Raw genomic sequence first — 70,670 nt, 5'->3', positions numbered from 1 at the left:
CAATTTTTTTTTGTTACTCTGTAAATGAAACAGACAATTTATATTTTGAAATCATCACTCATTAAGTGTGAAAGTTATTACTTTTCCCTTCAGAAGATTTGTAAATATCATTAATGAATTTTCTAAAGTCCATGAGTTGCTGCAAGGCATAATAAGCAATTGATCTCATGTCATTTAGTGTTTACCTCATGTTTCAGAAAGTAAGTTTTTGTCAGTCTCAGTGCACATGCTCAAACTTCCCAGACCATAATCCTTTGCACAAAATGGAAACCTTGTGAGGATTTTTGAATGGACCTATCTGAACAAATCTTTCCCTCTGCAGTTTAGAGGGAATGTGATTGTGATTATGTGAAGTAGTGAGAATTATCATTTAGAGTTCATGCCTTTTATAAATGTGAGGTCATGTGAGACAAATGTTCATACTATCATGAGATTTTTTTTTCTTTTTATATAAATATATCTATTTTAAATGAAACAAAATAAGTTCAGTTGTATGTATACAAGAGTAGAACTGAACTTGCCTTAACATGTCCAGTTGTTGTGAAGTCTGTATGAATTATCTCCCATTATTGTTATGATGTAGTACTATCATAATTTCATTATTTGTATATTTTATTTGAGAAGTAAGAAGTATACACAAAGATAGATGAAATTGTGTGTCACTCATTCAGGTAAAATATTTACTCTCTATACTTTTAGTATTTTTTTTTTTGAAGCTGAGAAATAATTTGGTGACAATGACGATAGATTTTCATTAGAATATAACACAAAATCAGATTTTGCAATTCCTTTCCTTAAATGTACTGGTTGATACTTCAAATTTTAGCAGCTTTCTTTAGCATTCGAAATTAACTGATGTTTAATTTCTGTTTATAATTGTCCAGAATGCAATTTGTGATATTTTCATACTATATCAGTTACATAGAGCTATAGACACAAATTTATATATTTGTACAGACAGGTAATAGATGAATTTATACTCTATCCATTCTGAGCGAGTTGTCAGTATGGTAATTTTTTGTATTAATAGTGGTTTAGGATGTTAAAATCTTTTTAGTCTTTATATAGTAACATCTCAATATTTTTTTTTTCTTGGAACAGAGAATTTTCACTTATACATATTAATAGAGTATAGTGATCAATTATAGACTAATGATCATGTGAGAATTCATTTGGTGCATCCCAAGGACGTTCACAAGTAGTATCACTTATTTATTTAAACGAATCTACAAATGCACATATTTTATATTCTAGAATGAATGCATATACTCTGAGTAACTTGGGGAGGTGTTATTATTTTGAGAAAACTGGGAGCAGCAATATTTAATTCACATTTGCAAAGCTAAAATGTGAACCATTCCACAATCACTTGTACACAATCTACATCTTTAAAATGTTTATACACATTGCACAACTGTGTAAATTCTGAAAGAATTTATGAAGAAAATCATTTTTAAATTTTAACAAAAAATCTTAAGAAAGCCTAAGATGACTAAACTTTACGTAGGTTGTAGAGGTCTTTGTATTTTTGTGAATCTTTTTTAATGTTTGAAGCATTTTTGAAACCTTTTTTAAAATTTAAACAGGTGAAACACAGCTTTTATTCTTAATGTTATTTTAACTTTTTTCATATATTGATTTAAACTAATGTCATATGTTTAAAAGTGCAATACTTGGTTTCCAGATCTAGTATACATGGTACACATAGTTACGTTTTAATTTAACTGTAAGTTTATTTCACTTCATTGTCATTTGTCAAATGTTTTAATCATTTCAGACAGAAATCGTATATGTATTTAAGTGAAAGATGGTTATACATGTGAAATACTTTTAATATGAACTGATTAAAGTTAGGAGATTTTCAATACAAGTGGATCCCTGAAACAAAGAGAGGTTGGGCTTGGCTAGAGAGTGGCACTTACAGAAAAATCTCAGAGCTTAGTCTGCTTTTTGATATATTTCAGTTCCTTGTGTTTTATTTCCTTTTTGTCACAAAGTGACATCAAAATCCATATTGGAATAGTGCTATTTTAAATATTTGCGTATTTGTGTATTTGTTTAATTTGCACAAGGCAGTTATGCTTTTATTTTGCAATTTGCTTATTTCCTAACGTTTGCATTTTAGACTTCAAAATTATTTTTGCCTTTTATATACATATACTGGTAAAAGTTTTTTTTTTAACTTGGAATTTTTTTTTATTCCTTCATAGCTTGCAAAGTAGATTAGATAATTAATAAAAACTGCTCATTAAGATTAATTTTTTTTTTATGATAATACATATTCCCTAATACACTTTACAATTTTTTTTTATTTGTATATTAAGGAAATAAACAGTATAAATATGTACAAATGATTGTTTTCCCAATTTGTGATTGCAATTAAGAAATATAATTTAAAAAAAAACCACACTACCACATATTTTAAACATTCTAGATGAAATATTTGCATGTGAAAAAAAAAAAGATTTCATTTTACAAATTTGTTCCCTAAGACTTACACTGAATTTCAGTTTTCCCCTGATATAATACACTTTTATTGCTACAAAACCAAAACAAAATGACGATTAACAGGAATCGCTATATGCAGTCGATGCCCACATGAGTTGCCACTTGGTATGAAGGTATCTAGTGAACAAGTTTGCTTGCAAAGCCAAAATCATTTCTTTTTTTTACTGCCAAATTTTAATTATTTTAGCAGCTTTGTTTTTTTTTTTTTATTTCTAGAATGTGTGTGAAAAGTAATTATGTATATCAGTTTATGTTGCACATAAAACCAGAGTTGTATAACTAGTTGATAATGTTCAGCTAGAATTGGTGCTTATTATTTCATTTGCTTATTCACTTCAGAGGTAGCCTTGACCTCTTAGAGGTGTCCTTGACATTTCTTAGGTGTCACTCTCAATGATTTGTAAGACATCTTTTTTTATACATTTGATTTGTGTATTTATATGTTAAAGCATTTCTTGTTTCTGTAATAAACCTCAATTGAATCTGAATTTAATATTAAAATTGTGTTATGTTATATGTTTAACACTTTGGGGATTTAAAAAACTACAATACATGTCTACTAGTATAATAGTGAATATTGTTTTAGAGAAGATACAAGCAAATTCAAAGAATTGTGGTCCCTCCTTTTGGTGCCTGAGTGGTTGGGATGCAATTATTTATGGCATATTGTAACTGTCTTGTCTTGTCTGTCCAGCATACCAAAAAAAGGTTAAGTTTTTGAATTGATAAAAGTTATTATGAAGGTTATAGTTTCTCGAAACTGTATCAAACTTCACAATCAGGGTATTTAGGTCAAATATAGTAAAATCGAAAAGGTCATGTTACAAGTAATGCACGTGTGAAAACAAAAGCCCCTTTCTTGTCTACAGCAAAAGTTAAAAGGAGATGGGTGAACAAGACGTACAGAATGCCTATAGCTTCAAAAAATATAAAAATCATATTCAAGTTGTGAATTTAGTATTTAGAGTAAAGTTTTCATATTTAAATTCATCAAATTATGATAAACACAACTTTTCTGAGGAAAAATTTCTCTGCAAAAGTTATTCTGTTTAAAAAAAGTGATATTCGCGGGGTTCGAACCCTAGCAATAAAAGTCCGGAGTGTCATTTTCATTTGAAACTAACGCGCTAAGCACTACGATACACAGCTTCCGATGACTAGTGGCATTTTAATATTTTTAATATGACCCTTGATTAAATGGACTAAGTATTTCTCGGAAATATGCGAATGTTATGTCATAAAAGTGTATTTTTAAGGTATAGTGGGTCTGTGCTCCATGTTTTGGGTAACCAAAAAATGTATATTTTTTCGCAAACTTTTTAAAAAAAATGGAGCGAAGACCCATTCATATCGAAAAATTGTATTATAGTAAGAGAAAATGGTCCTTCTTGCCCTCTTTAGTGTGTGTATGCTATTCCATAGGCAAATAATTCCAGTCTTTGTGAAATTTTTGCAGATTTTGGAGATTTTACATAATTTATACTTTAATGTTATATGAAATATCAAAGAAAAATTAGTTATAATTGAGATTTCATTTTGTAGCACTATAGGCATTTCGCTCGCCTTGTTCGCCCGTCTTGTTTTTGATAAGTATGTCAAATATTAAGTTCAAGGTAATAAAGTAAATTCTAAAAGGTGTTGTCTCAGGTAATGTGAAAGCCCTATCTCATTCATAAGTTATCACCAATGTTAAAATTTTTTGAAAGTACTGTAGGTAAAACTTTAACTTAAGGTTAAAAGGTCATGATGTCTTAAACCTTAATACATTCGGAAAGATTTTGTAACAAGTTAATGCACATGTCAAATATAAATGTCATAACGCCTTTCATTCAAAAGTTAATACTAGTGTTAAATTTTTTTGAAAAGTAAGTCAAAGGCCAAGGGTCAAGAGTCAAAGTACATGTACATTTAGAAAGGTCTTGTCACAGGTAATGAACATATTAAGTATAAATAACTTATATTCTCTCGTTCAAAACATATCACAAAATGTTAAACTTTTTTGAAAAGTAGGTTTAACTTCAAGGTCACGGGGTCAAAAATCTTGGTACATTTGGAAAGGTATTGTCATTGGCAATGCACTTGTAAAATATGAAAACCCTATCTTTTCTCATTCAAAAGTTATCACCACTGTTACAATTTGTGAAAAGAAGAACAAACTTTAAGGTCACGGAGTCAAAGATCATAGTACATTTGGAAAGGTATTCTCATAGATGACGTGCATATTGAATATGAAAGCCCTATCTTTTCTCATCTCATCCAAAAGTTATGAACAGGGTTCAAGATTTTACGACTGACAGAAAAATGAGATTGAATTGAACAATCAAATTAATTTTGGTCGATTCCCGCTTTCGGTGTCTTAGTGGATGGGATGCCATTATTTATGGCATATTGCAACTGTCTTGTTTGTGTGTCCCGTCTTGTCTGTGCATTATACAACCCCCCCCCCCCTAAATTATTGAAGTAATAATAGTAATGGCAAAGATTATAGCATCCCAAAACTACATCGAACTTCAAGATCAAGGTCAAGAAGCTAAATACCATATTACAATCTGAAAGGTCTTGAAACAGGTAATGCACATGTCAAATGTAAATGCCATATTTTCTCTCAATCAAATGTTATCAACAATGTTAAAATTTTTGAAAATTAGGCCAAACTTCAAGGTCATGGGGTTAAAAGCATAGTACATTTGGAAATGCTTGTCATGGGTAATGCACGTGTCAAATATGTATGCCCTATCTTTGCTCCTTCAAAAGTTAGCAGCGCTGATGAAATGTTTGAAAATTAGGTCAAACTTGAAGGTCGAGGTCACGAGGTCGAATATCATAGCACATTTGGAAAACACTTTGACACAGGTAATGCACTTGTCAAATATGAACGCCCTATCAAGAGTCATTCAAAAGTAATCATCAAAGTTAAACTTTTTGAAAATTAGGTCAAACATGAAGGTCGAGGGGTCAAAAATCATAGCATGCTCGGAAACATCTTGTCGAAAGTAATGCACATGTCAAATATGAAAGACCTATCTATTCTCAATCAAAAGTTAAAAGCAAATATAAAAATTTTGAAAAGTAGGTCAAACTTCAAAGTCAAGGTCACGGGGTCAAAAAATATAGTATATTTTAAAAGGTCTTGTCACAGGTAATGTACATTAATAATATGAAGGTCCTATCTTTTCTCATTCAAATTTTATAACCAATTAAAAGTAAAGTTAAAATTTTTGAAAGGTAGGTCAAACTTCAAGGTCAAGGGGTCAAAAATCATAGTGTATTTAAAAAGGTCTTGTCACAGGTAATGCACATGTCAAATAAGAAAGCTTATCTCTTCTCAATCTAAAGTTATAAGCAAAGAAAATATTTTTGAAAAGTAGATCGAACTTCAAGGTCACGGGGTCGAAAATCATAGTATATTTGGAAAGGTCTTGTTTCGCAAAAGCGGGGGACAATTAAATACATTAAATATTGAATTAATGATTATGGATCGTATGTTTCATTGATGATTGATGGAAGAGCCCCCCCCCCCCCCCCCGTTCAACATGCCTGTAAATATTGTCCCCTCACTTTTGCGAAATCAGGGACAATAAACAAGCAAACACAGAGAAATTTAGTCCTTTAGTAGTCTTATTGGTTGGGGTGCAATGATCTATGGTATATATTTTAACTAACTTGTCTTTCCGTCATACTACTTTTTGAATAAGTTCTAGTGCTTACGTTATAACCAAGGTTGATTTTTAAAAAAAACATTTGAGGTCTAGGTCCTGTAATCATGTATTCAGAAAGTCTTTGTCACATGTAATACTCATGTGAAAAAATATGAAAGTCCTGTCTCTCCTGGTGAAAAAGCTACGGCGAATGTTTAAAATTTTGAAAAATTGATAAAACTTCAAGGTCATGAGTTCGAAAATCATGAAGCATTCGGAAAGGTTTTAGCGCAAGTTATGCAAATTTTAGATATGAAAACCCCAATGCTATCTTTTGGTATTCAAAAGTTATGACAAGGTTTAAGTTTTTGTGACAGACCAATGAGAAAGTCCCCGTGCTTTTGCGAAATCAGGGGGACAAAAATGAATCGGTATTCTCTCATAAATGTAGCAGCAGTCCACGTGTTTATCACAGAGGTACATTGAATCTGGATTGAACCAGCCATCATTTACACATACTTGACTCCAATAAAGAAGTAATCGTTGATTGCAAAGGTAGAAACTGGGAGCCAAATTCCTAAAAGATATTTAAGGAGGGATCTATTTGTTGAGTGAAATACGAAAATAAACGAACAGCATTTTCGATAGAAACGAGATCTTTTTGCATGTATCAAGATACCTTAGCGTAGCAAATTATAGAGATAAATACACAACATAGGCAACAACAACAACAACACATTCTTCGTGGTTTGAATTGAAGGCAAAATGAGAAAAGTAGAGGTCAAGGTCAGGGAGAGGTTAAAAGTGCTGGGCTCAAACAATGACAGTCACCAAAAAAGAGTGTTCGTATGGTTAAAGGGAAAAACTGTTAGAATATAGATAGGAAATAGGCACATAAAACAGAGAGAAATTAAGGTCAAGGCCAGGGAGAGGTTAAAAGTGCTGGGCTCAAATAATGACAGTCACCAAAAAAATCTGTTCGTGTGGTTAAAGGGAAAAAACTATCAGAATATAGATAGGAAATACGGCATATAAAACAGAGAAAAAATTAAGGTCAAGGTCCTAAGAAAGGGCAAAATCCTCAGAAGTCAAATGGCCCTTTATTTTTGTTGTGACAATTGGGCGCTGCTTTAATTTAGCGTTTGCTAAGCAACGCATGAGAAAAGAACATCTTTCTGTAATTAAGGAGAAAGGGGGGGGGTGTTTTGTGGGCTGTGGTGGTTTGGCCCTACACTTGAGTCACCAGAATATAATTCATGTTTGTAATTTGAAAATGTTGAAAAGAATAGAAAATAGCTATCATTAGAATTCTGAAGTTGTTTCCCTTAGACAAGACATCGGCAGTATAAATAACACATTTTCGGCAGTCATCAAATTGATCATGAAATGAAGTGACAAGAATTTATATTTCCGTAGTAAGCATCTACTGCTTTTGAAGAAAAATGCAAGCGTTTGTAACCTGCTATTAAAACTGTCATTTTAGATCTCCGAAATTGTAATATTTAAAAAACAAGATGAAATATATTTGAGAAATACATATAAATTTGGTTGTTCCATGATGATAGATCACTCTGGTTTCTTTCGCCTTTTACTAAAGATTTCGATGGAGAGGAACATATATGAGGCGCCGTTTTGGTATTTATTGCTATTTAGTAATATCACCTATTCGAATAGGTGATATCACCTATACAAATAGGTGATATCACCTATTCGAATAAGTGATATAACTCATTCAAATTGAATAGGTGATATCATCTATTCGAATAGGTGATATCACTTAATCATTCGAAAGGTGATATCACCTATTGGAAATGAATAGGTGATATCATCTATTCGAATAGGTGATATCACCTATTCGAATAGGTGATATCACCTATTTGCATTTCTTACAACAATGAATAATGAATGCTGCCTTCCTCAAGACTATCTAGATTTCCATTGGAACCAAGCAAATTCGGGCTGCAACGTTTTCCCCTGTAATTGAGTCCGAGACATTTTAAATACCTTATGTTATCGACCCCTGTAAAGTTATATAAATTTTATTAATTATACCAAGCTGGGGTACAACAGAGTGGCATACCTTTCTCTCTTTATTATGTAAAGTGGGACATTTTCCGTATGGAACAGTTATTATGCATTTTTCACGAGATTTCCTATAGTATACATTATAGATAAGTGTAATGGATATAATTTGTGAGCAAAACAAACTACAAATTTTACTGGGGTGCTCAAAACTAAATGCGAAGCTCTAATCCATTGTCTCCAAGAACGGTAAGTTATAAAAACAAAAATGAAAGTAAATGATAATTAAGCCTATAGTCTTGAGAGCAGTTGTTACTTCATAAATAAGTTGAATAGGTGATATCACCTATTTGAATAAGTGATATCACCTTTTCAAAATGATTAAGTGATATCACCTATTCGAAAAGGTGATATCACCTATTTGAATTGGTGATATCACCTATTTAATTTGAATATTTAATTCGAATAAGTGATATCACCTTTTCAAAAGGAATAAGTGATATCACCTATTCGAATTGATATCACCTATTCAAATCAAATAGGTGATATCACTTATTCGAATAGGTGATATCACCTATTCAAATCAAATAGGTGATATCACTTATTCGAATAGGTGATATCACTAATTGAATAGGTGATATCACTAGTTGAATAGGTCACTTTTTGGCAGTAAATACAAAAACGGCGCCTCATAAACATAAATGAGTCTATAGAGTTACATTTTTAAAACCCTGTGTCAGTAGGGTTATATAATCAGAGAACATAATTAAACTGACCAAAAAACTTCATCAAATGATCGATCACTTTTAGTTATTTTAGTTAGTTTGTTTTCCGTATCATATATCACAGGTCACAATCTAATTTTTTTTATCTTGTGCTGTCACGTGTAATTGTGATTTTTCAGGAAGTTATAAGTAACTGATTTTGAATATCAAGGATATGTCGAAGTGATTGGGAAATCCTAACCACGTATTTCTTAAGTATTTTACCTTCGATAATTCGAACCCTAGGATATCTCGAAGTTTTTTCTCGGTCCCATCGAGTTCGAGATAACGAAGTTTGACTGTATATAGGGGTAACGAATGTCATTAGAATTTGCGTCTGCGTCGTAATTTCAATGTGATTCTTGATCAGGCATATGTAGATGAAGTAGTAAAAGATTAAAAAAATCACATTTAAAAAATAATTATAAAAACAAGAGGCCCATGGGCCACAATTGATGCCTTCTTCATTAGTAAAAAGTTTACAGACGGACAGAGAGGCGGACGCCAGACAAAATGTTATCAGAAAAGCTCAGCTGAACTTTCAGTTCAGGTGAGCTAAAACATTAAGGGGGTGCATCGTAGAAACAGAGTCATGTCCACAAGCACCTGTGATAGAGGGGTAACAAGTGTTATAATTTGCAGATTTTTCGCCTGTTTTCAAATTATCTGTAATCCAACCCCACTAGAAACATGAATGTTCGGACTTCTCTCGGTTTTGACTCATTATAATAAATGTACAATGATTACTGAGTATGTGGGAAGCATTTATTCACTATTCAATACAGATATAATAATGTTCTTGAAATAAATATGGATAGGAAAGTACTATTTCAGTACTTTCTCAGACTTGTATACATCACTTGAATTAAAAAAATCAATGTATAAAGAGGAATGAATATTTTAAAAACATAATTTTCTCATATCATATCACATTGTACGTAAATATAATGAGATTTAAGTATTGTTCAATACAAAGTATCAAGCAAAAACGTATATGTAGCCCATTGCAAGCTAATATTAAGATTTCAGAATGAGAATATATGAGCAATCACAGACAGCGATGTCTTATATGTGAAAAAAATTATCATTATATCATCAGAAACATTTCCTGTGGACAATGGATGGACCAGATTCGTCGTATTCCTGTTTGCTGATCCACATCTGTTGGAAGGTGGATAGAGAAGCAAGGATGGAACCACCGATCCAAACGGAGTATTTCCTCTCTGGTGGAGCAATTATTCGTACTTTCACTGAGCTCGGAGCTAACGCTGTAATTTCTTTCTGCATACGGTCAGCGATACCGGGATACATGGTTGAACCACCGGACAACACTGTGTTTGCGTACAAGTCTTTACGGATATCGACATCACATTTCATGATGCTGTTATATGTGGTTTCGTGAATACCAGAAGGTTCCAATCCCAGAAAAGCCGGCTGAAACAAAGCCTCTGGGCATCTGAATCGCTCGTTGCCAATGGTGATGACCTGACCATCAGGAAGTTCATAACTCTTTTCTATGGATGATGAAGACGCAGACGTTGTCATTTCCTGTTCGAAGTCCAGAGCAACATAGCACAGTTTCTCTTTAATGTCTCTAACAATTTCTCTTTCGGCCGTGTTTGTGAAAGAGTAACCACGCTCTGTGAGGATTTTCATGAGGTAATCTGTCAAATCACGACCAGCGAGATCTAATCGTGCGATGGCGTGGGGAAGTGCATAACCTTCATAGATGGGTACCGTGTGAGACACACCATCCCCAGAATCGAGAACGATTCCAGTTGTGCGACCAGCGCCATACAGTGAAAGCACGGCCTGGATTGAAACATACATGGCTGGAGAGTTGAAAGTTTCGAATAAGATCTGTGTCATTTTTTCTCTGTTAGCCTTAGGGTTGAGTGGGGCCTCGGTCAGGAGAACAGGGTGTTCTTCCGGGGCCACACGGAGTTCATTGTAAAATGTATGGTGCCAGATCTTCTCCATGTCGTCCCAGTTGGTGACGATGCCGTGTTCGATTGGATACTTGAGGGTGAGCATACCTCTTTTGCTCTGGGCCTCGTCTCCTACATACGTATCCTTCTGCCCCATACCCACCATGACACCCTGAACAGAAAATTCAAATTGATATATAGCCAAAGAAATATGATTGGGTACAATTTAAAACACGTTAGTTGAGGGCACCTGATCCCACCTCTATATTATGCCAGCCTAGAATTACTCATTCTAAATTAACACCGATTTACCTTGAATTTGCTATACATAAGCTGTTTTTGAATTCAGGAGAGAGTATTTGATATACACTTTAACAAATGGAAATAGTTTATTATATGATTGAATAATTTCTGTCTTTCTGATTGGCTGAGATCCAACAATATAGAAAAATACTATATTATATTCACCTGTACGTGACCTTCCAGGTGAATATAAGGATTTGTTTTCTCTACATTGGTGTAAAAATAGATCAGGAAATTCCAAATTGATACAAATAGTTTTGGAAAGCTATTTCACTTGCTACCGACTTCCACTCGGAGCTCCTCGGGTGGCTCGTACCTCGCACACTGTTTGTATGGAGCGTACCGGAGTCAGCCGAGGATAGCCGATTGACCGACTTCCACTCAGGTAAACATAACATTAGGGAATATAATTTGGGGTGATGCTTGTGGGGGTAGGGGTTGGAGACCTCCGTCCCCTCAAACTTAGCCAATGGTGCGAAGCTACCATCTGAGGGATTATGACTGAACGCCTCTAAGTCAGAATCTCGCCCACTTTTTTTTCTGAACGTAATTTTTTATTTTTAATTTAGACTAAAAATATTCATTGAAAGATGGTCCCCCACTAATGGACCTTAATTCCCAACCTCTAATCCCACCCCAACCCTAAAACAAAATTTGAAATTAAAAGAATTCACTTTTCATGGTGGCCAATCAAAGATTTTTTCAGCTGTCATTTTCTCGTGATAATGCCCCCTCCCCTTTCAAAATCTATTCTATAAATAAGCCTGACATAAATTTTTTTTCATGACAACTAAAGTAGATTTAAAAAATTACAAATTAATACGACTGGTAATGTTTATTTAACTCCGCTTCCCTCATTGCATTTAGATAGGACTTCAGCAAATGTAAACAAGTAAGGTGGCTTATTGAATAATGAGTTCGTATCATTTAATTATTGAATCATATAATAAAACAATTATTGCTATTTTTTTCAGTCAATACAATGATTTAGCCACCTTCGAAGTACAATATTCACCTCGCCCTTCAGGTTCGGTGAATATTGTACTCTTCAGGTGGCTAAATAACCTTATTGACCTAAAAAAACAGCAATAATTGTATATAAGTCATCATAGCTTCTTAATAAAACATTTAAAATCAGTGTGTACGTGTCTTTAAATCTTTAGCAATAGTGCAATAAAAAAGTTTGACCATTTAACACTTATAGTTACCGATATGTACAATACGATGTCTTAAAAATGAATAAAAGTCAACATAAGGAGTCATTATCTTACTTGATATCTTGGGCGTCCAATAATTGAGGGAAACACAGCCCTGGGAGCATCGTCTCCGGCGAATCCAGCTTTGCACATTCCAGACCCATTGTCAATTACTAAAGCTGCAATGTCGTCGTCAACCATTTTTACACCGTTTTAAGAATGTAGTTGCTTCAAATTTACTAGAAAGACTGTTCTATCCAATATCGGGTATAGTCCATTACTTATATATGTGCCACAACACCTGTTTCGTCAACAAGGTCCATATATGGGAGAGGACAATACCTAGGTTCTCGGAACTTCTGACCAATCCGTTTGACATATTGTTCATAAAATAAGTTAAAAAACCATATATGGAAATCAAAACAGGTATACCAGGCTTGCTGATACATTTACTTATCATAGCTATATACAGGATTTGTTGTCACTTCTAAAAGTAGACTATCAAAAGAGAAATATATTACTGACAAAATTCAATAATTCAAAGGGCGATTTTTTTTCTTCATTCTGTAATAATTCTAATATAGTATCAATTTTTGAACAGTTTATTCACAAGATATTTATATATTTACATATATATTTATTCTTTATTTTTCAAATAACCGTTCATACAAAGACTGTGTAAGTTCATTATCTCCAAATAAGGTAAGATTTAAAATGTGTCGATCGGCAGGTATTTTTAGAAATGACATTCACAGCAGTTGAGAAGTATGTACTACACCGCTGTCAAAGATCTAAAAATTAACATAAAGGTTATACAAATCTGATTTTTGGAAAGTATCAAAAATCTTTCGATTATAAATAGATATTCTATTTAATGATACGATTATCTGTTCCATAAGTTACAATTTACCTGATTACTGAAGCAGAGTAGCCTGCCCATTCCAAACTCGATTGTAATCAATATTTGTATACTTTGAACAATTTTTTTCTCTATGGATAGTCACTAGGTACCCCTAAATTATCATTTAAATTTTTCCCTATATAACTATATAAAAAAGGTCATATTTAAACTTAAGCACCAAAATTAAAATTCATTTCTTTTATAAATATTTATTTTTTAATCGTGTCAGTCGTCAATTGTGCTCATTTCTTGTAAGATAATTCTGCAGAAATTGTGAGTTTTAGTACAAAGATCATGTTCATCATTCTCCAACATATGATGATACTCTGCTGTAGAGAATATTTGATACTTACATTCACAGAATTTATATAATGTGCCCATTTTAATTAAAGTTTATAGATTAGTGCCAAGCCTCGGAATAATTTTTACGTAGAAAAGAAAATGCAACACAATAACAGATGGAAAAACAAGATGTGTTTGTGAAACACTGATGCCCCCGTATGGCAGCTTATGGCGAAGGTTAAAGTTTCTCAAATGCAAGTCAAAATCTAGGCCAAAAGATAAAAAATGTTAAATTTGAAAGCCCTAGCTGCAACTGTTCAAAAGTTACGGCCAAGGTTAAAGTTTTTCGAAAGTAGGTCAAACTCCTATGTCAAGGTCAAAGTGGTTGGTATCCAAAGGAAGGTCTTGTCACAAGGATTACATATGTGAAGTATGAAAGCCCTAGCACCAACCATTCAAAAATTATGGCCAAGGTTAAAGTTTTTCAAAAGTAGGTCAAACTCCAATGTCAAGGTCAAAGTGGTTGGTATTCAAAGGAAGGTGATGTCACAAGGATTACAAATGTGAAGTATGAAAGCCCTAGCACCAACCATTCAAAAGTTATGGCCAAGGTTAAAGTTTTTTAAAAGTAGGTCAAACTCCTAGGTCAAGGTCAAAGGATCAAAGAGGTTGATATCCAGGGAAAGGTCTTATCACAAGGAATACACATGTGAAGTTTGAAACCCCAAGCACCAACTGTTCAAAAGTTATGGCCAAGGTTAAAGTTTTTCAAAACTAGGTCAAACTCCAAGGTCAAGGTCAAAAGGTCAAAGTTGTTGGTATCCAACGGAAGGCCTTATCACAAAGAATACACATGTGAAGTTTGAAACCCCAAGCACCAACTGTTCAGAAGTTATGGCCAAGGTTAAAGTCTCATAAAATTTTGCAAAAGTGGGTCAAACTCCAAGGTCAAGGTCAAAAGGTAAAATATGATGGTACCCAAAGAAAGGTCTTGTCACAAGGAATACACATGTGAAATATGAAAGTCATAGCTCCAACCAATCAAAAGTTATGGGCAAGGTTAAAATTGACAACAGACAAACAGATAAACAGACAAACAGACAGACAGGACAAAAACAATATACCCCCAGGATCTTTCGATCCGGGGGCATAATAAGCTACTGGAATATCATGGGACAGATTAAACCTATCGATACATTTGCTCTTTACAACTTTATGAACTCAACATTTGAATGAAATGCTATACCTTTTTAACACCATTTGTTTAGGGGACGACCATTTGATTCTTAACGGAGGAAAAAAAAGAGACTGATATATTTTGGAAATAAATAATCTGTACATGTCTTCAAATGGTCAGAAAATAAATAATTTGTCCTTGTCTTGCCCCCCCCCCCCCCCCCGGCGTTTCGCATTTTCTGTTTTTTTTTCATTTTCCCTTCTTGTTAGACTTTTTCCATTGAAGCAGAAAAATAATCTGTGCCCGATCACCTTGGGAAAAATTAATCTGTACTTTACTGGGATGGAAAAATATATGCCCCCTCCGATTCAAATGGTCATCCCCAAATAGTTTTTAGTACTTAATATCCCAAATCATATACTCAAGAAGACCTAAATAGACAATTTTGCTAAACTGTAGATTAAATCTTTTGCCCATGTAAGAAAATCCTTTTGAAAGTGAAATCTAGTCTAGAGCTTATCAGTAAAATTATGCATTCAGTAAATTAAATGAAAGAACATACATAGGACAAAACATATTTCCTTTCAGGTTCACCAACTTATAAATTGTCCAGGAAATTTACTTAAAATACTGAGAGAGAGAGAGAGAGAGAGAGAGAGAGAGAGAGAGAGAGAGAATGAGAGAGAAGCTTAGGATCCCCAGATCTTCAAATGACCTCTCAATAATATTTCAAGTTTTTCAGAGAACACAAAATATTCAGAACTTAGAGATGTCTTAGAGATGAACTTGTCTCACAGGAGACTATCAGAGATCGATCTCTGCTTGAGAGAGTTCTAGGAGATTGATTTGAAAAGACTGGCCCAGTTATATCCTCCATTTTTCATAGTTCAAGGGCATTGTGCTCCGATTACTCTCCACAAATGGTTACCCAAATACGGACTTCTTGTGGATTTCTAAGATCATGAAGAGATCTACAAGTTTTATATGCACCACAGATTTTCTCAATGAAATAAAAGTGGTTAAAGGGCCTTTAAAGGTATTCATACATTTTAAGTATCTCTCCTCTGACCTTAGTAAAACTGAAATCCAAGTTTCTACTGCATAAAATTGATGTAAAAGTTTTTAAAAAATTTTATTGCTGGTAGAAATGACAAGCTTTTGACAGGTCTTATTAAGCATTCAATGTTACATCATACCTAGCTTTTGATGTTTTTAAAGTATATTAATAGAAAGGTACAATTCTGCATTTATCATATATGCATTCTATGTGTACTTGAGATATTCACATAAAAATATCAACTTGTTCCAGATACCAAACAAATATTCAGGATTGCTCTAACCAAAAAATTACAAAATTAATACGGGTATACATTAAAAAAATGATTGTATGTATCTTAACTTCTATCAAAATGTCATGTAAATCTCACATACACTGTGTAGTATTCCAAAATGTACACGTAGCAATGTATTTTCCATAATTATTTACATGTACAGTGGAATATCCAGTTCCTGAAAGCACTGCAAAAAGCTATTTTCTGAGGAAATAAATATGACTTTCATGTTTGCTTCTTTGGACAAAAAATGCTACATAATAATTTTATAATACCGGGTTTCTATAGCTGATCATAATTCAATATATCAGTAGTGCTTAATCAAGATTTATCAAAAATCTAAAAATCTTAGTCTGAGCTAATTACATACTGCAACCCAGCTATTATTTATATTTATTTACTCATTAGAGATAAGCCATATTTGCCAACACCTATCTAATGAAATATAGTTTCACAAATATTACAAACACAGCATTAATCAAAGACATTATTCTTAGCATACATAATTAAACATTGCTGATATACATGTACTAGCTGGTTTATAGTACACATATTTTAATTAAATACTTTTGCTATGAAAACAGGACTTTAAGGTAATACAAATTCAACAGTCATGAATTCCCTCATCAGACTATAAAATAAAACAGTGTAAACAGATTGTACAAGGGAGTTAACAATTGAGCACTACTGTATGATATGTCTAAGTACTAAATACAGCCTTTCTGGTCGATTCCATTGTTTCGTCTATGAAGTGTCGTTGTTATAGCTTGACATAGTGCCATTTGTTGACTGAAACAAAACATGAAAATAATTAAAGATTTTGAAATATACGAGAATTCACTTTCATAGTAATAAATGTAACTATATATTCTTACAATTATCTAAATATGGACAAAAAACGTACAAATTTCATGTCATAGCACTTTCTAAGGTTATTTCTGTAATTATCATGGAGTCAATTGTGTTTTCATTCTAACCTACCACTTTATTACTTTATACAATTTAACAGAGCTTTAAATTTACTTATTTATCTAATAAATCAAAAAGTCTTACTCTCGTCAGCTAATGGTTTTGCAGTTCCTAGTTGTGGTTGCTGGATAGATACAGAAAACATAATGTACAGTAACTATATAAACCATTATAAAGCTAAATCAGTTGATAAAGAAACATTCTAAAGTACTTTTTGCACTAAGTCAGTAAGGCTTTATCTAGAATCTTGTTTTCTAAATACAATAATTCACTAATACTTATACTTACATTGTCAATGATTTTCTTAGCATCTTCTGGTGAAATTTTGTATGGGCTACTGGCCACAGATGTGTTCTCACTGAAACGTTACAACAAAATAATGAGTTGCATTAAGAAACCCCCGAGAATCAATGAAAATTACCGCTATTAAAACAAAATCTTTCTAGTTCTCAATCTTCTGAAACATACAATATTTTTTAAAGACCCTTATCATGTTTGTAAACAAAAATTTCAAGAATACAATGTTAATTGATAAAACTTCTAAAAACATTGATTAATTTAAAAGAAAAAAAAAAAACACTGGTTATTTTGCAATTAAAATCCGGAATTTTCATCATATTTTAACAGCTCTTTATTTGGTTTAGTTTAAGGTAGAAGGCAAAGCTTGCCTTCATTATAAGATGAAGGTTGAAAAAAAAAATCAAGAAGAAGCAAGAACTTCATCACCAACATTTGTACTGTATTTTATAAACACTGTATAATAATTATTTGTAAATTCTGTCTTTTGTATTCCATTACTGTGTTACATAGTACCAGAACTTTTAATACATTGACTGTCCATTCTATATGATCCAGTCACTCAAGTGTAATGTACAACTAAGTACTCTTGGTATATTCACTACCACGCATCTGTCAAATACCACTTACCATGACAGACCGTTATTTTCACATTCTTTGCCAATTAATTTTTGCCACTGTTGATTACACTCTTTAACAACCTTCATGGCATACTCCTGTAAAAAAAAAAGTCCTTCAATCAAATTATTAACCTATATACACTTCACTGCAAGTTTTTTTTTTTTTTTTTTAGAAATCAGCAATATTTCTCACAGATTTATATTCAAGTACGTAACCTAGGCCTTTCAACTGCCGCTAGGGTTCGATGAAAAGAACGATAACCCATTACCGGAACTTGTTTAGAGCGGGTCCGAGGAAGCTAATTGTTTTCAAGGATGTCATGTTTTAGCATTTCCCAAGTGTTCCTTCACTGTCAGGGAAATCCAGTGGTTTTAAAATTTAGCTCAAATGTTCAACTTAATTATCATGTAGTTACCGACACTGTACAAAAAATATATAAGTGAAATTTTTAATAAAAATATAAGTGAAATCCATCCCCCTTCTTAATTTTGACCTGATTAAATTTTTATACTTGATCGTTCTTCTTCGTGCTTAGTGAAAAGAATAAAATAATTTATGGTTGCATTTAATTGTAGAAATACTTATCTTTATAGATGAAGCACAACAATGCACAAACAAAAAACATGGCATTATATTTTCTTCTTCATAACAACTGTTAGGGAGAGTTAAAAATCTTGAATATAGTCCGTTCCCCATTCATTGATCCCGTTATTCCAGGTATAGATTGAAGACATTCTCCTTGTTTTGGTCAACCCTTTTGTGTACCAAAGAATATAAGGAACCCTTTTGTGTACATAACAATACCAATTGAAGCAGCCTATATGTCATTCCTATAAATGATAACTCAAAAATCGGCACTTTGTTGGTCATGTTTTACACTTGAGTTACCTGTCCTTAAAACACCACATCGTACAAATCAAATATTAATAATCATTTTTTTATGACTTAATTAAAGGTATCTATAGATTATAATCTTTTTTTGAGAATTCCACATACCTACAAATATATCTATCAATTGTTTTTTACCATACGTATAACTTGAAAAATTAGTTGAAAGGCCTACGTAACCTGAATAATGTTTACCAGTAAAAGTGGGAGAACTCTGTAAGATTTTCTCACAATGTTAAAAATATATATATATATATGCAAAATTTGTACAGAATTACATAGAAAACAAAACAAAGTCACATAATTAAGCACCAAAGAAAACTTACGATTTCTTGATATTTTAGGGATTTATTATATATGTCATTTCTCATCAGAATCAGTCAAAAAATCTATATCAATCCAGGCATCAAAATTTTGTTTGTGTTACATGTGTATGTATCCTTAAATCATGTATTATTATGTATATTAGAGAGGCAGTAAAATATGTTTAACCGTTAAATATGTACAGTATTTAGAGGGGGAACTATGACAATATTCCAAAAATTCAAAAAACAGAAGAAAGAGTAAAAATTGACCATAACATGATATCATTACAAATGCCAAAGCTTGTATTGTTATATTAGCTTGTCATCCTACATATAAATTTGGTAGCACAAAAGTTCAACAATGACATTAACACATGCTGGATTTTGTGTCACTGAAAAAACATATGTAGATTATAAATGTATGTTAATTATGTGTAACAGCATCTTCGCTAGCCAAGGGTTTCCAGTCCGAAATTTATTTTGGATCAGAAACCCTTGGATAGCGAAGATGGTGTAACAAAACACCTACAGTCAACTGTGTAAAAAATACGTATAAAAGGAACAGCGAATATCATTAATAAACAATATCTGATGATTGCCCCAAAATTGTAGACAATGTTTATAAGTTTGTAAACATTCAACTAATCGTTACCAATTTTTGTGTGAATATCATTTATTAAATGTCACTTAAAATAGTGAATTCTTAAAATAAATATCTTTCATAGTAATAATATTATGACGGTTTATAAGGCTGATTTAATGACAGTTCAACTCATCATTGATGAAAGAAAAGTGAGCAAGCTCACATACCCCACGCTTCCCCAAAACTTGATAATGCAACACATAATGAAATCCACGGTGCACTTAAAATACAAAGTATAATTCAAAAAGGGGAATACTTGCAAAAATCTTCTCATCAAAACTCCTTTCATTTAAGGACATTCAAATCTTATGAAATTATTTAAGGCAAAGCACTAATTTGATGTGTGTATGTGCATTTGTGTGTGTGTGTGTGTGGGGGGGGGGGGGGGATTTTTGTGTACTTCTATCCAAGATTTTTTGTAGGTGTGTGTTGAATCATTAATATTTTGATCTCAACATGAATAGGGGTCTTTTAAGGTCCAAAAATATTTCACATACAATTTCACTGTTAAAGCTGATTCCAGTGTATTTCCTTATTACGTGGCTGGAAAGTTTCTTCAATAATATCCAAAACTCTAAGGCCAACAAGAGGCCCAAGGGCCTTAATGGTCACCTGAGTATAATACAACAATTTAGAGGATCCATAGAGTATAAAATGAACTGAAAGGTGAAGCTTTGTTGCCCAAAAGCAAGAAAAATAGGGTGATCAGGATCAACAAAATAATTAGTCTAGTTTTCATTAACAGTTCATAAATTAGGTTCTAATCTGTTCCCCATTTATCACTATCACCATACAGTACATTAACAAATTATCAGTGATTCTGTACCATTTTAATTCCTTGATGAAATCTCTTACATTGGACTCTTTTGGTCTTTGATGAACATTGAATTAGACAAGTTATTTTTGTCTCATTTTTTATTTATCTATTACTTACAAGTCTACCTAATCATTTAAACTATAAAAGTACTTTATGTATTATACAATAAATAATCTTGCATACTTCTCCTATTCTATTAACCTTTCAAGTACATTATTTACAGTGATTAATTATCAAAAGTAAATGGCAAAGGGGAGGAAAACTCCCCTCAGTTGAAAACAAATTAATAGAGCCCTGGCCAGGACCAGAACACTTGACCAAATGGTCCAGATGTTCAAAAATCTTTATTAAAACTTTTACTCTTTTTGCCTCTGATATGACCAGGTGCAGAGAAGATTTTCCAAAAAAAAATAATGCATTTTTACTACAGATTCACTATATTATCAATAGACCCCCCCCCCCCCCCCCTCTCCCTAGCACCAGAACCCCTGACCTTGGGGCCATGAATTTCACGATTTTGGTAGAGTAACCCTTGCTTATCATAACTATGTATTCAATTTGTTTCAATAATACCCAGGAGTAGAGAAGAAGATTTTCAAAGAAATAATGCATTTTCACTATATGATCTATATAGCCCTACCCTAGCACCAGAACCCCTGACCCTGGGGCCATGAATTTCACAATTTTGGTAGAGTCACCCTTGCTTATCATAACTATGTATTCAATTTGTTTCAATAATACCCAGGAGTAGAGAAGAAGATTTTTCAAAGAAATAATGCACTTTCACTATATGATCTATATAGCCCCGGCCTAACACCAGAACGCCGGACCCTGGGGCCATGAATATCACAATTTTGGTAGAGTCTCCCTTGCTTATCATAACTATATATTCAATTTGTTTCAATTATACCCAGGAGTAGAGAAGAAGATTTTTCAAAGAAATAATGCACTTTCACTATATCTTCTATATAGCCCCGCCCTAGCACCAGAATCCCTGACCCTGGGACCATGAATTTCACAATTTTTGAAAAAGTATCCTTGTGCACCATTACTATGCACTTAGGTTGTTTAAATAATACCCAGGAGCAGAGAAGAAGATTTTCAAAGAATTAATGCATTTTCACTATATAATCAATAGAGCCCCGCCCTACCACCAGAACCCCTGACCCAGGGGCCATGAAATTCTCAATTTTGGAAAAGGCATCAATGCTTATCATAAACATGCACTTAGTTTGTTTATATAATATCCAGGAGTAGAGAAGAAGATTTTCAAAGAATTAATGCATTTTCACTATATAATCAATAGAGCCCTGCCCTACCACCAGAACCCCTGACCCAGGGGCCATGAAATTCACAATTTTGAAAAAGGCATCAATGCTTATCATAACCATGCACTTAGTTTGTTTATATAATATCCAGGAGCAGAGAAGAAGATTTTCAAAGAATTAATGCATTTTCACTATATAATCAATAGAGCCCTGCTCTACCACCAGAACCCCTAACCCTGGGGCCATGAATTTCACAATTTTGGAAAAATCATCCTTGTGCACTATTATCATGCACTTAGTTTGTTTAAATAATACCCAGGAGCAGAGAAGAAGACTTTCAAAGAATTAATGCATTTTCACTATGTAATCAATAGAGCCCCGCCCTTACACCAGAACCCCCAACCCTGGGGCCATGAATTTCACAATTTTGGAAAAGGCATCATTGCTTGTCATAATCATGCACTTAGTTTGTTTAAATAATACCCAGGAGAAGAGAAGAAGATTTTCAAAGAAATAATGCACTTTCACTATATGATCTATATAGCCCCACCCTAGCACCAGAACCCCTGACCCTGGGGCCATGAATTTCACGATTTAGGTAGAGGGCCCAATGCTTATTACAATCATGCAAACAGTTTGACTGCTTGATGTCCAGGAGTAAAGAAGAAGATTTTTAAAGATTGCATCAATTTTGGTGGTTTTAGCCCCACCCCTGGGGCCCCAGGGGGGCAGGGACCATGAAATTCACAATTTTTGTTCCCCTTCACCCAAAGATGCTATATGCCCAAATTGGTTGAAATTGGTTGAGCGGTTCTAGAGAAGAAGTTGAAAATGTTCAAAAGTTAACGCACGACGACAGACAAAAACGGATAGCAATAGGTCACCTGAGTGACTCGGGTGACCTAAAAATAATGGAATCGTAATTTCCTGGCAATATGCACAACTACACACTGTGTCCTAAATATCTGCAAAGTTTGACGAAATTCTGTGCAACGGTTTACGAGGAGTTGCGCTGACAAACTGTTCATCTCTATATTTAAGATATGGCCAAAAATCTAAGTTGAAAAGTGCCTAGATTCCCAGAAAAATAAAGGAATCAGAATTTCCTGGCAATTTGCACATCTACACACTGTGCTCTAAATAACTACATTTAGTTTGACGAAATTCTGTGCAGCAGTTTAAGAGGAGTTGTGCTGACAAACTGCTCATCTCTATATTCAGTATATGGCCAAAAATCTAAGTTGAAAAATGTGGAAATTCCTAGAAAAATAAGGGAATCGTAATTTCCTGGCGATATACACAACTACACACTGTGTCCTATATATCTACAAAGTTTGACGAAATTCTGTGCAGCGGTTTAAGTAAGAGGAGTTGCGCCGACAAAAAACAGGGCTGACAGACTGACTGACTGCCGTACGGAAGGGTAAAAAACATTATACACCCCGCAACTTGTTGCGTGGGGTATAAAAATAGAAAGGCCTTAGAAGTAATGATTGTCAATTTCAGAGGAGGAATGTTAGGAGGAAAGTTATGTGTCTTGTTACACTACAAGTATTTTCTGTCTTTTACATGTACAATGTTAGAAGAAATTTCAAGAACTGAGATTTAAATATGATCATGAAAGAAGGACAGTGGTGTATTTTAACATGTCCATGATTCAAGAGTGGTTTATCAGTGTATTTGGAAATCAATGAAAAATCCCATGAGACGTGTTGTGCACAAATGCCAGTATTTTTAAAAAGAATGATCATGTTTTAAGAAATGTCAAACGTTTGCTTTTGTGTGCCAGCTTACATTCATATGCTTTCTTTATTTTTATATTATTTTCTTATCAAATATGTTTTAACTATGAAACTTGAAATTCATGATCATTAAATGTTGCTTTTTATTATGATAAGAAAAAAAAAAAGACATGTTGGCAAAGAGAAACTAAATGATTGCCCTGTCTTCAACTTTTTGGGACAACCCTTCTAATTTTATGTAATACCAATTCATCTTCCATTTCTGAAGAAAATATCTAGCTACCTTATTTTTCGCTTCACCATTGAAAGCAAATTGATTTTCTGGTTTGCCATCTGGAATCTTGTAAATTCTAAACCATTCATAAGTTGCCTGAAAAAAAATTATGAAACTTCATAAAAGATTTCTACAACAATACTGATCAACATGGGGTTGTTCAAATTAAATATGGTTTTTGAGCCTATGTCAAACATTTACTATGAATCAAATACATTTCAAGACAGGCCTTATTTCATACATTTTCACCTATCAAAACTGTTAACAACAGGGGTTTGTATATAATGCAACCTTGTACACAAGAAGTATCTCTGATGAGACTGAAGCTCTACTGGGTTGTACTTATAATAGACTGGAGGGTGGGGGTTGAGGGGGATGCACAAAATTAAGTATCTTGATGTTTTTCTACATTTGACCAAAATTTAATTGAATCAAATCAAAACTATAGTAAAAAAAACCTTGAAAGATTTTCACACACATTTAGTAACTGTGGCAACACCTTTCATGGAAATAAAAAACAAGAGGCCCAAGGGCCTTAACGGTCACCTGAGTATAATACAACAATTTAGAGGATCCATAGAGTATAAAATGAACTGAAAGGTGAAGCTTTGTTGCCCAAAAGCAAGAAAAATAGGGTGATCAGGATTAACAAAATAATTAGTCTAGTATTCATTAACAGTTCATAAATTAGGTTCTAATCTGTTCCCTATTTATCACTCTCACCAGACAGTATATTAAGAAACTATCAGTGCTTCTGTACTCTTTTAATTCCTTGTGGAAATCTCTTACATTGGCCTGAGTAAGACTCTTGGTCTTTGATGAACATTTAAGGTACTGGTATTCCATCCCTAATAGCCTCAGATTCAATGAATTTGAATACATAACAGATGTGTACGGGTGGAATACTCAGTATATTTAGACATAATCTCCATTTATTACTATTAGCATGTAAGAATGGAAGTGTCCTAATTTATGACTTGACCTTTGTTGAAGAGTTATCTCCCTCTTTTTTTAAGTAATAAAAATCAATTTTAAAAAAATATACGGTAAAAAAATTGTTTTCAATTGTCATTCTATTTCTAATGATTTAATGGACCTTTCCACCACAGTAGTTATTGATATTCTTATTATCTGAATTTTTATTTTAAAAAAATCACTTGTCTCCATAGACTTCAATGCAATTTCTATTAATTAAATACTGCTCAGTTAATTACGTTTTTGAAACTTTCACTTGGTAAATCCTTTTTTATTGTAAAGTTCTTTGAATTAATATCAGAGTATTATATACGTGATTGATATTTAAGGATAGAGAATTAGTTCCTATTAGGGATGGAAAACCTTAATAAGACAAGTCTACCTGATCATTAAAACTATGAAAGTACTTTTTGTATTATACAATAAAAATTCTTGCATAATTCTCTTATTCTATTAACCTTTCGAGTACATTATTTACAGTGATTAATTATCACAAGTAAATGGCAAAGGGGAATAACTCCTCTCAGTAGAATACAAATTAATAGAGCCCTGGTCTGGACTAGAACACTTGACCAAATGGTCTTGATGTTCAAAAATCTGGTAAAAATATGCTTCCTTATTAAAACTTTTACTCTTTTTGCCTCTGATATGCCCAGGTGCAGAGAAGATTTTTAAAGCATTAATGCATTTTCACTATATAATAAATAGAGTCCCGCCCTAACATCAGAATCTCTGATCCAGGGGTCATGAAATTCACAAATTTGGAAAAGGCATCCTTGCTTATCATAACCATGTATTTGTTTAAATAATACCCAGGAGAAGAGAAGAAGCTTTTCAAAGAAATAATGCACTTTCACTATATGATCTATATAGCCCCGCCCTAGCACCAGAACCCCTGACCCTGGGGCCATGAATTTCACAATTTTGGTAGAGTCACTCTTGCTCATCATAACTATGTATTCGATTTGTTTCAATAATACCCAGGAGTAGAGAAGAAGATTTTCAAAGAAATAATGCACTTTCACTATATGATCTATATAGCCCCGCCCTAGCACCAGAACCCCTGACCCTGGGGCTATGAATTTCACAATTTTGGTAGAGTTACTCTTGCTTATCATAACTATGTTTTCAATTTGTTTCAATAATACCCAGGAGTAGAGAAGAAGATTTTCAAAGAAATAATGCACTTTCATTATATAATCAAAAGAGCCCCACCCTAGCACAAGAACCCCTGACCCAGGGGCCATGAATTTCACAATTTTGGTAGAGTCACTCTTGCTTATCATAACTATGTATTCAATTTGTTTCAATAATACCCAGGAGTAGAGAAGAAGATTTTCAAAGAAATAATGCACTTTCACTATATGATCTATATAGCCCCGCCCTAGCACCAGAACCCCTCAACCCCGGGGCTATGAATTTCATAATTTTGGTAGAGTTACTCTTGCTTATCATAACTATGTATTCAATTTGTTTCAATAATACCCAGGAGTAGAGAAGAAGATTTTCAAAGAAATAATGCACTTTCACTATATCTTCTATATAGCCCCGCCCTAACACCAGAACCCCTCACCCTGGGGCCATGAATTTCACAATTTTGGTAGAGTCACCCTTGCTCATCATAACTATGTATTCAATTTGTTTCAATAATACCCAGGAGTAGAGAAGAAGATTTTCAAAGAAATAATGCACTTTCACTATATGATCTATATAGCCCCGCCCTAGCACCAGAACCCCTGACCCTGGGGCTATGAATTTCACAATTTTGGTAGAGTTACTCTTGCTTATCATAACTATGTATTCAATTTGTTTCAATAATACCCAGGAGTAGAGAAGAAGATTTTCAAAGAAATAATGCATTTTCATTATATAATCAAAAGAGCCCCGCCCTAGCACCAGAACCCCTGACCCAGGGGCCATGAATTTCACAATTTTGGTAGAGTCACCCTTGCTTATCATAACTATGTATTCAATTTGTTTCAATAATACCCAGGAGTAGAGAAGAAGATTTTCAAAGAAATAATGCACTTTCACTATATCTTCTATATAGCCCGCCCTAACACCAGAACCCCTGACCCAGGGGCCATGAATTTCACAATTTTGGTAGAGTCACTCTTGCTTATCATAACTATGTATTCAATTTGTTTCAATAATACCCAGGAGTAGAGAAGAAGATTTTCAAAGAAATAATGCACTTTCACTATATGATCTATATAGCCCCGCCCTAGCACCAGAACCCCTCAACCCCGGGGCTATGAATTTCATAATTTTGGTAGAGTTACTCTTGCTTATCATAACTATGTATTCAATTTGTTTCAATAATACCCAGGAGTAGAGAAGAAGATTTTCAAAGAAATAATGCACTTTCACTATATCTTCTATATAGCCCCGCCCTAACACCAGAACCCCTCACCCTGGGGCCATGAATTTCACAATTTTGGTAGAGTCACCCTTGCTCATCATAACTATGTATTCAATTTGTTTCAATAATACCCAGGAGTAGAGAAGAAGATTTTCAAAGAAATAATGCACTTTCACTATATCTTCTATATAGCCCCGCCCTAACACCAGAACCCCTGACCCTGGGGTCATGAATTTCACAATTTTGGTAGAGTCACCCTTGCTTATCATAACTATGTATTCAATTTGTTTCAATAATACCCAGGAGTAGAGAAGAAGATTTTCAAAGAAATAATGCACTTTCACTATGAGATCTATATAGCCCCACCCTAGCACCAGAACCCCTGACCCTGGGGCCATGAATTTCACAATTTTGGTAGAGGGCTCAATGCTTATTACAATCATGCCAACAGTTTGACTGCTTGATGTCCAGGAGTAAAGAAGAAGATTTTTAAAGATTGCATTAATTTTGATGGTTTTGGCCCCACCCCTCAGGCCCCAGGGGGGCAGGGACCATGAAATTCACAATTTTTGTTCCCCTTCACCCATAGATGCTATATGCCAAAATTGGTTGAAATTGGTTCACTGGTTCCAGAGAAGAAGCTGAAAATGTTCAAAAGTTTACGACCGACAGACGACGACGGACGAAAAGAGATAGCAATAGGTCACCTGAGTGACTCAGGTGACCTAAAAACTGATAGGGAATTATGCATCTTGAATGCAGTGTATTTGCATATGAAGTTTTATTGAAATCTAACAGAAACTAAGGATTAACACTTTAATTTTTTTGCAGAGGGATGATAGACACTTTATAATCCACATGAACTTTCAGTGTCTTCAAGTACCTACATGTATAATATACAAAAAATTATAGGCCTCTTACTTTGAGAAACCCAGGCATGTGTTTATCTACATCTTCTATGTCTGCAAATATTAAAATAAAAAAGAATGGCTTAACTGCCTGTTATATACATGAACAATATATTTAGAAACTGACAATGTTTACAGTCCTGCATACTCTAAGCATGAGGCTAAGTACTGTATACAAAGCATAAATCTTTTACAATATTACTTTTTCTTACCATTTAATTCAGAGGCTAATGGGTCAGTCACATCAACGACAATTATCTTCCAATCTGTCTCACCTAAAAAATTTATAGGTACAATGATGAAATCAAATCCATATCTTAAATAAAACTAAAAAAAGATACAATGGTGAAGTCATATCCATATCTTAAGTAAAAAATCAAAACCAAATAGCTTTTTGTAGCAAACCCTGAAAACATTGATACTAACAATGTAATAAAGTGAGGAGTACAATAGATCAAATATATTGGATATTGGAAATTTATATACATGTATTGTATCTTGTTGTATCTACCATGGACGTACTACATGTACCTTCACTTGTTCTTTTCCATATCTTCATTTCAGAAATAAAGTAAATACCCCATTACTAAATACCAACTAGAAAACTGACCAGTCAGCAAGGCCCCCCAAGGGGTAGAAATATAAGGGTGCAGCTTATGGAATGAAAATTTTACTTGATTACAAAAATTTAAAATATATGAAGAAGAATATGCAACAGCAACTGTATTTATCAAATTTCAAGATAACTCCTAAATATCCAACAACCTGTAAATAGTACCCTTGTATTTACATAAGGCAGTAAAAAAAATCATATCTACAATAACTCAATTAAATGTATATTTAAACAAGAATAAAGCATGTGTTTTATAAAATGCCACTGTTCAGTGAATGCAAATATCACCCAGGCTTGACCTTGACTTTAAAACAAACATCAGTTGCAGACAAAGGTGTTACTTTAACTGAAAGTGTCAGATAAAGATAAGCTTCAAAAATTTTCTGCAGCAGGCAAGATAATTAATCCCAGGGGATTGTACTGCTCTCTCATCCTTTTCTTCTAAGTTTACAATAAGAACTTTTTCAGGAATGATAGAATGAGGTTATTATCAGACTACCTATTAAAATTAATAGTATTCTTGAATTTACATAAGGCAGCAAAAAAAAAAAACAAAAACAAAAACAAACAAACAAACAAAAAAAAGAAAAAAAAAGAAATTTTTTTTTATCTATATCTTTTTTATAGAATTCAATAAAATCATAACTCATTGTGTATTTTACCAAAATAAAGTATGAACATTATTTAAATCCACATTTTAAAGAATTGTAAACATCATTCAGAATTGACCTTAACTCCAAAACAAACTTCATTTGCTGACAGAGGTGTTAATTAATCTCAATGCGACAGATAAAGATAATGCTTTGCATTTTCTTCAAGAGGAAAGTTAATCAATCCCACAGGACTCATTGCAGCTTTCATAGTTTACAAAAGTAACATTCTAAGTAGTTATCTCTCTTAATCTCAATGTGACAGATAAAGATGATGCTTTGGATTTTCTTCAACAGGAAAGTTAATTAATCCCACTGGACTCAATGCAGCTTTCACAGTTTACAATAGTAACATTCTAAGTAGTTATCTCTCTTTGCCCATTCATTCTTATATAAAATTAAGGAATCTACCCCATCACCCCACCTCCACTGGATGACACAGAGAATCAAACTTAGCATCAAAATATGTCTTACTGCCTATTCAACCAACATACCAAATTTCACTTAATTGGTCAACTATAAAAACAAGATGTGTTTGTGAAACACTGATGCCCCAGTATGGAAGCTTATGGCAAAGGTTAAAGTTTCTCAAATGCAAGTCAAAATCCAGGCCAAAAGATAAAAAATGTTAAATTTGAAAGCTCTAGCTGCAACTGTTCAAAAGTTATGGCGAAGGTTAAAGTTTTTTAAAAGTAAGTGAAGCATCAAAGTCAAGGTCAAGGTTGTTGATATCCAAAGGAAGGTCTTGTCACAAGGATTACATATGTAAAGTATGAAAGCCCTAGCACCAACCATTCAAAAGTTATGGCCAAGGTTAAAGTTTTTCGAAAGTAGGTCAAACTCCTATGTCAAGGTCAAAGGGTCAAAGTGGTTGGTATCCAAACAAAGGTCTTGACACAAGGATTACATATGTGAAGTATGAAAGCCCTAGCACCAACCATTCAAAAATTATGGCCAAGGTTAAAGTTTTTCAAAAGTAGGTCAAACTCCTATGTCAAGGTCAAAAGGTCAAAGTGGGTGGTATCCAAAGGAAGGTAATGTCACAAGGATTACATATGTGAAGTATGAAAGCCCTAGCATCAACCATTCAAAAGTTATGGCCAAGGTTAAAGTTTTCAAACGTGGGTCAAACTCCTATGTCAAGGTCAAAAGGTCAAAGTGGTTGGCATCCAAACAAAGGTCTTGTCACAAGGATTACATATGTGAAGTATGAAGGCCCTAGCTCTAACCATTCAGAAGTTATGGTCAAGGTTAAAGTTTTTCAAAAGTAGTCAAACTCCTAGGTCAAAGTCAAAGGGTCAAAGAGGTTGATATCAAGAAGAAGGTCGTGTCACAAGGAATACACATGTGAAGTTTGAAACCCCAAGCACCAACTGTTCAAAAGTCTTGGCCAAGGTTAAAGTTTCTCAAAAGTAGGTCAAACTCCAAGGTCAAGGTCAAAAGGTCAAAGTTGTTGGTATCCAAAGAAAGGCCTTGTCACAAAGAATACACATGTGAAGTTTGAAACCCCAAGCACCAACTGTTCAGAAGTAATGGCCAAGGTTAAAGTCTCATAAAATTTTGCAAAAGTGGGTCAAACTCCAAGGTCAAGGTCAAAAGGTAAAATATGATGGTACCCAAAGAAAGGTCTTGTCACAAGGAATACACATGTGAAATATGAAAGTCATAGCTCCAACCAATCAAAAGTTATGGGCAAGGTTAAAGTTGACAACAGACAGACAGACAAACAGATAAACAGACAGACAGGACAAAAACAATATACCCCCGGGATCTTTCGATCCAGGGGCATAAAAAAGTTATTGGAAACAAGAGGCCCATGGGCCACATCGCTCACCTGAGCACATTGGCTAGGCAAAAGCACAAATCAGTTCAGTATTGAAAAGATTCCGGGGGGGGGGGGGGGGGGGGGGGCTTGAATTTTAAACCACCTGATGATGCTTCCATGTCAATATAACAAATGGCTTTATTGTACTTGAGAAGATTTAAAAAAAAATTTTCCCATATATTCCTTTGTAAAAATTTGATCCTCCATTGTGGGGGGGGGGGGGGGGGGGGCTTGAATTTTAAACTACCTGATGTGCTTCCATGTCAATATAACAAATGGCTTTATTGTACTTGAGAAGATTTTAAAAAAATATTCCCATATATTCCTTTGTAAAAATTTGATCCTCCATTGTGGCTCCTCCCTATCCCAGGGGTCATCATTTGAACTTGAATCTACACTACCTGAGGATGCTTCCATATCAATATGACTAAACATAGCTTTCCTGTTCTTGAGAAGAAATATTTTGTCTTTATGTTCTTATGCAAAACTTTCGATCCCCCAATGGGCCCCATCCAACCCCTGGGGATCATCATTTGAACAAAATTGAATCTACACTACCTGAGGATGCTTCCATATCAAAATGACTAATCATGGTTTGCAGTTCTTCATCAGAAGATATTTTCCTATATATTTCTATTTAAGACTTTGATCCTCCATTGTGGCTCCATCCTACCCACGGGGGTCATGATTTGAACAAAATAGAATCTAACTACCTGAGGATGCTTCCCCATAAATATGATCAATCAGGGCTTTGCCGTTCCTGAGAAGAAGATTTTTAAAATTTTTCCTATACATTTCTATGTAAAACTTTGATAGTCCATTGTGGCCCCGCCCTACCCCCGGGGTCATGATTTGAATAAATTTGAATCTACACTACCTGTGGATGCTTCCATATAAATATGAACAATCTGGGCTTTGCTGTTCCTGAGAAGAAGATTTTTCCTATAAATTTCTATGTACAACTTTGATAGTCCATTGCAGCCCTGCCCTACCTCCGGTGGTCATGATTTGAACAAACTTGAATCTACACTACCTGAGGATGCTTCCATATAAATATGACTCATCATGGCTTTGCTGTTCTTGAGAAGAAGATTTTCAAAGATTTTTCCTATATATATATTTCTATATAAAACTTTGATCCTCCATTGTGGCCCCGCCCTACCCCCTGGGGTCATGATTTTAACAAACTTGAATCTACACTACCTGAAGATGCTTCCATATAAATATGACTCATCATGGCTTTGCTGTTCTTGAGAAGAAGATTATTAAAGATTTTTCCTATATATTTCTATGTAAAACTTTGATCCTCCATTGTGGCCCTGCCCTACCCCCTGGGGTCATGGTTTGAACAAACTTGAATCTACACTACCTGAAGATGCTTCCATATAAATATGACTCATCATGGCTTTGCTGTTCTTGAGAAGAAGATTATTAAACATTTTTCCTATATATTTCTATGTCAAACTTTAATCCTCCATTGTGGCCCCGCCCTACCCCCGGGGGTCATGGTTTGAACAAACTTGAATCTACACTACCTGAGGATGCTTCCATATAAATATGACTCATCATGGCTTTGCTATTCTTGAGAAGAAGATTTTTATAGATATTTTCCTATATATTTCTATGTCAAACTTTGATCCTCCATTGTGGCCCCGCCCTACCCCCGGGGGTCATGATTTGAACAAACTTGAATGTACACTACCTGAGGATGCTTCCACTTGAGTTTCATCTTTCCTGGCCCTATGGTTCTTGAGAAGAAGATTTTTAAATGTTGCCATTATTTTTTCACTAATTCCTAATTATCTCCCCTTGAAAGAGGGCATGGCCCTTCATTTGAACAAACTTGAATCCCCTTTACCCAAGGATACTTTGTGGCAAGTTTGGTTGAAATTGGCCCAGTGGTTCTTGAGAAGAAGTCGAAAATGTGAAAAGTTTACAGACAGACAGACGGACAGACAGACGGACGCCGGACAAAATGTGATCAGAAAAGCTCACTTGAGCTTTCAGCTCAAGTGAGCTAAAAACTGAAAATTTGTGAACGGAAGAATGACAGACAGACAGAGTAATTACTATAGGGCATCCACAAATCCTTGCTGGGCCCTAATTAAGATTTTATAAAATGTTTCTCCAATTTAAATTTTTTTATCCTTACAGTATTTGATTTGTAAATATAGTACTGTCCTTTTTAAACATAGGTAATCAAAGATTACGAAGCTCACCTCAACGAAGGTTATCTATAAGTAAGGCAAATCTCACATCATATTTTTTCTAGTTAGTGTTCATCCCAAGATCAATATCCATACAAGTTTGGTTTAAGAAGGACTTACAGTCACTTGGAAATAAACCTGCTCAAAAAAGCTTTAAACCTGTTTACTAATCAAGAAAATTTTGGTCAGTTCCAACATCCAAAGCAAGTCTTGAAGTTTTCATCCTTAGATGCATCATCCATGCAAGTTTAATCACAACATGCCATAATATTATATAGCTACTCCAAAAACATTACCCTGGTCACTCATCTGGAAAATGTAGGTCAGATTCAGAATCCGAAACAAGTCTGAAAGTGTCCATCCTAAGATACATCATCCATGCTAATTTGATTAAAATATGGCTAAAATTCACTCATCTGGAAAATCTTGGTCAGATTCAGCATCCGAAGCAAGTGTGGAAGTGTCCATTCCTAGATGCATCATCCATGCAAGTTTGGTTCAGGTAGGGCTTATAGTTACTTGGGAATGTATCTGCTCCAAAAACTTTAACCTGGTCACTCATCTGGAAAATCTAGGTCAGATCCAGCATCCAAGGCAAATGTGGAAGTATCCATCCCTAGATGCATCATCCATGCAAGTTTGGTCCAGGCCAAAATAAAAAATACCTTTGTTTCCCCTAATGCGTCCGACCCACTTTAATCCCGCCGACTGAAAAGTTTTTTTTAATAAGATTATTCAAATATTTTTTTTTATTGTTTATCAACTTTATTAAATACAATTTCATCAAAATCCATTTTTATCAGAACGGCGGCTCTTGTTCTACTCTGATTTGGCACCCACAATATATGGTCACAGAGAGTTAGTTTGTGTAATTAAACAATGGCGACGTCGACATATCTATCTATCTATATATATATATATCTTTAACTTATTAGAATCCTACACTTTTGAAACATTTTGTGAATTAAATATACCATGACTAAGCAGTGTTTAGATGGTATTTACAAATGTGTCTTCTAAAATTAACATACGTAGTAAGCATGGCAACTACCTCATGAGCAGATGAGGGGTCCACCTTGTGTATACATATCAACAATTTTCACTGCATTTCATTCGTTTTGATCTAATAATCAGTTCATGTATGATCCTATTTTTACTATACAGGATCACAGGAGTATAACATTAGATAATGACATTTTAATCCTTTTTAGATATGGTTTGGTTGAATTAGACATAGTATATACATGTTCATTCTTTCCAAATAGTGTTGAAATCTTTAAAATTGGCTTATGGTACGGCTTCCTCAGACGTCCAGTGTATTTTTCTTTAGCTAGGCCCTTGAAAATAGGTTGTATCTTTGCTTTAAAATCCCTTTAAAAATTGTTGAGCAGACAACATTTGAACATGTGCCTGGTGGAGGGCTCCAAATTTAGACTTTTACTCGGCACTTATGACCATTGATCATTAAGCATCAGTAAGGTATCCTTTTCGTGCCAACATCTATACTGCGACATGAACCTATGTTTTTACGGTGTCGTTCGACTGACCAGTGTCCACGTCCCACATTGGGACCTGAGACTTAGAATAAGCTCCCAAATTACGTCGTGACTCCAAAACGAAATACTAGAATCACTTTGCCACGTGAGGCCCTTGACATTCTGTCTGTGTAAGCACTTGAAGATGATAGTACATGTAGGTTTGGAAAATATACTCGGATGTCCAATGGTTGAGTATTTGCGAATCTTCTCTTTACACTGGCCTGAGACATTTCACAAATTCAAATGAATATTATTTGTGAATTAATTTACCATACATGTTGCTTTTAAATTTCATTTGTATGATATTCAGTTTAAAAATCGGTTTCTTTTGTTCTTTCTTATTTATAAAGATATTATTCAATTTTCCAGAATGCATTTTCAAAAATGCTGTCAGAAAAAAAAGCATTTTACCTACCTACCTACCCAACTTGAGATTTTAGGGTCGGGTTAGGGGAAACAAAGATATTTTTAATGATGGCCCCAGGTAGGGCTTAAAGTTACTTGGGAATAGACCTGCTCCAAAAACTTTAACCTGGTCACTCATCTGGAAAATCTAGGTCAGATCCAGCATCCGAAGCAAGTGTGGTAGTGTCCATCCCTAAATGCATCATCCATGCAAGTTTGGTCCAGGTAGGACTTATAGTTACTTGGGAATGGACCTGCTTCAAAAACCTTAACCTGGTCACTCATCTGGAAAATCTAGGTCAGATCCAGCATCCGAAGCAAGTGTGGTAGTGTCCATCCCCAGATGCATCATCCATGCAAGTTTGGTTCAGGTAGGGCTTATAGTTACTTGGGAATGGACCTGCTCCAAAAACTTTAACCTGGTCACTCATCTGGAAAATCTAGGTCAGATCCAGCATCCGAAGCAAGTGTGGTAGTGTCCATCCCCAGATGCATCATCCATGCAAGTTTGGTCCAGGTAGGGCTTATAGTTACTTGGGAATGGACTTGCTCCTAAAACTTTAACTGGGACGCCGACGCCAACGCCGGGGGTATAGCATAAGCTCATCTCGACTTCGTCGAGGTGAGCTAAAAAGTGTTAGAAAATCAAGACCGCTAAAGTTTGGTAATATTTAAAAATTTTTGACCTGGGTTCAATAATTTTGCTGTTACAAAATTTAAAGACATTATTTTTTTCATTGTAAATATCTACCGATTCACTGAACTTTATCAGATACTGACTGTGGTATATGTATCACATATGTCAACTATAACAGTATTGGACTAGTTTCAAGAAAAAAAAGGTTCTTTTTACAAAATTAAATGCTACATTAAAGCTTGAAATCACGATAAGTTTCTGTTAACTTAATATACTAAAATTAAAATGAATAAACACCAACCCTCATCAATCAGACACATTACACCCAGGACCTTCACCTGGATTACAGCTCCCCGTTTATGAACCTGGGAAAAATAATTAATCATAAATTCTTTTGATACATTTACCTTTTTTTAATGTTATTTTGCTGAAAGAAGAACATAATTTATGTTATATAAAAATAATGAACTGCAACTATATACTGTGGAATCAACATTGTTCGTGGGGGACCAATGTTTGTGGATTTCGTGGGTCACCCTTACCTACGAATTTACATCCCCAAGAACATTTATTTTGTAAGCATACTGATTCGTTGAATCTACAGTATAAACGAGTAACCCATGAAATTACATCCCCTCTAACAAGTAAAATTTTATTTTCCCATGAAAATTTCCCCCCACGAATTAAAAAGATTCCACAGTGAAAAGCATTCTAAAATTAAAGAGTATCAAAATGAAATTACAAATTAAAACAAGAGGCCCAAGGGCCTTAACGGTCACCTGAGTATAATACAACAATTTAGAAGTTAAATACACTGATAGATGAAGCATTGTTGCCCTAGCCCCCCCCCCCTCCTCAAGAACCCCAAAAACTGAGGCCATATATTTAAAAATTTTGGAAGAGGCATCCTTGTCTATCATAATCATGCACTTAGTTTGTTTAAATAATCTCCAGTAGCAGAGAAGTTTTTCAAAGAATCAATGCATTTTCACTATATAATCAATAGAGCCCCGCCCTAACACCAGAACCCCTGACCCTGGGGCCATGAAATTCACAATTTTTGAAAAGGCATCCTTATGCGTTTAAATAGTCTCCAGTAGCAGAGAAGAAGATTTTCAAAGAATCAATGCATTTTCACTATATAATCAATACAGCCCCACCCTAACACCAGAACCCCTGACCCTGGGGCCATGAAATTCACAATTTTTGAAAAGGCATCCTTATGCATCATAACCATGCACTTAGTTTGTTTAAATAATACCCAGGAGCAGAGAAGAAGATTTTCAAAAAATTAAAGCATTTTTACTATATAATCAATAGAGCCCCGCCCTAACACCAGAACCCCTGACCCAGGGGCCATGGCTTTCACAATTCTGGAAGAGGCCCACCTCCTCATCATAACTACGTACTTAGTTACTTTATTAAATACCCAGGAGCAAAGAAGAAGATTTTCGAAGAATTAATGCATTTTCACTATATAATTTATAGAGCCCTGCCCTAACACCAGAACCCCTGACCCTGGGGCCATGAATTTCACAATTTTGGAAGAGGTACTCTTGCTCATCATAACTATGTACTTAGTTCCTTTATTTAATACCCAGGAGCAGAGAAGAAGATTTTCAAAGAATTAATGCATTTTCACTATATAATCAATACAGCCCCACCCTAACACCAAAACCCCTGACCCTGGGGCCATGAATTTCAAAATTTTGGAAGAGGCACTCTTGCTCATCATAACTATGTACTTGGTAACTTTATTTAATACCCAGGAGCAGAGAAGAAGATTTTCAAAGAATTAATGCACTTTCACTATATGATCTATATAGCCCCACCCTGGGGCCAGAACCCCTGACCCTGGGGCAATAAATTTCACAATTTTGGAAGAGGCACTCTTGCTCATCATAACTATGTACTTAGTTCCTTTATTTAATACCCAGGAGCAGAGAAGAAGATTTTCAAAGAATTAATGCACTTTCACTATATGATCTATATAGCCCCACCCTAACACCAGAACCCCTGACCCTGGGGCCATGAATTTCACAATTTTGGAAGAGGCACTCTTGCTCATCATAACTATGTACTTAGTTCCTTTATTTAATACCCAGGAGCAGAGAAGAAGATTTTCAAAGAATTAATGCATTTTCACTATATAATCAATACAGCCCCGCCCTAACACCAGAACCCCTGACCCTGGGGCCATGAATTTCACAATTTTGGAAGAGGCACTCTTGCTCATCATAACTATGTACTTAGTTCCTTTATTTAATACCCAGGAGCAGAGAAGAAGATTTTCAAAGAATTAATGCATTTTCACTATATAATCAATACAGCCCCGCCCTAACACCAGAACCCCTGACCCTGGGGCCATGAATTTCACAATTTTGGAAGAGACAGTCTTGCTCATCATAACTATGTACTTAGTTCCTTTATTTAATACCCAGGAGCAGAGAAGAAGATTTTCAAAGAATTTATGCACTTTCACTATATGATCTATATAGCCCCACCCTGGGGCCAGAACCCCTAACCCTGGGGCCATGAATTTCACAATTTTGGTAGAGGGCTCAATGCTTATCACAATGATGCCAACAGTTTGACTGCTTCATGTCCGGGAGTAAAGAAGAAGATTTTTAAAGATTGCATTATTTTTGGTGGTTTTAGCCCCACCCCTCAGGCCCCGGGGGGGGGGGGGGGGGGGGCAGGGACCATGAAATTCACAATTTTTGTTCCCCTTCACCCATATATGCTATATACCAAATTTGGTTGAAATTGGTTGAGCGGTTCTAGAGAAGAAGTTAAAAATGTTCAAAAGTTAACGCACGACGACGGACAAAAACAGATAGCAATAGGTCACCTGAGTGACTCAGGTGACCTAAAAATACAAACAAAAATAAAATGTCTGAAAGGCTTCAATAACATGAAAAACAACCAAAAGTTTGGGCTTTTGTAATAATATAAAAATAAACAAGTTAAACAAAAGATCCATTATAGACTGGATACTTTAAGCCTAGGTCTGATTAAAACAGGGTTGAATTAACCAGACACATTTGACTGTAAACAAACATTTACTATGATGCTGAAATTCATCTACTTTTTTTTTTAAATATAAATCAACGGAAAAAACTTAAGGAGGATTATTATAATTTTATTAATTAATATCAAAAGCCTTGCTTTTAAGCTTACAAAACATTTTCAGTGAAAGGAACTTAGCTACATTCATTTGGAAATTCCTCTGCACATACCATAAATATACTTTTCCCCCACCCTTCTAAGACAAACACCAGTATCAGCATTTTGTAAATAAATAGTTTGTAGATCATGATAAAACATGCAGTATTCATTGTGTATATTTTCAAATCAAAACGATATGCCCTCTTTTCTTCTGCCATTCATCAACACACTGAAACATTCTGTTTGGGTAAGTTTTTAAAATCCACTCAAGACAATGCCTGGAGAGCTTATGAACTTCAATTGATACCATAACACCCCCCCCCCCCCAAGATATTAGGTACATGTACATTTAAAAAGCATTATGTCCTAAAACATATTCTGATAAAAACTATTCTGTGCAAGTCCCAATAATATTGATATTGAGAATGTATTCAACCTGCAGTTCTCTTTATAATCATTCAACTCATAAATTTATCCTCTAATGCTAAATGATACATTCCCAACATAAACTCTACAGCCCATACACTGTTCAGATAGTTACCTTTTGACCTATTTCACAGACATCCAGAGGGTCATTATCTCCTAGGGTTTTGGTTTCAGGGGTCTCATGCTTTGGATCCTCCCATGTCTAAAGATGCAGTATATACACAAAAGATTACAAATTTTGTAATATCATGTTTGTTTGTAAGGAATTAGTTTCTAATTTAAATCTATTTATTACTTTCAAATGAAAGTACAATTAACAACAACACACTATTTGGACATAGCAAAGACACGTAGCAGCTCTATTGTACAATGTACACATAACATATAAAATATGAAAATCTATATTAAATTATATACATGTATATTGTAATGTTGAATTGAATAAATAAAATTTAAACTTTAATCGTGCTCTATGTGTTGTCCTAAACTGGCATTTAAACAACTATTCACCTCAAATATATCCTTGCTAATGAGACCAGTTCTAAAGAACCACGTGACATTAACCAGGTATTTGAATGAAAACCTTGTAATTCCAAACAAGTAGTTCATTATAACACCAAGTAGAAAATGATTTCTGTCTAATTCATTCCTCAAACAAAAGAAATCATATAATTTGAATATTTTGTAGGTCTAGAATTAAGAAAGTTAAACATGTTCAGAAAATCACCTCATATCTTGCAAAATTGTATACTTACTCTAGTATTTACTACTCATGGAAAAAAACCCTTAAAAACCAAGAGGCCCATGGGCCACAATGCTCACATGAGTATCTATGGCCCTTCTGTTTTTCATCAGCAGATTCTTTCTTTCTCAGATTCTAATGTAAAACTTTTATCACATATTATGGCCCCACCCAACCCCAGGGGGTCATGATTTGAACAAACTTTAATCTACACTACCTGTGGATGCTTCCATATAAATATGACTAATCATGGCTTTGCCTTTCTTGAGTGAGAAGGAGATTTTTGAGACACCCCCCCCCCCCCCACTGTAGATTGCTATATTTTTGTGCCAACTTATTTTCGCAAGGTAGCTATCTGGTATTTATAAGCGAGATAAAATTTTCACAAGATGTGATTTTTGTATATATAATCCTTAACATTTACAAATATATATTATTTATTTATAGAATAAAATTTTCAAGAGCAGACAAACTCATGTAATTACGCGAAAATAAAGTTCTCATGAATAAAAAGTGCTTTACAATTAAATATTCCTTTGTATAACTTTGATAGCCAATTGTGGCCCCACCCTATTCCTGGGGGTCATGATTTGAACAGAATTGAATCTACACTACCTGCAGATGCTTCCATATAAATATGACTAATCATGGCTTTACTTTTTCTGGGAGGATACCTCCTATATATTTCTATGTAAAACTTTGATCCCCCATTTCTGCCCCACCCTATACCCAGGGGTTATAATTTAAACAAACTTCAATCTACACTGCCTGAAGAGATTCAATACAAATATGACTGATCATGGATTTGCTACTCTTAAAAAGATTTTAGAAGATATTTTCTAGAGACTTTTACAGATAACTTTGTTTCCATGTTGTGGCCCCACCCTACACCCAGGAATCGTGATTTGAACAATCTTGAATCTACACTGAGGATGCTTCAGTATAAATATAACTAATCTTGGCTTTGCTGTTCTTGAGAATATTTTTGTAAAGAATTTTCCTATATTTTCATATGTACAACTCTGATCCCCTGTTGTGGCCAACCCTACCCACAGGGGTCATAATTTGAACAATCTTGAATCTATACCAGCCGAGGATGCTTCTATATTAATATGACTAATAGAAATAATGGCTTTGTTGTTCTTGAGAAGATTTTTAAAGATATAACTTTGATCCCCTGTTGTGGCCCCACTCTATCCATGGGGATCATGATTTGAACAAATTTGAATCTACAGTATGTAAAGAAGCTTTCACATAAGATTCAACTCTTCTGGTTCAGTGGTTCTTGAGAAGATTTTTAAAAGATGCCACCAAATTTTCACAAATTATTAATTACCTCCCCTTGAAAGAGGTTGGAGCACTTCCTGTGAACAAACTTAAATCCCCTTCACACAAGGAAACTTTGTGGCAAGTTTGGTTGAAATTAGCCCAGTGGTTCTGGAGAAGAAGTAAAAAATGTGAAAAGTTTACAGACAACACATGACAGACGGACACCAGACACTTTTTGATCAGAAAAGCTCACTTGAACCTTTAGTTCAGGTGAGCTAAAAACAAATCGTCTGTGAAGTTTAGTCTTCACTTCAGTAAAGCATCCTGCTATACCTGTGGAAAAGCACCATAATTCCAAATGTAGCCGTGGTGTGGAAAAACATTCTTCACAAATCTCAAAGCTCCCTTTTTAACATCTTGCTTAATGGGGTTCAGTTTCTCCTCCTTGCATATCTAAAAACAATCAAAATCAATTAACTATATTGTTAATCCATCGATGAAAAATGGCTCATACACAATCAACAGATTGTGCATACTTGATTTAGGCCTGAGTATCGCAATACGATACGTATCACGATACAGACATGCAATACACAATGTATAATGACACAGGTGTCAATAATTGAACAAACTGATATCTTTACACATTTCTGTGTTGCAAACCTCCACAGTGGTAGAAAATATGAAATGAATATCTTAACATTGCTTACAAAATTTATCACGGTGAATCCACAGTCTCAAGATTTATCATTCAAAATTTACCTTGTTTTCCTCCATTTGGGAACATGTCAATACGTTAGGTTTTACATAGATTTTTCAAGTGAGACAATAAAAATTAACTCTTACCATATCACAATACATATCTAATAATATGATATGCGTATTTTGAGCTCATGTGATCAATGTATCGCTGTATCGTTACACCTCTATACTTGATATACATGTATCTACTTGAACAAGCTTGTCAGCTCATATAGGACTTTAACATAATGCAATTACTCAGAGGTAATTGAAGTAAATGAAGTACATGCATAATGGAGATCTTTCATTTATTTATGGAATTATTTAATATTAGGATCTCATCAAGGATTTTTATACCTCCATTTTACTATTTGTCCAGCGAGGAATTTCAACCACCATATTCAGGACAGTCTTCTCTGTGTTGGCAAAAAGAGGAATGTCATGGAATGGAGAAACAACATTTCCACTGGGGCCACCTGTAAAACATGACATAGAGATATTGCTTTGTGTACAACAGCTCATATGGTGCAGTAAACCTTTCAATACTGATATAATTAAGATTTTTAAAATGTATTTTGAAATCTAAAAAAAATTTATGTCTTGAAAATTTAAAGAACATGCATAGAAATATTTTCCAGCTTTTTGATGTCTTGAGTCAGATTTCAATTGCATTTTTTTTAGTACATGTAGTTTATATAGTAGTTATATATATATATATATATATATATATATATATATATATATATATATATATATATATATATATATCTATATATTTATATTTATATATATATATATATATATATATATATATATATATATATATATATATATATATATATATATATATATAATATACTACTATATATACTACATGTACTAAAGAGAAACTAAACATATCTGCCAGATTGGAGCTCCAACCTAAAGCCCCCCCCCCCCCCTTTTCCCCCCACAATTTAAGCCTTTAACAGTAAAATCTTCACCGAGACCATCATAATTAATTTCTTTGGTGTACATATTGAACTTAGACTGTGTCATTAGCAGAGAGGTCAATCTAATATAATAAAAAAAAGTTTATATATGTAATGTGGAAGACTGTGACATTTACAGACTAGAGGTCAATCTAATATAATAATATAAAAAAACTGTTAGACTTAATGTGGAAGACTGTGACATTTACAGACTAAAGTTCAAACTAATATACCAATATGAGTAGCTGTTAGATGTACTGTGGAAGAAACCAGGTTCTAGATCAGGTTTTGAACCCAGTCCCCTTATCAATCAAGAGAAGTGCTCTACTAATTTATTAAAGCGAACTGGCCATAATTCAGTCTATGCGAAAGTCTAAAATTTTTACAGGACATACGGTCTGGTAAAAATATATATTTTACCAGACCAAGAATTCACTTACCAGCCGACCTTTTTCTTTAAATTCATACATCATTATGATACAGAGATTGAAAAGAGGGGGGGGGGGGGGTATTCTCACTGTTAAATTGAACCTTAAATAGATCCAGAGTTGAGATTATTTAAAAAAAATTATTTAATTGAAATGAACAAACTTATTATCGTTTCCTTTTTAAAAGGTAGTACATATGACAAATGCATACAATTTTCTCTTTTTCTGGTTATTTGACACATACAAACGAAGTATACAATGTCAAAGATTTTTTTTCTAAAACTTAAAATGCACTTTAAAATATATTTATTTATTTCCTGAAGTAACTCATAATAGTTACTCTTGTTTAATAATGAAAATAATCTACCCAACCGAATCTACGTATGTGCTATCTATAGATCTATATTCCATGACAGAGGAAATTCGAATTAGAAATAACCGATCATGACAGGGTTGATATAGATTAAAATTAATCATGCATCACTGCTAAATGGATCGAATAAAGGATATGTGTGGAAAATAAAACCATATGAACATGTAAATTCAGATTTTTAGGCCTTATTTTTTCATCGGATATTTGGTCCTGTATCCTGAATTTTTTTACCGACCCGAACCAAATTTTACCGGTAAAAACCGACGGTCCGGTGACTTTCGCATAGACTGATAATTAGCAAACAAATCCTTCACAAACCTTCACAACACATATGTAACAGCTGTTCATTATAATTATGACCAGTTTTTGTTGCTGTTATAAGATAGAGTTTTGTAAAATGTGATGACCTACTGAACATAGTTGTAAATTTATTTATTTTGACTTGTCTGTACATCATTGAATTCAAATGTGGATGAAACCAATGTGGAAATACCTAAAACAATCAAGAAATGTTTGTGAAACACTGCTGCCCCTGTATGGCAGCTTATTGCCAATGTTAAATTCTTTCAAAGTCATATAACTCCAAGGTCAAGGTCATGAGGCCAACCAGATGTCTATGATGAGACTGTAGCTCTACTGGTTTGTATTTATAACAAAGGAAGAGAAGAATAGCACTTGCACTTGAAACTATGCAACAGCAACATATAGGATAATGATCCTTGGTTTAGTCTCTTTGTGGCAAGATTTATTGCAATCAGATTAAAACTGTTGGATGAGTAGCCTTTTGAAAGAATTTCACCAAAATTTCTATTTTTAGTAATCATAGCAACACCTTTTATCATAGTCAAATACTGATGCACTGATTTATGTATTTTAGAGTAGTCTACTTGTGTGCAACATTATATTGAAATCAGATCAAGACTGTAAGAGGAGTAGGATTTTGGAAGTATTTTACAGAAATTTGTATTTTAAGTAACCATGGCAACACTATAATTCCAAATTAAATATTGATACACAGAATTATTTATCTGAGTTTGAAATCTTGTGGCCTGTCCAAGTTATATTCAAATCAGATCTAAACTTTATGATAAGTAGTGTTTTGAAAGTATTTCACAAACATTTCTATTACAGTAACCATGTAGTCCGAATTTCCTCAATTCCTCTGTTTATTGTAAATACGTCTAAATACCCCATAAAATTATTTCCTGACTCAGTAAACCAAAGAATGGGTGTTGGTTTAATTTATATCACATAAAAAATATAATTACAGTAAATTTAAATTTTTAACATGAAAAAAAGTCAATGTTCACTCTATAATCTATAGGTATGCACTTTTGCAAAAGGGGATAGAAAGATAGTTAATGTATATAAAATTCAGTGATATTTATGCATGACTATTGATTAACTAGTACATTTTTTTTAATAAGGTAAAAAATGTTGGTACCCATAGAAATTTCTTGCCACAAGGAATACACATGTGGAATATGAAAGCCTTAGCACACATCCTTCAAAAGTTATGACCAAAGTTTAAGTTTTTGCAGGCAACAGACATAAAGACCAAAAATTGTATGCCTGAATCTCCAATTACGCCTGCATAAAAAAGTGTTTTCCTTTTCAAATTACAAGTTAAACACCCTTCAAATATTTACTGCCCTGTTCATAGACATTGAATTAGGGTAATTTTACATGGAGTGGTTCTGGATGTAATTTGTAAAACTGATCAAACAATAGCCTTGGTATGATCTTGGTAGAAAAATTGCCACAACTGAAGATACAGTCTATACGTAGGGCAGGTTTTAATGCAAATAAACATGACAGACACTGTATAAGACATCACAGAGATAACAAGTAAGTTTAAACCTTCAGTTACAATACATGATACATTATCATTACATCTGTAATCTATATATATTACATAATACAGATTGCAGGCAAATAAGATACAAAATATGCATTTGGAGTGGAAAAAATGTAAATGCACACCTTAAATCCTTATCAAGAATTCCAAATATAGGACTCTGTCATCAAATTGATTTTTGCATTTTAAAGAGAAAGTTGAGTTTTCTAATGAAGCACACATTGTACTTTCACAGCCATTTCGCAATAAAACTGGTATTTGCCAACTGAATTATGAATATCGAATTAAAATAATTGACCAAGGAAATGCTTATAATTTTGGTTTGAAATAATTTGATTTATGTGTTGATATTATATTTCAATTATTGCAATAAAAGACTAAATTCCAAATGTACATCATGTACATAGGGATTTAAAGTTAATTTTTTTTTTTTAATTTGTGAAAAATAAGTTATGTAATATAAACAATTATCACTGGCCTGCTTAAAATACTACCCCCCCCCCCCCCAAAAAAAAATAAATAAATAAAAAAAATATATTATTTGAGAGAAAAAATTCAAATGACTTCATAATTTCCTTAGCTAAACTATTAATGTTATAAATCTTTGAGGTCAGTTTTTAGTTGCAGGAAATAAAATTCAAGTATTTATTTAGCAAAGAAAATTCTGAACAATAGTCCCTTAATATTATGGAATTTTTTTTAATCCAAACCCCTGTGTCATGTTTGTGTATCTTTTAACTTGACCAAGGAATGTTACTCTGTTTTTAATGCAAATGGCAGGTGAACTTTCTGTCGGAGCATGTTCAGAAGCAGGTCTGTATTGAAATTTTGGTTTCATTTATGAGGATATCTTATTTTACTAAAAATGAAGTCTACATGGTTAACTTTATTAAGGTATTAGGGGTGTAATGGTCATGACCTTGAATATGACTAAATTCAGTTTAGTTATAATGGACAACACTTCAGGCAATATTTCCCCAAATTTCATGCAATTCTGTCCAAACATAATTTTTCTATACTTATTTTCATGCCTCTACCCTCTAACCACTGGTGCACCTTTAATAGACAAAAGGTACAGATGTAATTTTTACCTCTACTCTAGTTAGTCGCAAACAGTTGAATGTTTCATGCATTCAGCTGCAACACTAAGCAGTACAGATTGCATATATGCATTCTTTTTAGTTCAAATTCATCAGGTATGATATATGAAAACTTGTACACGAGAGAACTTGACTACTTTGAGTGACAATTTTGGCGATTTTTTTCATAAAACCATTTGTAATATTCTGTCAAAGAAAAATATGGTAGGAAAGATCAATAAAAGAACAATATCAATTTTGTGTAAGGTGTGTTTGTGATAATATAACAACAACAAAAATTTATTCCATCCACAATATTTATCAATATTCTGTATCATAGCGATGTACTCCTAAAAATTTAAGCCATTATTTTTTGTAAATGTCATGGGATATGTGATACTTAATGAAATAATAAGCATATATAAACAACAGGTTATTGTCATATTGAATACACTTCACTTTAGTCAGATTCATTTGTTCAGAAGATTGACCTCGTCACAGTGACCTTGACCCAGACAAAGATTTGCAAAATGACCTACGTTTTTGCAGCTTCCATGTGCATGAAGTTCTTTACATATCAAAACATTAATATACAATGTAGACTAAAATATATACTGACAGAAACACTAATCAAAAGGTAAAAAAAAAAAACTAATTTGTTCCCCACATGTATATAAAAAATATCAATAAAAAATATTTACCCCCCCCCCCCTTCTAAACAGTAAACTTATGTAAAAATAAATAAATAAATAACTTAATGTAAATAAAATAACAAAAATCACCCTAACCCAACCCAGAATAAATCATTTATTCCCATATCTAATATAATTTTTTTTTCTTAAATGTTGTAAACATATTTACATTATTTTTTACTGATATATTTTGAACATCTCAGATATTTTACGTACATGTATGGACACTGAACATCACTTATAAATTGCAGATTCTACAATGCACGCAATGCTACCTATTATGTACATTTTTCCCCCTCAAACGGTTTGCTGATATTGAGAGTATCGCAAGAAATTGCGATGCGAATGTAAAGTTTTGAAGAAAGGTATACTTCTTTCGTTCGTCGAAAATGGTGCTATTTTTAGAAGTTGGAAAAACCCATGAAGTGTGTATTCGAAGGTATCATCGTTTTTACTGCATATTTTGTCAGACAAATTATATTAACGTGTTTTCTACGTATTATCATATTTATTCTCTCCTCCGCTAAGTTATATTCCTTTTCTTTGGTGTATGTTTTATGTTAGCGTCCTAGGCCGTCCTGACAACACACCATTTTGGTTTACGAAGTACATGCTGATGTCAGACACCTCGGTAAATGCCGTCATTTTTACCGGAAATGGCGTATTACACCTCTAATACCTTAAATGTAACCTTTAATGAAAGTTCAAACTAAATAAATAATATATAATCAATTGTATGTTTCCAATTCAATTATCAATATAAAAAATCTTGAGTGCTTTAATCATGTTTATTACTGAACATGTCGAAATGTAAATTTCTTAATTTAATGAATATTAATGGCAAAATGAATTCATGTCATCGCCAGACAACTCATTCACTGTATCACTGCAGCAAGAATATCAAGTATCTAATTATAACAATAAAATAAATTCTTTTTGTGATAACAAAAAAAAAAAATCTTTTTGAGATATTTTTCTCTTTTCACTATGGAACCAACTCTTGCTCTTATCTCCCCCCCCCCCCCCTTTTACACGTGGGACAAAAAAACCCATCTTTCTAATAATAAAAAAAGATTACGAAATAGAGCATAATTTTCTTGGAAGAGTTAACTCTGGGAAAAAAGTCAAAGTAATAACTTCAGAAAGCAATTCCTAAGAAACAGCGAAAACATCTTACTAAAAAACACTCGATATTCCAAAGAATTTGGACATCCTCTTTCCACTGTACCGTACGACATTTTGACTTGAGTTGAAATGCTGAAGTGTCTTGCAAAAACCCTTTTACAACAAAATGTAGCTGGTGTTGCAAAATTTGCTGTCTGAAACTTCTTCTGCTTGACTTGACAGAGAAGACGTCCTATTCCTCTCAACTTGTCTACGCGTTGCATCGAAAGGAAGTTGACAGTCTTCTACAGATTGGTAAGTGCGCGCGCAAACGGCAAGCGGTAAATGTAGCACTGCCGACTCCCGATTCTCACGAATTTTTGTTCATTTTATATACTTTATACTGATTTACAGAATCGCTTCATACTTGCCATGCACATTTTATGCATTAAAATACATTCATGCAATCAGCATACATAAATTTATCAACTATGTTACGTATAATGTGATAAATCAAGAACTTTTGATTTCTGACCCCGATTGTTCCGGATTGCGTCTTTTCAATAATGAAAAAATAGAGTGATCGATCTTAAAAAAAAAAAAAAAAAGCATTCCCTTTTGATGGGGCACACCCGCCGTAAGCCCTATATTTATATTGATCAGGTAGAGTCAAGACGGAATGTTCCGTAGTAAAAATTTAGCATTAAAAAACAAAGGCCTAACATTTGATATGAAATAGGTCAGTCAAAATAATTTAAATACGACCTAATAATATTTGTTCATTATAACGACCATTGGATTTACGAAATCCTGACTTAAAATGAGGTTGTTGAAATCCCTGTAACATCAACATATCTGTCAGTAGCTTGTATCGGTTTAAAATTGATCGAATGCGCTTGAGTATCGAATAAGTATCGAATAAGTTGGGAGACATAAACACCATATGCAGGTGATAGCGGAATACAACTACATAAACAAGCATTCTGAGAGTATTGCATTAGCAATACTAGTCCCCTACCGGCAAGTGTAATCTGGTTCCCGTTAAGAATCGAAAATGCCATAAATCCGTCAAAAATCAATGAAGCAGAATGAAATGCAAACTTGACCTATAACTAATCAAGGTAAAGTGACTTACCAAAAATCAGCTAAATATCTGAAAGCATTTAGAAGAAAATTGCGGAAAACCCCTAAAAATTGAAAAGGCCGCAATTCCGTCAAAAATCAATGAAGCGGAACGAAATGCAGACTTGATCTGTAACTCATCAAGATACACTCACATACCAAAAATCAACTCAATATCTGCAAGCGTTTAGGAAAAAAGTGCGGAAAACCAAGTGGGACAGACTGACAGACAGACAGAGGGACAGACAGACAGACGGACAGACTCAGAGGAAACCTATAGTCCCCTCCGGTTTCACCGGTAGGGGACTAATAAGGACAGGCTTTAATATTCCCTTGCATCCAGGTCCTGTAAAAGGACCCCGCCCCAATTGAAAATTTACACTTTCTAATGTCAGTGGCGGATCTAGAGGGAGGGGGCCGGGATTTACAACCCCCTTTTGGATTTGCTAAGAGAGAGAGAGAGAGAGAGAGAGAGAGAGAGAGAGAGAGAGAGAGAGATTTGTTGTTTTATTTTTCCAGAAAAGGTTTCGTCTGGTTTTACCACATAGTATTGAGCAGATAAAAAAGTGAATAGTTATGATGAGCAAGGGTGCTTTTTTTTTTCAAACTTGTAGTCCCAGGGTCAGGGGTTCTTGTGTTTCGGGGAGGGGGGGGGGGGTTTGATAATATAGTAAAAATGTGTTAATTCTTTGAAAATCTTCAACTAAGTACATAGTTATGATGATGAGGGTACCTCTTCCAATTGGGTTCTGGTGTTGAACTGTGTTGAATCTGTAGAAAATGCATTATTTCTTTATTTCTTTGAAAATCTTCTCTGCTCCCGGGCATATCGGAGGCAAACAGAGTAAATGTTTTAATAAGCAAGGGTATTTTTTACCAGATTTTTGAACATATGGACCATTTGGTCAAGTGTTCTGGTCCTGTCCAGGGCTCTATTAATTTGTATTACATGTATACTGAGAGAAGTTATTCCCCTTTGCCATTCACCTATGATAATTAATCACTGTAAATAATATATTTAAAAGGTAAAGAGAATTATGCCAGGGACCCATAAACTAAGTACTATACTTAGTATATAGGTCCCTGATTACGCAAGAATTTTTATTGTATGACACAAAAAGTGCTTCATAGTTTTAATGATCCAGGTAGACTTGACGAATAATGGATAAATAAAAATGTGACAAAAATTACTTATTAAATGTTCTTCAAAGACCTAGAGAGGCCAATATTGGGTTAAAATTAGTACTAAAGTACTAATATTTTGTTATAGTCTGCATGCATGGTGATAGTAATAAATAATTCGGCACACCGCAACCGATTCGTATCATCTAAACTTCGGCTGTATCAGGTAAACCACCATTTAACCGGGGCTACTTTATAGACAACAAGGCTGCGCCCTGTATTACACGTGCACAGTGTGCTGAATTCCATCCGTTAACAAACATGTGATTTTATAAAGATACTATATGCATGTTTCTAAGTAAGTGTTTTTCTTAGTGTTGCCTTACTGCTCTTAAAGATTTTTGTTTGTCAGATGTTTGTTTATTACCGTTTTCAAAGCGTTTCCCTTTCCCTAATAAGCAGTAAACAGACAAATGTTAGGCGGAGACGCATATCAAGTTACGTCGTACAGTCGAGGTTTGATCATCCAAGGTTTGCCGAATGAGTGATCAATGGGGGACAGATTAGAACTTACTTTATGAGTTGTTACTGGATACTTGATAATTATTCTGTTGATCCTGAACATCCTATTTCGTCTGGGCAACAAAGCTTTATCTATCAGCTTATTTTATACTCTATGGATCCCCTAAATTGATGTATTATACTCAGATGACCGTTAAGGCCCTTGGACCTCTTGTTAACCGGTTTTGTCGTATACATGTATTTGTATATATATGCAGGTGCATTGGAGGGTAATCTAAGGGTCTTAATAAATCGATCAAGTGGAGTAGTGCAAGGGCATACCCTCAATGGATCATGACAGGCTTTTCATAATGAACTCTAGAAGTATTAAGCTATTTGAAAGGTCCTGCGATCCTGTTGAAATCGTGAAAATGAATTATTTCTATATTTAATGCAGCTGACCAGCAAAAAAATCCAGTATTGTGGTCATACAAATATGATTTTCACAATGAAATAGTAGAATCTACATAATATGATCGCAGCACTTTTCACAAACTTCAATGGGTGTTGAAAATAGTTATATATTAAACATAGAATTTTAACTTGGTTATGCCCTTGCACTATTGAAATTTATTAATTTGATGACCTCAACACTGCGGGTACCTACCTACCTACCTACCTAGTCCTTGTTGCACCCGGAGGCACATTGGGCAAGGACTAGGGATTTCCATTCTTCTCTGTTCTTAGCTGTCCTCTCCACCTCTCCCCAGGTAAGATTCATTTCCTTCAGTTCTTTTTCAACGGTTCGCGTCCATGTTTTTGGTCGGCCTTTCCTCCTTTTCTCTTCTGGGGTCCATCTTAGTGCCACTCGTGTGATATCGCTTGTTGGCTTTCTTAAGACATGGCCAATCCATCTCCATCTGTATTTTCTTAGTAATGTCCTCATATCGGTTGTTTTTGTTGTTTCATATAGATTTTTGTTGGTAATATTTGCTGGCCAAAATTTTCTCAAGATCTTCCTGAGGCACCCATTATGGAAACTTGAAAGTTTGTTTATATCACTTTCTGTCATCCTCCAGCATTCAGCACCATGCATTAAGACAGACAGTACACAGCTATTATACAGCTTGATCTTAGTGTGTCTGCTGATGCTGTTTGACTTCCATATATTCTTAAGCTTGACAAAAGATCCTCTGGCTTTACCCAATATTGCTATTATGTCCTTGTCAGCACCGCCATCTGATGTCACTACAATTCAGGTATGTAAAATATGATGTATTTTTAATTTTAACATCTTTTCCCTTCAGTTGTATTTTGGGTGGGATTTTTATATTTAGGGACATTACTTCTGTTTTCTTTATGTTGATATTCAAACCGATTTTGGTGGCATTTATTTGTAAATTAGATGTTTTTCTTTGCATTTGTGTTTCCAGATGCGATAGTAGAGCCAGGTCATCTGCATAATCTAAGTCTTCTAGATTGCTGAAAAGAGTCCACCTGATCCCTGTACGTGTTGTCTTTACTGAGGGTTGATCTCATTACCCAGTCTACTTATGCTGTCTGGAACAGCTAGCTAAACCTCACACCTCACACCTCATACTTGATCATTGAAGAACACATGGTAACTGGTTCCATATTTATTAACAAGCGAATTCATATTCCAATCAGTGAATGAGCGAATGAGCCTAGGTGAGTGAGACAAAGTGAGCCTATGTGAGTGAGCCTAAGTGAGCGAGTGAGTCTACACGAGCGAGTAAGCGAATGAGGTAAATAACTGAAATAAACAAAATCAAATACTATAATACTGATATACCAAAAAGACAATAACGGTGTTCCATAGAAATAGCTCACTTATAAACCTTATCATAATAACAAATTACTATAAAGCATATTAGATAAATTGAATAACAATAACTAATTCTCGTGACTTCAGTGACTTTAAACTTTACAAAAAATACCGGTCTGAATAAGTTTTCAATACACAAAAACTCTATAAATAATCACCAAAAAACTTTACAAATAATAGGTATGAAGTTACAAAAGTTTCCTATAAAAACTTACATGGTAATAGGCCACAAATCGTAAGAAGGTAGAATGTTACATGTACATCCTCATGGATGGAACTCTAATGGCAGACTGAATGAAAACTTGCACGAGAAAATGAGGGAGATAACTCCTGACACAAAAGATTTCCACTCAAGGAAGATAATTCAAAAATTTACAAAGAAGGATAACTCTTTCTGATATCTGAATAATACACATATTTCACTCCGTATAATTACACAAAAAAGCAAACAAAAATAAATAAAAAATAAGAACTGTGACAGCACACTCCCCGTCTGATGTTTCTAACATCACATATACAATTACAAGCTATACATCAATGTCATTGGATAGTAGCAGCACCATCTCTGTAACTGGACGAATGAATGTTGACGACTGGCAACCGCGTTTCGCGACACGAATTTCAGCTTTATGAACTTTCCCGTCATCACTGGGAAACACTTTCACAATGACACCCATAGGCCAAAGGTTACGATGAACATCTTTATCGCGAAGTAACACAATATCACCTTGTGTAATGTTTCTTTCACTACGCGTCCACTTGCGACGAATCTGTAAAGTATAAAGATACTCTTTTCTCCAGCGTGTCCAGAATAAATCTGCCATATGCTGTACGCGTTTCCACTGAGCTTGTACATGTTCATCTTGTCAACAGGAAGGTCGACGATCACAGGAGTTTTCTGGGTAAGTATCATGGAAGGGCTCAGAGGGTACGGTTCATCTGCATCTTCCGATAAGGGGACTAATGGTCTGGCATTTACGATTGCTGAAACTTCTGCCATAAATGTCGTCAGTGTTTCATGAGTTAGTGATCTAGCTGGTATCTCCAACATAACTGCATCAATCACACGTCTTACTACTCCAATGAGGCGTTCCCATGCGCCACCCATATGCAAAGAGTGGGGTGGATTAAACTTCCAAGTAGTTCCACACTCATAAAGGAAGTTTTTGATTTTACCGTCTTCCAAGTTGAGTCCAGTTGAATCAATTTTCAGGTCATTTATAGCACCCACGAAATTGGTTCCTTGATCTGAACGAATTTGGGTAACTTTTCCTCGAATGGCTTCAAACCGCTTAAAGGCATTGATAAATGATGAAGAGCTTAACTCCTCCACAACTTCAATGTGAATTCCTCTCGTTGTAAGGCAGGTAAATAAGATTGCCCATCTTTTCGAGTTTGCAGATCCTCCACGCGTCCGACGAGTAACTATCTCCCATGGTCCAAACGTATCCAGGCCAATGTAAGTAAATGGTGGACTAGGCTCCAAACGATCGGTAGGAAGGTCCGACATTTTTTGACACAATAGCTTTCCACGTAATTTTCTGCATTTGACACAGTTGTGAAGTATGGATGAAACTAATTTTCTGGCTCCTATTATCCAGAATCCAGCACTACGAATCGCTCCTGCTGTTAAGTGGCGACCTTGATGTTTACAGAGTTCATGATAGTCACGAACAATCAACAACGCTATATGATGGTTTCTGGGTATTATCACTGGATTTTTCTCATTGATTGGTAAAGAACTTTTGTTGAGACGTCCTCCGACTCTCAGTATTCCATCTTTATCCAAGAATGGCGAAAGAGGTAAAATGTTACTATCTCTAGGTAGAGGTTTTTCTTTCAATATGCACTGAATTTCTTCTAAATACACTTCATTCTGCACAATTTTGATGATAAGTTTCTCAGCTTTGTTGAAATTTTCCACAGTTCTTGAATCTTCACACACATGCCACCCAGAGCATTTACTGTCTCCTTGTTGAAAGGAATGTGCTATATGCTGAAGTCTGGCAATAGTTTCAACAAGTTTCCTCCATTGCGAAAAACATGAGAATCTTTCTGATTTCAGTCCAAGTCTAGAGATGTCAACCTTTAGACAAGTGATTTCTTGTCTGACTTCCCTGTCTGAATCTGGGTCCACCATCTCATAAGATACGCATGGGTGCTGAATCTGTTGTAAGTGTGCAGGTGATGGTCCTAAGAGCCAAGTACTGTTTTGTAGAGCTTTAACTGGTATCTGTCTTGTTGCTTGATCAGCTGGATTTTTGTCTGTTGATATGTATGACCACTGATCTGGTTTGGTCACTTTACGAATTTGCATCACTCTGTTTGCCACATACTGATAGAATCTCCTTGAATTGTTGAAAATATATCCCAACACTACTTTACTATCACAGTAAAACTTAAAATGTTCAATCGGTAATTCTAGCTGTTCTGATACACACTTAGCAATTTCCACAGCTAGCACAGCGCCACAAAGTTCTAAACGTGGTATCGAATGTCCTTTTAAGGGCGCAAGTTTTGATTTGCCGAGGATAAATCCAAAGTTTCCTTGTGATTCTACATAGGCCACTGCTGATATTGCTGATTCTGAAGCATCACAAAAAATGTGAATTGTTTTGTTCATTGTCTCACTCCACGACTGAGTCAGTTCTATGTAAACTCTTGGGATGTGTAGATTTTGGAGATGTTGTAAGGAATTTTTCCATTTTTCCCACTGAGTAGACTGATTTTCTGGTAAAGGTTCATCCCAGTTGACCGTTTCTTGAAGTAGATTCCTCATAAGTGACTTGCCTTGGATGATAATTGGGGCGAGAAATCCTAGGGGGTCAAATATACTATTTATTGTTGATAACACACCTCTTCTTGTGAATGGTTTGACATCATTTGAAATTTTAAAGAAAAACGAATCTGACTGTAAGTCCCAATTAAGTCCTAGACTGCGCTGTGTTGGTAGATTGTCTTTTGATAAATCCAAGTCTTTCATTTCACTTGACAGATCACTAGGTGGAAAAGCGTTCATAACTTCCTGGTTGTTTGAAGCTATTTTGTGTAGACGTAATTTCCCATAACTCAATGCTTTCTGTGTTCTTTTCATTAGGTCCACAGCTTTTTCTACAGTAGGTTGTGATGTTAATCCATCATCCACATAAAAATCACGTTCTACATACTGAATTACATCTGTCCCAAACATATCTTCTACTTCCTTCACAGTCTTGCGTAATCCGTAGGTTGCGATGGCTGGCGAGGGACTGTTTCCGAAGACGTGAACAGTCATACGGTATTCGATCAGTCTCTTTTCAGGATTGTTGTCTTCATGCCATAGAAATCGCAAGAAATTTCGATGAGGTTCACAGACTTTAAAACAATAAAACATCTGTTCAATATCTCCAATTAATGCGACTTTCTCTCTGCGGAACCGTAGTAAAACACCCAGAAGACTGTTTGTCAAGTCTGGTCCGGTAAGTAGTACGTCGTTAAGCGACTTTCCTTCGAATTTTGCTGAAGAATCAAACACAACTCGAATTTTGTTTGGTTTCTTTGGGTTGTAAACTCCAAACAATGGTAAGTACCAACACTCTTCTCCATTCTGTAGAGGCGGTGCTATTTCTGCATGATGATTCTTGAACAATGCATCCATAAATTCCACAAAATGTTCTTTCTTTGTAGGATCCTTCTGCAAAGTGTAATCTAACTGTTTTGCTCTCTTCCTAGCTTGATCATAGTTGTTTACTAGTCTTTGACGGTCCTTACAAAAAGGAAGTGGAGCTTGCCAATGTCCATCAAGATCTTTTGTAAATTCTAAATTCATGATGTCTAAGAACTCATGATCATCCATAGAAAGTCCTAACTTTTCATCATTCTCTGTCCTCTGAAAAACACTTTCACCAATTTCAGTTTTTGTACACATGATGTTTGTTGAGGTTTCATTGAGGATTTTTTCTTTGACCTGTAAGTTACTGTTGCAAGGTAGCATCAGAGTTGGACGGCCATCAGGTAGAACACAAGTTTTCATGACATTAATGACATCTGGTTTATGGGTTTTTCCCAAACAAGTCTCACCAATGATAGTCCAACCAAGGGACAGTTTTTGGGCATAGGGTTGATTTCCCAATCCAATGCGTTGGTCTAAAACGTGATGTGCTTTGGTTATGTCCCTTCCTATCAGTAACAGGATTTCTGCATTAGGATCAACTGGTGGTATGTGATCAGCAATGTCATGCAAATGTTCATAATGTAGGGCTACATCTGGTGTAGGAATTTCCTCTCTGACTTCAGGAATTTCATCACACTCAATGATGGTAGGTATATCTATACAGTTTTGTCCATCTAATGACTCAACAACTAATCCATGAACTTTACGTCCTGACCTTTGAACTTTTCCTGAACAAGATGTTAACAGGTAATTTGTCATAGTTCCATGAGTGTCCATAAGATCAAAGAGTTCTGGTTTAGCAAGTGTTCTGTTTGACTGGTCATCAATCACTGCATAAATTTTCACAGATTTTTGCGGACAGTGTTTTGGGTACACATGCACCAGAATGGTTTTAGCACAAGATTTTCCACCAAATGTTTGTCCACAGATTTGTGTACACTTAGAATTCACAGCTGGGTTGTTCACATTTTCAGAATCTAAAACTTGTCTCTCAGTGAAATTCTCCCCGCCATAGTTTCTCCAAGGGTATGAAGTCTGAACTTTTGTCCTGTTCACATGTAATGGTGATGTGTGAAATTTGCTTCCACATTCTCCACACTGCACATCAGAATGACACTCTGCTTGTTTATGATCTCTTGAACAACATCTATAACACAAATTGTTATCTTTCAAGATCTTCCTCCGTTCGTCAAATGGCTTTGTTCTGAAAGCTCTGCACTGTTCCAAGGAATGGTTTGTCTTATGAAGGGGACACTGGTTTTCTTTTCCTGAGTTACGAAGAATCTGTGGTTGCCGAGACACAGCTGTTTTCCTGCTTGAAATCTTCAGAGTTTTGTCACTGTGTTTCTGCATATGCAAGTTTCTATCTGTATAAGCAAAACTGGGATTGTTCTTGATACGGCTTTGCTCACGAATAAAGTTTGCAAATACATGAAATGGGGGAAACACAACATGATGTTCACTTATGTATTTCACTGCTGTATTCGTCCATTTTTCTTGAAGTTGGTACGGAAGCTTCATGACGATAGGTGTCACTCCTGTCGACGCATCAAAATATGCAAGTAATGACTGGTAACGGATATCTTCTTTTGCTGCTAGGATTTCATCCAAAATATCAGACAAGTCATATAGACGACGATAATCTTTCGATGTAATAGGAGCAAATGAGTTCAGTTTTGTTTTTAAAGCAGATTCTATCATTTCAGGACAACCAAATCTCTCCTCTAATCTTTGCCAAATTCTCTGAAGTCCATGCACTGGATTGCTGGCACTTGCTGCTTTAATGCTGATAATCTGTTGTTGTGCTGATAGACTAGTGAATTTGATAAGAAAGTCAATTTCCTCTTCTGGTGTCACTTGTAAGTCTCTCATAACAGATTTAAAGGTTGCTTTCCATGACGGGTAGAATTCAGGTTTGTCATTAAATTTGATGAGACGTGAAAGCATCAAGTCTTTTTTCAAGAGATAACGAGTGAAATCTGAAGTCACTGCTTGTCCTCCTACACTCCAGGACGGCTGTGGTGGAAAGTATGGAAGAGCCTGAGGATTCAGTATAGATGTACAAGGTTCTGGAATGCAACTCTGACTATGTTGATTAACATTTTCTTTCACAATAGTTTCAGGTTCTACACAAATGTTTTTATTTTGAGTTCTGATTTGAGCATGTTGCTCTACATATGATTTTGTACGTTCTTTACTGTCAACACTCTCTAAATGTTTAATACATGTATCACTATGACCACACTGACTTCCTTCCTCTTCACTGAGAATTTCCGCTTCAGCAACTGCGACTTCCTTTTTAACAGATAGTAATTGTAGATCTGCTTCTAAATCGTCTGTCATTTTCTGAGACTTAGCTCTTTCTAATGCTAGAAGAGATTGTTCCTTCTTAATTTTCATTTCAAGTTCGGTATATTTTAATTTGGCACGGGCAATTTCTGCTTTCTTTCTCTTTTCAGACAATGAGCTTTGTTTACTGCTGATTGAAGAAGTTTGTGAGGCATTTTCTTGTGATCTCTTAGTTGACCTATTTGAATGAACATCTTCTTCCTGAGGTGGTTTCTGTTCATGAAGCTGTGGTGACTGTTGGTACAATGCATTCAGTTTTCTGAAAGCAGTATCAAATAAGATAGAATATCCTTTCTTTGAAAACTTGAGTTTTTGAAGTTCATGTACACATTTTTCAGTTCGATGTCTTTCCAGAAAACCACAGAATTCACTGAAGAGTACGTCGAATGCATCTATTCTTGTTTCTAATTGTGATTTCAAATGTATGATGAGTTCTGGATTTTTAGAAGATGTGTGGTCTACTTCCTCGATGATAGTGTCTACATTTTTCCATAACTTTTGTAAACGAGCTGAGTAAGTGTTAATCTGTTTGTCTAGGAGTTCTTGACCTTTCTCAGTTAGATCCCTGTGACGTTTCGGCCTGGCAGAGGCCTGGTTTTTGTCATCTTCTTCTTGATCAACCATCTGGTGTTCGTCATCTTCTTCTTCTTGATGATGATCACTCATCCTCAAATTCTGGGTTTGGTTCTGGCCAATTGACATTTATTTACTATGCTGTCTGGAACAGCTAGCTAAACCTCACACCTCACACCTCATACTTGATCATTGAAGAACACATGGTAACTGGTTCCATATTTATTAACAAGCGAATTCATATTCCAATCAGTGAATGAGCGAATGAGCCTAGGTGAGTGAGACAAAGTGAGCCTATGTGAGTGAGCCTAAGTGAGCGAGTGAGTCTACACGAGCGAGTAAGCGAATGAGGTAAATAACTGAAATAAACAAAATCAAATACTATAATACTGATATACCAAAAAGACAATAACGGTGTTCCATAGAAATAGCTCACTTATAAACCTTATCATAATAACAAATTACTATAAAGCATATTAGATAAATTGAATAACAATAACTAATTCTCGTGACTTCAGTGACTTTAAACTTTACAAAAAATACCGGTCTGAATAAGTTTTCAATACACAAAAACTCTATAAATAATCACCAAAAAACTTTACAAATAATAGGTATGAAGTTACAAAAGTTTCCTATAAAAACTTACATGGTAATAGGCCACAAATCGTAAGAAGGTAGAATGTTACATGTACATCCTCATGGATGGAACTCTAATGGCAGACTGAATGAAAACTTGCACGAGAAAATGAGGGAGATAACTCCTGACACAAAAGATTTCCACTCAAGGAAGATAATTCAAAAATTTACAAAGAAGGATAACTCTTTCTGATATCTGAATAATACACATATTTCACTCCGTATAATTACACAAAAAAGCAAACAAAAATAAATAAAAAATAAGAACTGTGACAGCACACTACTGCTATGAAGAACAATAGGGCTGACATCACACATCCTTGTCTTACTCCTGATTTCACAAGAAAACTTGTGTTTGAAGAGTTACCAATAGAGCATTTAAATTCTGCATAGAATGCTTCTATTAGGTCAACTAGTTTAGATGGTATACCATAGTGCCTTAGGATCTTTCACAAACTGTCTCTGTGAATACTGCAAATACCGTTCATCGAAATAAATAAAACCAGTAAATACAATTATGTATCTTAGTGTATCGATTCTACTTGTGTATCAAGTTTTATTGACATCGGACTAAAACTGTAGGAGTAGTAGGATTTTTGGAGAAAAAACATTCACATAAATTTCTATCTTAGTAGCCTCGGCAATAACATTCATTGAAATGAAAAACCAATCATAGAATTACTTTAGTGGAGTCTAGTTGTCTTTCCAGTCACTGGTTATAGAAATTGGACCAAAACTGTTAGAAGGAGTAACATTTTGAAAGAATTTCTAAAAGAAAAACTTTTATTTTTAGTCCATGGCAACATTGTTCATTAAAATAAAAAAAAAAACGAAACACAAAATTATGTATCGTAGTGTAGTCTACTTTTTTTTTATCAAGTTATATTGAAATTGTACCAAAACTATAGAATAACATTTTGAAAAAAATGTTTACAGGCAAACAAACAGACAGACTGATGGAAGAACAACGGACACATTACTATCGCATAAGCTTTTCTGGTCTCTGACCAGAGTTAAAAATTTCCGAATTCCATTTTGAATTTCACCTTTTTCATTGTAAATGTACTTGTAAACCAAAAACGGATACTGATATATTCATCGCACTACTCAATTTTGTCCATAAATACCAAAATTTTGAACACTTTTGACATTTTTATACTTATATGAATTTAGTTCAATACAATGAATGTGCCTTAAAAGTCTGAACCGAATCTATTTAGCGATGTGGAGAATGTCAACGAAAAACATTAATCCGAGAGAATCGGGAGTTGGACATACTAGATTTACCACCTGTTCGCTGATAATGCTAATCAGCGCTTCAATCTCCAATGTATCACAATATTCCAATGTAGCAACACAGGTTCTTGACACTATTAAAGCACAGTTATTTTAGAATAAAATAAGATATTCGATATAAAATAAACAGAAAAGTAATCTTATCAATTATAAACATAACACGTCTCGGCATTCAAACTAGGCTAGCAAATCGAAAGTAGACTCCATTGACATGTTCAGTTCTTTACATGTAAGTAAACAGTATTTTACTTCAAAAAAAATATTTTACACAAACACAAGGGTACTAAAACGTGTTAAGACGGTAAAGAGACAGGCATATTATTATGGAATACAGAAGTTAACACGAATTACATATATCTAAGAACATATTTCACGGACGTTTTCAGCTGGCTTTGGATGGTGATTTATATATGCAGAGGTGCCTGCATCATAGGCACTTGATTTCAGGAATGTGTATTTTTGTATCATATGTTTTTCTAGGTGCCATATATAAAAAAAATTATATACATGTTACGTATATGCTATTTTTTAAACGTGCTAATTTCAGCGATTTTTTTATTTTTATTCCAATAAGTGTATTCAGACACCTAGAAAAACATAATACACAAAGTACACCTTCCTGAAACCAAGTGCCTATGGCCTGTCATGGGTGTCAGGGTCTTCATTAATGTATGATTCCTTATTTACATATAAACACATGCTGTAAGTATTTTAAGACACCATGCATATTAAGTAATATTAAGACCCAGGTACCTATGATTCATTGAAGTATATGTTTCAATGTGATGGTGTTTTTGTATCCAGAGCATAGGCACTTGGTTTCAGGAAGGTGTATTTTGTGTATTATGTGTTTTTCTAGATGTGTCTGAATACACTCATTAAAATAAAAAATAAAAAATTGCTGAAGTTAGCACGTTCTAAAAATATCATATTACTGAATATGAAAAGTCTTTTTATATACAGTAATATGATATTGCTTAAAAAAAAACGTGTATGATGCAGAGTACATTCCTTATGTATACACAATAAAGTAATGGTTATCAAAAAGTTTACAACACAATCAATGAAAATTTTATTTCAGCCTGTTTGGAAGTTCATGAATGACTTGATACTTTCAACCCATCTGCCTTTCATAAGAGCATTAATAGCGATGAAGTTTATAATGACTTATTCACACCCGTCACCCCCGCTCCCCCTCCGGCCATGGTTGTATAAAGTAAACATAAGAAGATAGTTAATTTGATCTTTAGATCAAAATTAAAAACAAATGAAACTCAGAGATTAATTGATGCGCGCATAAGGTACGTAGACCCCTGATGAAAACGTACCTATTAAAATTGCTCGTCCCCACTTATTCTGAGAATACCGGTAGACTTTTGCTTTGGTTTTGATATGTAAAGTTTCATTTAGATCCTGGTTAGCCCCCCCCCCCCCTTTCTGTTGCTGTAGAGAGTTTCTCTAACTTGTTATTTGAGGCTTATATCGGCCGTCTTACTCTCTTAGAAAAATAATGGCGGCTGCCTCTCTCTCAAAAATAAGCGCTAATACGATAGCCGATATGTCGGATATCGGGATATCAGCCGTCAAATAACTCTGTTATGTACGGAAATTGAATAACTAAAATAGTACTACCATTATCATTTTGTACGTGTACATTTTTTCCCCAGACATAACGTATGTAGTTGTAATATACAGTTGTACATGTACAATTCTTACGACAAAATACATCTGAAACTAACTAACATTCCTAACCTTAATATCAACCAGCAAAGGTTATCAGTGAAATGAAAAAGGGACTGGAACAAAACATGGGTATTTTTCAGTAACGTAGTATCAGGGGGAGGGGCTCTCCCCACTACCTTTAACTGTTGAAAATGTTCATTGAAAGGCTGTTTGTCCCCCTTCCCCAACTCTTTGTTACAATATAGTGAAATAATATGGTATTGTATTAATAAAGTCTGTGGAAAACGTTTGAACCTCTAGAATTGCCCGAGTTCGACATTACAGTAACAAAAAGTTGGGTGGGGGTTGTTGGGGAGCCTAACCAGGATCTAAATGAAAATTTACATAAATCAAAACTAAAGCAAGAGACTATTTTCAGAAAAAAGGGTGCAATTTTGATAGGTACGTTTTCATCAGGGGTTTACCTTATGCGCACATCAATTAATCTCTTTGAGTTTCATTTGATTTAATTTTGATCTAATGATCAAATCATCTATCTTTCTGTTTTTACCTTATGCAACCGTGTATGTGTGTGTGTATTGGGGGAGGAAGATGAATACTTACTTAGTTACTTATGCATCTTCATGCCAGGTGGCACATAAGGCAGCCACACAGTCTCTCCACCCAAACCTATCCTTTGCTTTTGCTTCTACTGCCTTCCATTCTTTCAGCTTGTTTTCTGATGTTCTTCGCCATGTTGTTTTTGACCTGCCCCTTTTTCTCTTGCCATCGGCCGTCCAGAAAATGCTTCCTCTGGTGATGTTGTGCTGGTCTTGATGAGGAAGATGAATAAGTCATTATAAACTTCATCCATATGTAAATCCACAATTTGATAAGTCCTTTCCTTGACCCCAATATAGATGGGTTAAACTTTGACCATAATGTTGGTAGAGATTTTTATCATTTTCTTCTTGTTTTTTTTTATTGGAAAGATATTTACAGAAATAATTTCTTGCATAATATATTCAATTTCTGATTGTTTATATCCTCTCGTTTTACAAATGGGTTTTCAAGTCATTCATAAGCCCTACGCAATGATCATTATCAATATGTAGAACAAATTAACAAGATGTACTGTTTGTGAAACACTATGCCCCCGATGGTAACACAGTTCTTGAGTGGGACGTAGACTACAGTGCAATAGTTATGGCCAATGTTACAGTTTTTCAAATGTAGGTCAAAGGTCACAGTTGGGGTCACATGATCAAAAATTTCTGTACCAATGAAAAGGTCTTGTCATCATGAAGAACTCATGTCAAATATTAAAGCCTTACCCTTGACAGCGCAATAGTTATGGGCTAGGTTAAAGTTGACAACAGACAGACAGGACAAAAACAATATGACCCCGGGATCTTTCGATCCGGGGGCATAAAAAAGACAAGTGTTTTGTTCCAGTCCCTTTCTAATTTCACTGATAACCTTTGCTGGTTGATATTAGGGTTAGAAATGTTAAGTAGTTTCAGATGTATTTTGTCTTGAGATTTGTACATGTACAGATGAATATTACAACTAATTGTATGCGATTTGTCTGAAACAAAAACGTACACGTACAAAATGATACTGATAGTACTATTTTAGTTATTTAATTTTCCGTACGTAACAGAGTTACTCTAGACTACTTGTTATTTGGCTCACATGTCATCGGAGAGAGAGAGAGAAACTGTTAAACAGCATCCATTGGAGAAAAGGCAGCTAAAAAAACAACTTGATAGTCAAATATAAAAGGATTTTGTGTAACATGCATAAAATTTAATTACCACCCAGAATGTTTATAATGGTTATTTTCATATTAATTTTCACAAATACCAGTGGAAAATCTTACGTAAGTATGCTCTATACAATAATTTAAATGTATCTTGAACATTTAGAAAGTTTATATCTTATAAAGGTGTAAATATATACTGATTTTTTTCAATGAATTTCATTTCCATATTAGCTATTGTTTTAATGGACTTTGAGCTTGAATACTGTTTGTTATCTCCATATTTCACGAAGTAGGAGAAAAACTTTGAAGTTCATCCATATGTCACTGTTTAATATAAGTTGAGAATGAGATGTAGATCACAACCGTTTTAATTTTATCATGAAAATGATGTGTACGCCAAGCTACGCCCCTGGCTGTAGAGTTCAATTTTTAGCCGGGCTCATTGCTCGTAGAGCAATAGCCGGCTTTTGTTACGGTGTTCAACCGGAAATGCTGCTTCTTCACCGCCAAATCAATTAAGAGTAAGAAAATAGTACATTTGCCCAACCACCTTTGAGGCAATACACACACTAAATTAAACAAATTTAAGTTAAATAAGAAATTCTCTAAATGAAAAACATTAATGGTAATATACTTTCTCCCTTCTTCTTCAATTAATAATTATTTGTTTAAAATATGCGAAAGGTTTTCATCAGGTCTCCCTGTCTGCGTCACATTCTATAAATAAAGGTTATGTTACCAGACTAATATGCGGGGAGCACGTGACCAGTACACCTTGATGCAAAACTCTCCCGCTGAGGACTCGTTTGGCCTTGCTGCATCAATGTTTATTTACTTCTGTAAGTGGTATAAGACCCCGAAACGACACATGCGATAAATTGTTTACGCTGTTAAATTCAAACTAAATTTTATTATTATTATTTTTTTTAACATTTTTTATTTATACTATATTCCATAAATATATTTTTTAAGTTACCTATTCTTACAGTGTCTTGTTGTTATTCATCTGTTAAAATTATTACAATGTATGTTTCATGTAAAACGGTCTGTAAATGAGCCCGGCTCTCTGTACTTCTGAGTACTTTGATTTGTTTTAGATCTGAAGACAGAACAATCTCAATGCCTGAAAATACCATGGAATCAGAACATTTCAGCATGTAATATACAGAGAGTCCTTAAAATATTTACAATGTTGTTTTCAAACGTTTGTATATAAAAACTAATTTATGTGAGAAAATAACAACAGAACAAATATTCTCGTCCCCGGCCTATCTCTCACCTAAGAATCATAATAAATGCCAATAACAACCCCTGAAAATTATAGAATTAGGTAATATGGGAATTTGTTCATGAAAATAAGTATTTCATATGTACCCATGTAGTGAAATTACTAAATCGAAGCTTCGGATTACTCGTGTTTTTACTATTTTTAGTGGTTTTCATGTATATAGCAGAAAATACAAGCCTATGATCGGTGTTTTATTTTCTTACAAATTTCTTTTAGAGATTTAGTATTTTCAGTGATTTATCAAAATGATTGGGTTTTAATGACAAATTTTTCAGTGAGATTGAAGATGGAGAGACAAATAGGAACCATCTTTAACGAACAGCGAGAAAGGAAAACGTTTATTTGAAATGTTTCCTTTAACATTCCTGATTATATTTCAGAATATTCCAACATGGATGGTAAATTATTTGGATGTTTAATTGATATATTACTATTTAATATTTTAAGCAAGCATTAGATAATACTTTAATTATTTCTTAGTTATACAGTTCATTAAAAAATCCAAATGAGACCATCAGGATTAAGTATTTTATTCCGACCACTAAGACTTTTTATTGGATTATCTCTCTCTCTGTCTCTCTTTCTAACCAAAATACATTAAGTAAATATTAATGTATATTTAGAGCAATCAAGTTCCAAATATCATAACATCATACAATTATGATGTACATCCAGTCCTTAAATGTCCAGAGAATGCGAGCCAGTGGGGTCTAGCCTCAGAAAGATTGAACTGTACAACAGACGATACCCAAAAATATAGGTATCACTGCATGCCAGACAGGGACAAGAGAAGGCTATTAGAGTTTTGTTATCCCCGAGTGCGCTTTCCTATGATTCCAGGTACAGTTATTACTATATTAACCTACCCAGTAGATGCACATAAAAATATCCATTACTGGACAAGAAAATGAGGAAGTATAGAAGTTAACTTAGAACCGACTTATGACGACTAAGACAAGTCTTATAGGCTTCTACTGATAGTGTATCTATTGGATTAATAATTGTGATAAAATTTGCTTGCATGATAAAGTAAGATATCAGTATGCTGATGAATATAATTTCCACTAATTAATGAATTAAGTGATACACTGTATTTTTGATTCAGTATGTGCATATATACTTATGAATATAAAGAATGGAGAAAACATTATTAAAGTGTTTGGATATGATGTACTATATTTTTCAGAAATCGCTAGGTATTCGATGTAATCAGTTCAATATCTTTTAAAATAAATAAATAAATATTTTATATTTCTATCCTTTTTCATATTTCCAGGTTTTTGTATTGTTTTGTTTAACAATGGATACATGTCCAAAAACCAGGACACAAACTGTACAGTTTTTACCAATAACAGTTGTCCTGACAAAAAGTACTACAGTGACAACATGTACAAGTGTAAGTAAAGTTATGTAAAGCCTTTAAAGATTGATAAAACATTCTATGGTTTACAATAACAGGCCTGTAGAACGCGGGGGAAGGGAGCCCCCCCCCCCACTTTTTTCTGAGTATAGTATTTTGCTGAACCCCCCTCCCCCCCCCCCAACTCTTGTCGCTGTAAGGTAGAGCATTGGTAAATTCCATGATGTGGACAGTCAATTAGTTGTTTTTATTTATTTTATTTGGAAAAAATGTAGAACAAAATATGCGTTGGTGTTTTAGTGCCGATGTTTCCTGTAGCAAGATTCCCCTTTTCAGAGATTTGCTGTACAGTAGAACTCTCCCTGGATAATTTGCAATAATGCAATTTTTTAAATACCGATGTTTTCTAGAGCAAGATCCCCCATTCAGAAATTCCAAGGTACAGATTTTGCTATAAAGCAGACCTCTCCCCGGATAATTTGCAGTAATGCCCTGTGAGTATGATTGCTCATAGCATATTTTCCTCTCTTTATCCCCCCCCCCCCCCAGGTAATATTTGTGATATAGTATACAAGTTTTTCCCCCGAGTTATGTATGTGTCTGGATGACTATAATTCCCGTTCTTAAATTGTGTCCTGCAATCGAATTCTAGTGACATTGACCAGCTGGTAACTAAGTTGATTCCGATTAACCCAACGGGTTCTTTGTTCACATTTTAAATGTTTATTTCTATCATAAAATAAATACATGTATATACCACCTCGTCCCAAGTAATTTGTAATACATTCGATCATATTATATAGCTAAATTACGTATTTCTTGCTCATGGCAATATGTTTTTAAGAGATTGAAAGCTAACATATATAATAAATGCATCCAAAAAAAAACAAAACAAAACAAAACAAAAAAACAAAACAAAACAAAACAAAACAAAAAAAAAAAAAAAACAAAAAAAACAAAAAAAACACGAGAGTTTCTTGAGAAAAGAAATGTAACGTTGAAATCGTGGTGCACACATGTGATTATTTCCAGATCCAGCGTGTTCCCTGATAAATCCACAATACCAGTGCTATAAATTTGATCCATCATGTCCTCCAGAGGACCAGTTTACAAATCCAAACATGGAACCAACAGCAGCTAGTGGAGATGATGCGTACAAGATTGCATTGCCAGTGGTTTTTGTTTTAATCGGTGTTGTCACTGTTTTGACCTGTTGGTGCAAAAGACAAAAGATACGTAAGTACAAATTATTGAATTTGAAAGGAAGAGATTTTTTATGCTGTAAATTATAAAACTGAAGATTTTGATAAAGCAAGGAAATGAAAGAATTCATTGATGACATTTTCAGTTCAAACGTGGAATACATTTCGTGGTTTTAGTGATGTTGAAAACCAATTTCAAGAAGAAGGCGAAGCCTTAGTGAGCATAGGTACATGTATTTACTGTTTATTTTACATTTAATTTTAAAGAAACCTATTGCTACTTCATCATTAACATTTATTTTTTTTTTCACAACACGTAAAACATGGTGCTATACATTTTTACTTCCTAAGGCATTTACTTTTAAATCTGAATCTAATTCTGACTTATGTGTCCCAAACCACAAAAACAAAAATTATTAAAAATTCTTTCATTTGTTTTTTGTTTGTTTGTTTGTTTGTTTGTTTTTTGTTTTTGTTTTTTTAACTTAAGATATAAAAATGCCTCTAACACTCCGAAAATTTAAACTCAAAACATGAAATTAATTCTAGACGGACGATCAACTAATTTTTAATAACTAAATCCTGTATGTGAAATGTATGGCTGGTATTATTTATTTTGTTTAGTGTGTTTATATTGCTATTCTAGAATGTTTGCTATGTATTATGTATAAATGTGTGATGTGTGATTTATTTAGAGGGCTTCATGGAAGAGAAGTGTTTACACAATTTTAAACCGAGTCACCTTCTTAAAATTATTATTATTATTATTATTATTATTATTATTATTATCAATTAAATAGCCGAAATTAAATCTCTATTTTTAATACAAGTATGTTTTCATACAAGAACTCATCAAGATTTTTGCTCTAGGTTTTCGTCATGATGCGTATGTTTCCCTCCCTCACACACACACGAGCCATATTTGACACCACTTTGCTTGCTTAGTTTTAGTAATTACAAGAACTTTTTGCTTAATTTAAAAAAAAATAAATTGTAGGTGGACAAGGAGAAGAAATTCATATTCAAAGCGGTAAGTGATATTGTTCGTTTGAATGCAAATGGTAAAATAAATCCTTTTTTAGTTGTTATAGGAAGTCTCATTTATTGTCTGATAAGTCCTCTACAATGTTTTGTCAAACTGAAGAATATCTTACATGTATATGATTGTTACCTTTGTATTTAGTGTACCTTGCTAATTCCAAAATTTACATATGGCAATTCTTGTGCTTCTTTTAGAGTCTCTAGTAAGATACTGGTCAGTAATCAAACAAGTTCTTATATCCTTAAAATTATTACATGTATTTTATTGTTCAATTAAAAAAAACCTTTTCTGAGTAAATGACAATAAAAGGCTTTGGGTAATATCAAAGGTTGATCTTGTATCATTAATAATCTGTTAGGATTAAACAAACATTGAATTATTTTTATAATATTAAAAAATTAGTAAAGAC

At 34.3% G+C, this 70,670-nt stretch overlaps 4 protein-coding genes across 9 annotated transcripts in view; 2 read left to right on the top strand and 2 right to left on the bottom strand.

The window, feature by feature from the left end:
• Positions 1-3,009, top strand: part of LOC133206388 (protein pangolin, isoforms A/H/I/S-like) — a 71,970-nt gene extending 68,961 nt beyond the window's left edge. For all 6 annotated transcript variants that reach the window (XM_061342352.1, XM_061342359.1, XM_061342341.1 and 3 more), the window contains one exon: positions 1-3,009. This exon is cut by the window's left edge and continues 424 nt beyond it. The gene's annotated coding sequence lies outside the window, so the exon portion shown is untranslated.
• A 6,980-nt stretch (positions 3,010-9,989) lies between these two features.
• LOC133206377 (actin, cytoplasmic-like) lies at positions 9,990-12,561 on the bottom strand. The gene is made up of 2 exons (XM_061342329.1): positions 12,435-12,561; positions 9,990-11,032 (listed from the first exon to the last, which is right to left on the bottom strand). The coding sequence occupies exons 1-2, from the start codon at positions 12,558-12,560 to the stop codon at positions 10,028-10,030; spliced, it is 1,131 nt and encodes a 376-aa protein (XP_061198313.1). The 5' UTR covers position 12,561; the 3' UTR covers positions 9,990-10,027.
• Positions 12,562-15,832: 3,271 nt separating this feature from the next.
• On the bottom strand, positions 15,833-49,165 carry LOC133206365 (uncharacterized). The gene is made up of 12 exons (XM_061342320.1): positions 48,919-49,165; positions 42,698-42,816; positions 41,933-42,052; positions 39,704-39,790; positions 36,296-36,359; positions 28,332-28,394; positions 28,133-28,173; positions 23,884-23,970; positions 17,947-18,032; positions 17,308-17,377; positions 17,104-17,143; positions 15,833-16,839 (listed from the first exon to the last, which is right to left on the bottom strand). The coding sequence occupies exons 1-12, from the start codon at positions 49,127-49,129 to the stop codon at positions 16,811-16,813; spliced, it is 1,017 nt and encodes a 338-aa protein (XP_061198304.1). The 5' UTR covers positions 49,130-49,165; the 3' UTR covers positions 15,833-16,810.
• Positions 49,166-66,955: 17,790 nt separating this feature from the next.
• The window catches only part of LOC133206356 (uncharacterized), a 7,125-nt gene continuing 3,410 nt past the window's right edge, over positions 66,956-70,670 (top strand). The window contains exons 1-6 of the mRNA XM_061342310.1: positions 66,956-67,055; positions 67,281-67,497; positions 67,934-68,053; positions 69,050-69,253; positions 69,366-69,446; positions 70,217-70,249. Coding sequence (XP_061198294.1) covers positions 67,005-67,055; positions 67,281-67,497; positions 67,934-68,053; positions 69,050-69,253; positions 69,366-69,446; positions 70,217-70,249 — 706 coding nt within the window. The 5' untranslated portion in view covers positions 66,956-67,004. The remainder of the gene's footprint in view (positions 67,056-67,280; positions 67,498-67,933; positions 68,054-69,049; positions 69,254-69,365; positions 69,447-70,216; positions 70,250-70,670) is intronic.

This window comes from Saccostrea echinata, unplaced genomic scaffold (assembly GCF_033153115.1).
Source record: "Saccostrea echinata isolate AGI-Se365-2 ecotype Australia unplaced genomic scaffold, CSIRO_AGI_Sech_v1 ptg000002l, whole genome shotgun sequence".
In the NCBI taxonomy this organism is placed as follows: domain Eukaryota; kingdom Metazoa; phylum Mollusca; class Bivalvia; order Ostreida; family Ostreidae; genus Saccostrea; species Saccostrea echinata.
The sequence above is the reverse complement of the archived record's forward strand: the minus strand, read 5'-3'. Positions and strand labels throughout refer to the sequence as shown.

Bases quoted from the DNA above. Each gene is read 5' to 3' on its own strand.
- LOC133206377 (XM_061342329.1), bottom strand. From the start codon at position 12,560: ATGGTTGACGACGACATTGCAGCTTTAGTAATTGACAATGGGTCTGGA. The intron at 11,033-12,434 runs GTAAGATAATGA...TTTTCTGTTCAG, and splicing joins TTGGACGCCCAAGATATCAA to GGTGTCATGGTGGGTATGGG.
- LOC133206365 (XM_061342320.1), bottom strand. From the start codon at position 49,129: ATGCAACGCGTAGACAAGTTGAGAGGAATAGGACGTCTTCTCTGTCAA. The intron at 42,053-42,697 runs GTATAAAAATCC...GATTGTTTTTAG, and splicing joins GGACAAATAGTAAAATGGAG to ATATGCAAGGAGGAGAAACT. The intron at 17,378-17,946 runs GTAAGTGGTATT...GTAACGTTTCAG, and splicing joins GAAAATAACGGTCTGTCATG to TGAGAACACATCTGTGGCCA.